Genomic DNA, 60,948 nt, shown 5'->3' with positions numbered 1-60,948 from the left:
CTTTATGTTTGGTGTGATTGGTTAGATGCTCCGTTTCGGGGTCTTTCGTCATACAATGTGCAATCTATCCGTGGGGAATATGATTGTGAACCATGTGACCGAGGGGGGTTTGTTACTGAAGGTGAGAAATGGTTATTTGCATTGACCAACAGAGCTGACCAGCACTGGAGAGGGAGCGGGGAAGAAAATCATCTCCCAGCGCTTTGGGGCAACACAACACTAAACACTGGGACTAAAGGCAGGAGGCTCCAAAACATGGCAGAAGGTAGGCTGACTTCAAACTCTCTATTTTGCTGGTTATCTCTGCAAATGGTCGAGGTGGTTTCTGAAGGGGGGCTGGGTTTCCTTGCATTGTCTTTAAGATTATTTGCGGGATTCTTCAACTATTTCTGCCCGGTGACCCCCCACCCCTCTGTTTAGGGGGAATAGGTTGCCAGCCCCCTTTTGTTTACCTCCCTCTCCCGCTTTCCCTCTCGCAGTGCGGCTTGGGCTTTTCACAGCATTTTGCATGAAAGTGGCAGTCTGCGAGGATTACCCAGTTTGAGGGCTAAAAACAGGAATACAACTTGGGTGCTAATTTAGACTCAAGGCAGAACGGAAGACATGGGCTCTGTTTCTAACCAGGAATTTCCAGGTTGAGTAATAAAAGAAGCTGTGCTTTCTTTTTTCCTTATCGTTACAAAAAAAAAAAAAAAAAAAAAAAGTTAATGGATTTTGATTTCTGGGAAACTGCCTGTTTGTCTGTTATGTAGCCTTTTACTTCCACTGGTTACATTATGAGACATGTAGTCAAAATACCTAGCAATAAAGTGCATGCTCTTTAGGGTCTGATTTCCAAGAGCCTCCGAAACCTCTTTTAGTTTGGCTGGAAATGCATGTTATATATTTATAGAGGTGGGCCTTAAATGCCATAGCTGCTTATTTTCCAATTGGAAGAGGGGTTTAAAATTGAATTTTAACCCCCCCAAAAAAAACAAAACAAAAAAAAAACTGTTGACTGATTAGTTTAGTGTAGGGTATTGAAACTGAATATGCAAATCATACCTGAAACGAAATCATTTTGTGGGTTTTCCACCAGAAGACACACTTCGCTACTGAATTTTTGCGTTTTTGGGTAATGGGGCGCCGGTAACCTGGGGAGTCAGGAGCGCCTCGGCTTCAGCATGGAACTCAGCTGCGTTTTTAATTAAAACATGTCTGAAATTGCAGGAGTGTGTAAGACTGAGGAGGATGAAGGACCGAGTACCGAGGAGGATTCACAGTCTTTCCACGGGGTCGGCGTGTGCAAGTGGTTCAACGTCCGCATGGGCTTCGGGTTCCTGTCCATGACGAGCCGGGAGGGAGTCCCGCTGGACGAGCCGGTGGATGTTTTCGTCCATCAGGTAGTACAGCCATGTAGGCCAGCATAAACTTTATTGCAACGCAATTAAGATAAATCATGCAGCTTTACACTGCAAAAACGTGCACCTCACTAAGCCATTAAATGTTGAAATATTGTTTTTCCTGAAGCAAATGGAAATTTTTACCACCCAGTAAAATGTTTAAACTCCTTTTGAAACGCAACCTCATTGTTTCGGGAACAGCTCTATAACCACGCAGAAAATTATCTCAGCAACAAGAACCGAGACTTTATTTGATTTGAGAACAATATGGAAACAGTTTTATTTGCTGTTTTATTTTGCAAATCTGCAGAATTTCCCCATTGTTTGGGGAAAACGTACGTTTCAAAGACTATACAAAATAAGTCTCTAGTTAAAGTGAATGTGTTGCAGTGTGGTGGGTGTTGCTCCTCTGGGGAACACGTGTTGCAGGCGTAGGCGACCTGAGCGGCTTCCCTCGTGGTAACGCAGAGACACACTGGTAAAGAGTCGTGCCGGGTACAATAATTTGATTTCCAGGCAGAATGGAATAACTGCCATACACCTGTTTGAAGTAAATTCATATTTTACATCACAGTTTGTAGTATTAAACTGATGTATGATGTGTGTATATAGGGTCTTCCAATGGGAGGGGGAGGGGGCACAGAAATTAATCCCTACTTGAAACATACATTTATTTATTTATTTATTTATTTATTTATTTACGGTGTTTTTTTTTTTGTTTGTTTGTTTGTTTTGTTTTGTTTTGGTTTGGTTTGGTTTGTTTTGTTTTCCCAGGATGATTACTGTAGGTACCAGTTTTCACTATATCACTTGATATGATCCAATGATCTAGATTATTCTTAAATAATTGCCTTATCATATTGGCACATAATGATTGACATGAGCAACTTGTATTATTAAGTCAGCAGCCAGAATAATTTATCACCATATAAGTTACTGACTTTTGGACATCCTATAATGTGAATTTTCCAAATACATCCATTGCACAGGATTTCCACGATTTCCCGTGCTTGCTTTTTTATGAAGTTGGCCAAATGTGGCAGTGATACATATAGTGAATACAACATATTATCTACATCACTTAGATGTAGATAATATGTCTAAGTGAGTAGTAGTCTAAGTGATATTATCTACATCACTTAGACTATTTTATACACAATACACTTCTGTGTCTCAATCAAGTGGCTTGTTTTCTGTGACACTGTTTGTTGCAGGATGTCAAACGTGCTAGACTTGATATTACTAGATTTTATCCTGATCTAGGGTCTCGAATATTTTTTTGCATTCTTAATTTGGGGTTTTCACATTTCACATCTCACATCTCCGATGATGGAAAACTACTCAGTCTGTTCATCTTAGGCCAAAGCCTTCATTTACCTTTGCTAATATAGTAGAGGGGGGAGGGGTATGTGCCTTTCCCTCCTAGTTCTTATGTGAGTGAGGCCCTCCATTGCTGTCTGATAAGATAATGGCTTAGCATCTCAATGAGAGGAGTCCCCACTTGCTGCTCATTCACCTCAGGTTCCTGTCATAAAAGTGATTAAAGGCTCTTTGCTGTCCGCTCGGCCCCCTCTGTGTGCTTGCATGTGTGTGTGTGTGTGTGTGTGTGTGTTCTTTTTTGTTTTACTAGTTTAAAGGAAGGAGCGAGATCTTGGGGTTTATCTCGCTTAGACTTCCTTTACCTTCACTACCACTACCCCTTCAAGACCCTGAGCTGTGGAGCCGTTTGTCCTCCATAGTGCATTTTCCTTTACGTTTTTCTGTAGCAAAATGTAGGTCTCTTACCCCGCCATATGTGGCATATTTTACTTTTTTCTGAATAATGTAACCCACATGGTTTCATACTCAGGTGACAGCTGAGCATTCAAACTGCAGCGGCTGACACAGTCAAATCATTTAGGTTTTCCTGTAATCTCCCTTCTGTATAGACTAATGTTTATGATGACACATATTGGAACAGTTGTTTAATTGTGATTGCAATATGTTTGAATAGACACAGGAAGTCAGTTAGAAATGACTCATATTGAAAACATATATTTCAGTTGAACCAGACATAGAGGCAGATTGCTACTCCTTCAGTTTCAAAGATACCAAGCCGTTTTGATCGAAAACAAATAGGTGATGTGGCATAATGAACTGAATCCCGTCATTTTAATGGATCCAGTATATGTTAGTTGAAATGTACATGTCCAAGTAGGTCCAAAACCCTATGTCTCCTCATGGAAGCCATGATTGTTGCAGCAGATCCTTCATAGAAACCTGGAGTTGAGATAACAAAGACCCTGATCTAGATTGTCAATGTCCCACACAAGACCTCAGAGATATAAACACTGTCCGCTGTTTAGCATAGATTATGTTGTCATACTGTAAACATTCGCATGATATTTGCAACAGAAAGCATATCCAGTGATTTCCTCCTGTCCGCATCATCAGAAGAGATTGTAGCACGTGCGTCAATGATGGATGTATGGAGGTTATGGCAATGGCAAGGCCCTGGCTCTAAAATTAGTGGCCGCGTGTCAGGGAACATTAACTCCCGGGGTTCACTGGCCTTTGTGCAGGTGGACAATAGGGCCATGCATCCCAATGAAGCACTCCCCTCGGCCGTGACTGAGCCTCTCTTTGTCTCAGCTGCAAACCTCCCATTGTCCTTCACAGCTCTGATGTCTTTCTCTGCCTCACTCGGCTTCCAGACCTCTCGTGGGCAGAGCTTACAGTGTCGCCTCTATACCACACCATCAGGTTCTTCAGGTTAAAGAACATACCTTGATCCTATACCTGTCCATAAATAACTTTTCTTTGTGCTGTGGGCAAGTGCCTGGGGATGGGCCTCTGTGGGGGTGGGGAAGGTCACACATGTGAGAGGAAGTGGGTTAACGGTCACCAGGGCGGATGCACAATGGGACCAATGCTCTGCAGACTTCCATGCTGCCACCCAAATGTTATGGGTGGCAAATCATGTTTCCACTCTGCTTATGATTTTGTGGCAGATGCTCATCTGCTTTCGTTTGTTAATTAATGACAGAAGAATAGAGAGATGCCTTTTCATTTTCTGGTGGCATGCGTTGTTGTTGTTGTTGTTGTTGTTTGTTAGTGGCACATCAAGGACCAATCACTGTATCTGCGATGTTTACAATATGCATTTTGGAGACTGAACCAAGTCTAGGCTGATGCTTCAGAGATGTTTAAGCGCAATTTTGCACTCAAAGCACTTCCCTCTTTTAAAATATCTATGAAACATATTTTGCTCTAAATAAAGCATTCAGCTGTTGATCACTGATTTCAACTAAGGGTGGTTTTACTGAGTGCCAAATGCAAGCAATTGACTGTACTGGATAGACAGAGGAGTTTCATGAGTTCAGTCATAGCTACGGAAAAAGGCAAATTGGAATCACAATTGGCAAAAGCAATGTTTCATCAAGGATCTTTCTATTATCATCAACTGTTTGCAATATTTAATAAGAAGCTTAAAGACGGTGGTTTCCCATGTTGCAGAGTCTGTCTGTCGCAGACTTAATGCACACCATACCTTCCCTCCACTGTTTCCTTTCCTTTCTAATAGATTCCTCTTATGGATAGGCTGCAAGAAACTTTTCCCAAGGTCACATAAGGTGAACAGGGTGGAATGGGACATAGAAATAGGCAGGAGATTAGATTCTTTTGTGCTCTTGGCATATTCAAACATGATTTTTGCAGGTCTGTTGTTCCACTTAAGGGATTAATGTTTCTCCAAATGGTTTAATTGATTGTGAATGAGGAAATTGGTCAGCCCCTGCATTGTTAATATTCATCCAACAAGCTGTGAAATTAAATCACCGTGTTTTAACTGGTTTTCTGATCACAAAGAAGATGTCACCTATTCAGGCACTGATATCAAAGGGAGATATCAATCATGCAGACCAAGAGAGCTTGCCTCGACTTTTATCTTGCATGCCTCTCTGCCAAACAAGTATCCAAGGAATGTCCCTGTGACCCCCAACCCCCCAGAGCTACAAGCCCCCTTCCCTTCCCACCCCACCTCCAGTGCTAGCACTATTCTCTGCATCCTGCAGTTTTAGTGGTGGTGGTCAGTGTGTTGGTGGAGCTTTGTGATGTGGGTGGGAAGAGGGATGGGGGTGGGGGCAGCAGTGCGGAATGCTGTTCCTCTGGAGGGGGGATGGGTTGAAGGTTATCCTCATCAGGTTTACCACTCAAACAAGCAGGGAAGACATGACAGCATTAGGCAACAGCACCTTTATGCAGGGCTTTGTTGGGCAGAGTGAGAACAGCAACTTTGTATGGATTGTTTATTTATCAGACAAGGCATACTGATGACTTCAAAACATCAGATTCTTGATGTGCTTGAAGTGCTATCGGGCTCTGATGCTATCACACAGTGAGGATTGGGTGGGGGTTGCTGTCATGGGTCAAAGTCTTCACAAGCTCACTGTCGATGGTACAACATGTTGGGAGTTTTTCAATCATGTTACCATAAGTTGACTATTCATGTCGCAATCTACGATGCAGTAATTTTCTCCATGAATGGTCATGTATGAAAGGGTCTAGTATTCATTTGGCCCTTGGTGATGTTTTTCTGATGAAATCTTCCATCACACATAAAGAGTACAGGTTACTATGCTGTAGTCCCCACAAAACTTGAATTCCCCAGAATTCCCCAACATTTGGAGTCTGAATCCTTTCCTCCTTTTTCTATTCAGAGCAAACTTCACATGGAGGGCTTCCGCAGCCTTAAGGAAGGTGAGGCAGTCGAGTTCACCTTCAAGAAGTCGTCAAAGGGCCTGGAGTCCCAGAGAGTTACAGGACCAGGGGGCATCCACTGTGTGGGCAGTGAGAGGAGACCCAAAGGAAAGAACGTCCAGAAACGGCGTTCCAAGGGAGATAGGTAAGCAGGAATGTTATCTCTGGCAAAGTACGTGTTCAATAAATGGGGAACAAAGGTTTTAGCTCCTCTGCGATGACAAACGAACAGGATTTATTAGTTTGAACCATTGTGGATTATCGTTGCCAAGTGAATCGTGGAAATGAGTATTGTGCATTGTTGTGAAGTGCTGCTTCATCAGTTCTGCTTCCATGCTGCTTAAGTGCATAACATATCACATATTACATGGAGAAGAGATATTTTATCATACAGCTGGAATGTGCCACTACATTTAACTTAACACAGATCTTCAGTCTAACTCATTGTAGTGTCCACTTTGGGTCAGATGTGTTTAGTTTCTCCCTATATTCCTTCCTCTCCCTCAACCCCAACCCCCATCCGTGGTCCTAGCTGGGGTCACACCAGCAGGCTTGACGTGTGACCTGGATCAATAACTGTTTAAATCTGTAGGCCCCTTGTGTATTCACACCCACTGATTCTCTCTCTTCCAAAACCTTTTCCACTAGTATGATTTGTAGCTCCAAAAACCCAAGTGGTAACTAGAACGGTAAACATTCAAATAACACTAATATAAATCGCCATAGTTAAAACTACTATACCGTACTTCCTCCTCTTTTTTGTATTCCTTTAGAGAATTATGAACGTAAGATTGTATCAGCTCTATCTTACGCCATGTGATAACCATGGGCAAAATCTTATCCTTACTGTTGCAGAGACAAAAATGAATAACTGCAAATTTCATGACTGTAATGTCTTTTACTTTAGTTGAATGTGCACATGTGTCCTCGATAGGTATATCAATATTCACAACCTCAGGGCCACATAATACCGTGCTACTGTATTGGAATAACTGATAAACCAGAATTTGGCTATACGTTAACTATGTTGATTTCTGTATTAAATATTTGGCGGCCAATCTGGTGGTACGCGTCTTTTTATTCCCGAAATACCTTTTTAGCATCCCGGGTCTTCATCTGATCATAACAATGTGCTTTCCTGTAGCAGAAAGCGAGTGTTGAGGGGAGCATCATTTTGGGTCATTCTTTGAATATCAATAGCATGAGGTTAGAGGTGTATCAACTTCACCCCTCTGTCAGATGTGATTAGAGCCAGAGAGTAGTCAGTGTGAGAACGGAGATCATTACCGCCTCAAAGAGTCCTGGGAGGCCCGCTGTGGCTCGATAACTCTCCCTAGAGCACACTGATCCTGGCAGCAGATATAATTTCCCCCTAGAATTATTTCATTATGCAACAATGGATGGTTTTCATAGTCTTGGGTAGTTTTTTGTTTATGATTTATATGACATATTTGGATTGTTATAATCGATTCATACAGCTCATGGATAGAGTAAGCAATGAGTAAGCAATGTACATTATTCCATTTTGAAAAATAGCCAGCTGGCCTGTTGTTGTTGTTTGTTGTTTTGGTGGCAGTCTGTATGACAATGCGACAACTGTAAGCCACCAAACTGAACTGCTGTTTTTCAGTCTGCGTTTCATAGACCACCTTAGTGAATGTATATATGACTCAGGGAGGGAAAAAGCTCCTGTCCATTTAATTGATAACAGATGCAAGAGCCTGAGCAGGGGGGTGAAAGGTCACTGTTGTCATGGCAACAGTATATGAGTAAATGCAAGTGGGATGGGGGCTGGGATGGGATTGGGGGTTAGAGAACTGAGGAGGGGGCTGGGGTGGGAGGGTCAGGGTTCAGAGGTCATTACTGCAGCATTTTTAGACAAAGGAGTACTTCCCCTTTCCTGCGCTTGCTCCCTGATCGATGCCGTTATAGGGAGCTTCTGTGATGGTATAGACCTTGACGCCACCCCAACGGCCACTGGTACAAAGACGCACTGACCCCTTGGCAGCCGTCCCGTCCAAAACTCATCTGCCGCCACAATGGTGGCAGAGGGTCCACAGTAGCGTTGACTGGCCGCCCCACGCCCACCTCCCATCTGTCTTCCACCCTTGCACGCGTGGCCATTCTATAGCCCGTGTTTGAACAGAGGTGTTTGATGGCACCCCTGATGGCTACCACTGACCCCTCACTGTGTTCAGTTCTTCAGTTCAATGCCGATGAAATGGATCTCTCTTTGGTACAATAGAGTGCAGTGGGAGGCCTAATTTCAGCATAACCAAATTGACAAACAGGACAATCTCTTTTGATACCTGGAGATGATATCGCAAACAACCATGTCATTTGTCTTGCAAAATAGGACCCTGCTAAAGTGCAAAGATCATGCATAAACTGTTTTTTTGTTGTTGTTGTTTGCAGTTCTGCAGCCTACTCACTGACCTACATTTCAAAAGTGACTACATAACTCCTGAAAAAACCCCTGCATTTCCAAAATGTTGTCACTCAGTACACAGATCTGACACCTCCTGGCATGTTTTAAACATTTAAGAAGCGGCATGACGTTCTGTATGATGTTCAAATGGGTATGCTGTTCAGAAGGCAGTGAGGGTGACCTGAAATGCCCTTGCAAGATTTATGTCAAATGGCAAACCAGTCTAAGTGAAATATTGCCATCTAGTGGCCGATAGGTGCCAGTAACACAAATATCACATTTGTCCGGATCTAATGCTTTCTTGTCTTGTAGGTGCTACAACTGTGGAGGCCTGGACCACCATGCCAAAGAATGCAAGCTACCACCCCAGCCCAAAAAGTGCCATTTCTGCCAGAGCATTGACCACATGGTTGCCAACTGCCCAATCAAAGCACAGCAGTCCTCACCAGGTTCTCAGGGAAAACCGTCCTCGGTGAAAGGGGACGAGGAGGAGCACAGCCACTCGGCACCGCTTCCCGAGACCTCTGATTGAACAAGTAAATATGCGTCAAGGAAGCCGGGGAAGCACAGAGGCCAATCAAACTGCTTTACTGGAGAGAAGGGTCACAATATCCCTTCCACTTGGTGAGGCTGCTTTTGGAACTACCTCAGGTTGAAAAAATATTGCTCATGAAGAATGTTGCTGAAGGTGTTGTTTTCATTTGGTGTAACACTCAGGAATACTGCTGTACTACTGAACTCAGGAAGTCTTTTAAATGTATTAATCACTGCTGTTGATTGAGGGGTTTGAGATTATAATGAATAATGCCATATAACAGATTATTTTGATGATTTTTTTTTTTTTTTTTTGTAGATTCTGCATTTCATACTGTGCCTCTTGTATGGGCATTAGACCTCCTCTGCTTTTTCGTAGTAATATTCACTCACTGTGTTAAGCATATAGCTACACTTGCTGCCTTACCATTTTGACTCTTTTCCTGATTGTTACACCTCAATATCCGACAAAACAGAGTCGTGACAGTACCTCTGTGATGAATGTCAGTTTGCATATCGCATGGGGAATGGGCGGGTATGTGAAAAAGCGTGGGACGGGGTTTAGGGTATAGCTATAGGCAATGTATTGGCATCTGCCAGTATTGCAAGTGACCATCCAGATTACCTGGGGCCAAATGAATGTCAGACCAGAAGTCTTTTCTGGCTTTTGGTTGGAGGTATACGAGTCATTTCATTGTTTTGGTCCAGCATTTTGCTGGTTGTTTAAGGTGCACGGTCTACCTCATTGGTGCGTGTTTGGTCTGCTACAAAAACCTTTTATCCTTAAGTGATAGGAAACCAAATATTCTCTGCTCAGAGTACAGCTTTCGAGATTGTGATGTAGATTGGGATTAAATCAAATCCTTCTTGCACTACATTATTAACACAGAAATGTCCTGGTACCGATATTCGTACAAAACTTTTCTTTTAACTTGAAGCATTATGTGACTCAGCTTCGCAGTGGTAGTATGTTCTCTTGTCAGTTGACTGCTGGGCAAAAATACTGCTACTTTGTAAGTAGTTACATTTGGATTTGACTGAATTCCAATCAATGTGATAATATACCCAATATATGTAGAGCACCACCTCTATAGTAAGATACTTGACCTGGACTGAGTTACTGAGTGGTTCAGCTAGCTCTACACTTGATACTTGAATAAACTGAGGCAGAATCAGACATGATGTTGCTAGTGGGAAGGCTGGTGTTTTTTGTTTTCATCCAGTGTGGTCCATTACTAGGTAGCTTTTAAAGACATTACCTCCTATGACCCTTAGCAGGGTAATAGTTCAGGAACACCAAGCCTGCATGGAGGAGCATGTAGAACTAGCTAGCTATTCAGCGTTTTACTCCCGTTTTACAGGAGAAGCTGACAAGACTTTTACACCCAATTAATATATATGTAAAATTATTCTAAAGCCTTTTTAAAAAATCATACTACTTATTTATTTTCATCCAAGTGTGCTGCAGTTTCTCCTTTCGCTCCTTTTAAAGCCCTCTCAGCGATGAATGTTCTCCTAGACATCAGAAAGCTGCCGAATGTCGTTCAAAGCTACATTTGACTTGAGAATTTATTTGGGTAACGCTTATCATCAAGGTACTCATATTGTTATGTAAGTTTTACTATCTGTACTCTGTAACCCTTGTTGTAAATCATCGTCACTGTCCTTAATGATAATTCAGTGCAGTATGAATGCAGTGCAACAATGATACATGACATTATAAGGGTTATAATGTACTCACTGAGCAGGGACATAGTAGTATGAGGACTTATGTAAACTGTGACTTTTATTTCCTTTGCCTTGTGTAATTTTTTTTTCTCTATTTTTATACTCGGTGAACCTTCCCAAGGGGGGGCCCACTTGTGATATCTCTCTATCTATGCCAAAACCAATGCAATGTTACTCTGCACTAATCATGTGTAAGATGCATTAATATCTTTTATATTCAGTTTAATCTTTTGTAACTATGTGTTTCATATTTTTATGTTTAGTTTTTTTTTGTTTGTTTGTTTGTTTGTTTTTTTAGTTTTTGATTAACCGCATACAGTTGATTGCCTCCACTCTCAGGCTTATCTCAGGAATTGTCAATCTGAAAACTCAGGGAATAATTCAGATTGATTGGTAGGAGTCGAGGAGTGTTCACTCATGGCAAAGTTGGGATGCAGTGCAAAGGACAAAGGTGATGTGGGTACTGAAATAATTTGCCCTCAGTTGTGTGTCCACTTGTGAGTGTGTTAGTGGAACAGAAAAGTCCTTTCTGCTCATCCACGGAAAATACAGAAATATTTGTCAAGAAATCAGTTGCAAGTTACGTAAAACAGTATAAATATCTTGATATATACAGGCTTTTTTTTTTTTACTTTTATATTCTTATACTTTGTCAACTTATCATGCAACTAGTCTGATGTTCCTTATTTTCTCCTCTTTGACATAACATGCCATGATATGATATGAAGAAAATGTTCCGCTATTATTGTATTTTTCCTCTATAATCGTTGTAGATGGGGATGTAGTAGAATATTGTTAAGGGATTGGGGCTAGTAGTATTTAAATTGGGGTTGTCTCATCTCAATACATGGTATTTCAGACTATCAATGCTTATGACAAAAAAGAATGTGTCATGGACGACTTACTTAACACTCATCAGATCTTGTTGCACACCCAGATCTTCTTGCGCTGGGTGATGGTCGTACAAATTTTCCAAGTTCTAAAAACACACAGCAATATATATTTTTAAGAAAGAAACTGCTCAGGATAGGAAAGGAGGGCAAGGGTTGTTGAAGCAAGTGTTGTGGCTCGGCTTTTTTCAGTATGTTTCAGTTGAAGTTACTGTTCATGACCTCAGTACTAGTAGGATCCTCTAACTTGAATACTTTCCAGTCTTTCCATTTAAAAATTTAAAAAAAAAAAAAAAAAAAACATTGAAAATTGGATTACAGGAAACTTATTGTACTTACGTTGATACTCGTTGTTTTAGATCAAGGTTGAATGAAAGTGGCAAAGCGGTATGTTATAATGTTTGCAATATTCTGATGTTCTGATTGCGACAAACCTGTTTGACTCCCCGGTGATGTGTAATTGTTATTTGATTGTTGGGTGTTAGATGGGTTAGATGAACCTTAAAAAATACAAGGACATGCAAGAGTATGTGCTCAGGGTAACAAGCGAAGCACATAAAAGCATACTGTATCACACTTTACCTTGTGTTGTATGTGTGCTTTTCATGTTACATCTTGTTTGTGACCATCAGCCATTTCATTTGTGACATATCTATAGTGTAAATGGCTGAAGCTACCTCCGAAAAAAATGTGCATTTATTACTGAAGAATGTATCAGTGTTTACTGCCATAAGACTACATTTAACTTGATCTCAGGCAATTTAATGGCTAGTTTGTCAATGGTAAGCAGCATGTAGGCTACTCAGAGTATTAACTGTGATTATGTTTCTATATGTAAAGATCTGCTCCATTTCCTAATAAATATGTCAATATTCACATGTGCGTTTTTGTGTCTGTTTGTCGTCCCTGTGGGTTGCAAGACATTTCACTGACCAACACTGATCTGTGTTAGAAAATGGACCCGTTTGCCTTAAAAATATCCTCTGGGTGAAGATTTTTTTTTTTGTAATTTCAAATAACTGTATACACAAATGATGATGGAACAGTGGTCAAAATAATAGTTATGCAGTCTGTTATTATGCAGTCTTTATTTGACTGAAATAAAAGTGGCGTAATTTATTTTATTTTATGGTGATTTCCTGGTCGCTTTGGGTAGCACACTAACAAATGGCAGTGAATTAATATGCTGTGTGGCCGCTAGGGGCGCTGTTCTTGGTTTACATCTCCTGTCAGCAGCATGAGTAAATCCAACATGGCTGCCTCCTGTGCAGTTTGAGGACCTCTGGTAGGCGAAAGTCACACTATTAATCTCACTGACAACAATAGTTTTTTTTTTTTTGTTTGTTTGTTTGTTTTTTAAATATTTTGAAGTCATGTCCACGCTGGCAATGACGCTGCTCCTCCACACAGCCTGTCCAAGGAGTCCGACAGCCTGCAGGAGTCTGTGCGCCGCTCTGCTGAGGAGGTCCCACCGCAGAGCTCATGTTTCTCACTTTAGTCATTCGGCTCGGTGTTCATCTAAAACATGCTCGGCACTGCTGTACAGAAACCACGGAGAGCCGTCTCAAGTCGTCCAGTAAGCATCCCAGTCTAAAAGTGCGCTTGTGCATTGTGCATTGCTCTGAGTGTGTGGATGCACGCAAATATATGGGCTGATGCGAGATGGCCACCTGGAGCGATCATAGTAAAATAAAATGCACGTGTAAGAGGATGTGACAGATACCTAGAGAGTTGTTGGATCATAGAAAAAGTATTTTATCTAATCAAGTTTGATGACATGGGCTTGCTGGTTGCCAGGTTCGAGGACGTGGACCTTCCCTCTGTTGGGGCAAAGGATGTTCTTGTTAAGATGCTGGCAGCCCCGATCAATCCGTCAGACATCAACATGATTCAAGGTATCGTTAAATAAAAAGCTTTATGTCAAACAAAACATTTACACGCCCATTCATCAAACATCCATCACACTACAGCAGCCAGGGACAGGGTGTCTGCAGGTCCTTTCAAAGTCTTGAAAAGTCATGGAATACTTGGCAAGTCTTAAATGTACATGAATAAAGTCTTAATTAGTTAAGTTATGAAACAAAGCTTAAACCTGATACTGCCTTTTCACTTACCTGTTGGGGAAAATGCCGACTCGCCTGTCCTAAGTTCTTAGCAGAACAAACAATGGCGATCACTTACAGGAGCAGCTTACTATTTAACTTAGAGTCATATAGGTTATAACTGAGCATATTCCTGCATAAACTTACCTCTACACATGATCAAAATGTAGTGCTTATAATGATACTTACCTAGACTTGAATAAACAAAAGAGGATTAGACCAAAAATTGATAAATTAAGCTTTTAAAATTCATTAAAAGTATTAAATTTTACTTTCTGATACCCAAACACACCCTGGAGAAACAGTACCAGTGCAAAAAAGAAAATTAATAAGGAAACAAGATCAGTAAAGTCAGCATAATGACCAGCTAGATGAGAAAGGCAGTGACATTTCAGCACAGCGTCATAGTATTAGTATTTTTTAACCAATAAGACCAGCATGAAGAGTTATTGATCCATTGACAATTATTGATCCATTACTGTTTTCCAGGTACGTATGCCATCCTCCCTGACCTCCCAGCTGTTGGCGGCAACGAGGGCGTGGCGCAGGTCGTGGAGGTGGGCAGCCATGTGCAGTCCCTCAAAGCAGGAGACTGGGTCATTCCTAGAGATGCTGGGCTGGGTAACTAACTTCAGTGATAAGAATGACTCTGCAGCGTCAGTGTTGTGTCTCCTCACACGGGATTTGATATGAACTCTGTGTCGGTGTGAGCAGGGACGTGGAGGACAGCAGCAGTGTTGCCTGAGGTTGATGTCATCTCACTGCCCAGTGACATTCCCTTGTTGTCTGCCGCTACGCTGGGGGTGAACCCCTGCACTGCCTTCAGGATGCTCTCTGACTTCGAGGACCTCAAAGCAGGTGTCCATCCATCACATACAATTTAATCCAAAACATCAGGGATTCTAGCCTCTGAGATTTTACCTACACTTATGTGTTGTCTGTCCAGTGGCACGCAAATAATCAGCAATCCTGCTGAGGCAAAGTATGATGAAACTTTGATAAATGCTTTATGCTGAAACACGTCAGCATGTTTGTCGCTTTTGGCTGAAAATAAAGCGATCACAAAATGATCAAAGGATGAGGTGGCTTTTTCTGTTCCTTTTGTAGTGCCACCCTTTTTTTTTGTAATTTCTCTTGGGGAAACAACACACCGAATTGTACTCTTTGTAGCAGAGCATTCACCTGAAATTATGTGACAGAGAAGTGCACCTGCTTCCTCTTTTTATTAATCCTGGATATCTCAGAGGTCCTATTTTTGGTAAAGGTTTGCCTCTGTCTACTGTCCTTTCAGGGGACTCGGTGATCCAGAATGCAGCCAACAGTGGAGTCGGCCAGGCGGTCATACAGATTGCCGCTGCAAAGGGAATTAACACTATCAACGTTATCCGAGACAGGTGAACTCATTCACGCCAGACTGGCTCCTTAAAAGTACTGTGTTATGCTGCAAAAGTCTGTAAATTAGTGACTTGTGGCTCTGTATACACCCCAGCACACACACAGACACACACACACACATAACTTACATGAACTAGTTTAAGGAGATTTTGGAGGTTCTCAGTCCTAATCATTAGCTGAGGTTATCAGCCACTCCCTGAAGGCTAACTAGCTGTGATAGTGGAGTCTTTTAGTCCAGGAGTGACAGAGAGAGAATTTGTTTGTGTGTCAGAGTTTATGACTGTAATGGCCTTCCTTGCTCTGTCTTCCCTTTCACAGGCCAGAGTTCAAACAGCTCAGCGATAGGCTGAAGGCTATAGGGGCCAGTCATGTGATCAAAGAGGAGGCACTGAGGCGGCCTGAGATGAGGGAGTTGTTCAAGGTTTGTGGGTCCAAGCAGTTTTAAAGAATGTGTCCAGCAGTTTTGCTTGTGGATGAGTAAACCTGGTGCCATTATGGTCTTATATTTTTTTCTATAAGACGTGTCCAAGGCCTAAACTGGCACTGAATGGGGTCGGAGGCAAGAGTGCAACAGAGCTTCTCCGTCACCTACAGTGAGGATGTTGAATACTCTTTACTAATATAATGTTATATTTGTATTTTGAGGAGACAGCTGATGAAAGTTATCATATTTCTCATTGTTTTCAGGGTTGGAGGGACCATGGTAACGTATGGAGGGATGGCCAAACAGCCTGTCACTGTGCCTGTGGTAAGATGGAACCTCTCAGTCCTCTAGATTTGACTTTGCGTTTCCCCAAAACAATTTTTTACCAGGAAATTTTTCATCCCATTTCTGTGTTACTGCTCTGCTTACTCAGCTGTCCTTGTTTTCTCCAGAGCTCTCTTATTTTCAAGGATGTGAAGCTGCGGGGCTTTTGGGTCACACAGTGGAAGAGAGATCACTCACATGGTGAGTCTGTATTGAATGATCCATTACATGGTGTAATTAACACCAAAGATCCATAAAGAGGCCTTCCAAAACATTAAACTAAATTTCTCCCCAGATGAAGCGGCCTTCAGAGCCATGCTGGATGAACTGTGCTCCCTCATCCGGCAGGGAAAGCTCACAGCTCCTGTCTGTACCGAGGTCGGGCTCCAAGACTACAGGACAGCTCTGGACTCAGCCATGCTGCCTTTCACCTCCGCCAAACAAGTCCTGGTCATGTGACCTAACTGAGCTTCCATCAGCCAATTACTGCACTGGCATGATCCCAGCGTATGAACCAGGTGCAGCCACAAGACTGCAACGTCACTAACTGACATATCGTAAAATTCATCTCCCCAGAGTTGAGCACACACTCAATAAATGACCGATACTAGACTTTGACCCTTCTACATCTGCTGCAATGACACTTTGAGCTCCCGCAAGTTTAAAGGCAATCAAATACAGTAATCAAAAAGACATTAGTCCTTTTACAAACATAATGAGATTACAGGTGACATCAAGGAGCCCTGATAATGCCCCTTTATCAGTCTTGATTGGCAACATTTATCGGTCCCAAGTAATATGAACATGAACAAGTGCGGTCTGTTTTGTTAATAGAAACATTTATTGTTGGTATAACATTGCTGTTCAAGGTGTGCTGATGCATCCTGTTAAAGTAATGTCATTATTAAAATCAATAAAACATTTGATATTCCTTTTTTAGGGTCACTTTTGGAATTTCTTCACCTTTACTGTGTGCATACAGCAGGCAGAGACAGGAATGTTTCATGTGACAAAGAACCCAGACTAGATTTTAATTCAGAACGTAATGCTTACACCTTGAAGTGCATCTTAGCCAGTCGAGCCAAAGAAATGTCCAATATTTGTCATTTTTTGGCATACTTGACAGAAAATCAAGTATTTTAAGGATTTTAAATATTGTAATTTTGAAACAGTTCTAGCAAAAAAACAAATACAAATCCACTGTTTACAATATTATAAGATCTGTTTCTGGAAATTTAGCTCAGCAGGCCAGTGACTCATCGCCAGGTCAAAGGTCAAGTGAGGTGTTTTCGATTCCTGCGATCAACAGCTGGCCAAGACCAGGCTCAGCGCCACAGAGACGACTGGCAGCAATCCACCATAAACGGAGGCTGCTCCTTCTTCCTCCAGACAGTGTTCATACCTGTGAAAGTCTACCGCTCTGGCAGCGCACACGTGGTCAATGCGGCAGTCGCTGTTACACTCGGTCAGGTCATAGCTGACAGAATTGAACTTGTAGTACTTCTGTAGGTAGCAGTGGCTGCTAGCGATCCGCTCCAGGACCTGGTGCATGGAGGCCGGGGAGGCATCTGGTACTCTGAAGCTCTCGGTGAGGCGGTACTCCTTCTCCCAGCTGGCCTGGGCCATATTGGCACGAGTCAGGTTCAGGTAGTAGGTCACAAAGTCCTGGGTGTGTTGGAAAGAATAAGTTGAAAACTGGACAATGTGTTGATGAAAGTGCATGAAAACTGATGCAAGTGAGGGCTGGGTGATATGGACAGAATCAAATAACACAATAATTTTGACCCAATGCATCACTATCAATACTGTGATGATATTGTAGGGATGACCACTAGTGCTTTCTTAAGATATTTATATACAAGATTTTTGATTTAACATCCAGTAATTTGTATATTATGTACAAAGCAGCTAGAGGCAAATTATAGAACGGCTAGAATAGTCTGACAAGTTCAGAAAACTGCATCCCTTTACTGTAATGCAACCTTTAAAAACAGAAAGGGTAACATTTATACCATATTATAATATTATGATATCTAAAATTCCAGATGATATCAGTTTCAAATCACAATATTGATATAATATCACTGTTTTGCCCAGCCCTAAAGCATGTTGTACATTTTTTTTGTAATTTCACACACTTTCTCCAGCCAAAAAGCTGAAGATTGTAGTTGCACCTATGGAGAGTCCTCATTTAAATAGGAAAACAAAACAAAGAGGTGTTCAGTTGCCTCGACTTACTTTGACCAGGAGTGTTTGAGTGTCATATTCAAAGACACGAATCCCAGGGTTGTTGGCTCCGTTCACGACCCCTGGCAGTGTGGTTTTCCATGGTGAGACCCCTGGGCTGAGGAACATTGTACTGATGGGAGAATCTGCGGAAACAGAAGGCAAGACCCTGCCGATTAGTGGGCTATGATCACTTTCAGAATAACACAGAGTCATGAAACAACAACATCTGGACAGATAATAAAGTGCATCACAGTCAGGAAACTGAATTTTAAGTCCATTTAAAACAGTGAAGACAACAGTGAATAACATCATTTTAGATCAGTACGAGTTGATGTAAAAGGAGTAAAATTATGCCTAATATTAGTAATACTGCAATAGTTGGATTGTACCTTGTGAGTTGTAGAACATGCGAAAGCTGTCCGTATGATGATGGGAGAAGAATTGTCCAAATATGACCGAATGGTGCTTCTGAATTAGCTCCAAGTATTTGTTGTTGAACTTGGGTGTGAACCACGCCTTACTTCTCTTCTTCTCAAAGAAACCTGGAGGAGCGTGGCCGATGATGTACACCTGATAGACAAGTCAGTGCTGCTCAGTTAGCAAAGGCCACAGACACAAGATATGGCAAAGTGTAGTAAAGTGCCATGTTCAGTTTACAGTAGTTCGTGCTGTAATGTTTTGAATGATGTAATGTTAATATTGCAAGGCAGAGAAAGTCGATATACTTGACCTTCTCTTTGTTGTTGGCAGCGTTGGTAAGAATCTGATCCGCCCAGCTGAACTGGCTGGCCGGGTCATCCAAGTTCTTGGTCAGGTTGTTCTGGTCATAGTAAAGGTTTGTGTTGAGGACCAGCACTCTGAAACCTGCTCGATTCAGCAGCTTTTCAGAGTAATATCCACCTATGAGGAGCATTGAAAATAATACACAATACAGTCTGACTTCAAATGTGCCATTGATGCCACATCTCATAATAATCTAGTCATATTTTTGATCCCTGTAGGAAAACCACTTTTAGTCAGCCTCTTATCCAGCACCCCTGCACCTAGGAGGGATTTAATGTCTTGCTCAAGGGCACTTCAGGAGTGCAGATTCCTGACAACACTGAAGTTTAAACCTGGTTCTTATGTTATAGATCTCTCTCTCTTCAAACATTAACCTGCTGTGCTAAAAAGTATCAGAGAAACCAAATCTCAAGGTATCAAAGACAACTGTGTTCACCTTTTTTAAAGGTTTGTTGAGACTCTGGTTCCAGCCAATCCCGCCACATCTCCGCTATCTGGTCGTACATGTGGTTCTGGGTTGCAGGAAGCTGGTTCTTGGGGTGGAAGTCATGGTTGCCCAGGGTAGAGTACACTTTAGTGCCTAAAAAGTGATGATGGAGGGCTTTCATCAACCAGTCTATTGATATTAAAACACCACTAGTATGATATTACCTAAGAAACCTTGAGGTTACACTTACTTGGAAAGACCTGGTTTATGATGTCGGTGAGATTGCTGATAATACTGAGGACTTCTGTTTCTCCCAGATCCTGATTTGGCACATGTGGAGTGCTATCTCTGAAAGGCACATGGCAATTTCATTCAAAATTTGCCTTTGTAGAAAATCAGTAGTACCACACACTCACAAGATATCATGGAAGCTGTGAACATGAAAGTTAGACACGAGTTTGCTTTGCACAAGTTAGAAATAAGTTAATAAAAAGCCTGACTGTAGTGCTGTATCATGGCAGTCTGTTAGTCATTAAGAAATCTTATACAGGCTACCCTGTCCAGACGATGAAATCCGGATCTGGGAGAATGTCCCTCATGGCAAACACAGAGGAGTTGATGAGGTGCCATGGCGAGTCACAAACATAATCTCCAAATTCCCCTGCGTTGGCTGCTGGCTGTTGTCCACTGGATGCGCACACACGCTCGGGTTTATTGGTGAGATTATAGGTCCAGTCCCAGTGCAGATCTGTGATGTGCCAGAACCTCCCTGAACAAGTGCGTAATTGCGCATTAACATCAGTGGGCTTTAGTTTCTCCGACAAAAAACAGTCATTTTTTAGGGTTAGGGTTATTTATTTATTTATTTTATTTTTTTTAAAAAAAAAAAAAGTTGTATAAGACAATTGATCACTTACCAGACAAGGCAGCAACCTCTCCATATTTGAGAAGACATGTCAGGAGCAGGAGGCTCGCCGTCGCAGGCATGTCGAGCTGTGTGAGGACGCAGGAATCCCGCAACTGTCCCGTTATCTTCAAGACTTACAATCATGGCCAAGTTTAGTGGACTAGTCCATAAAGGAAAGATAAGATACGGCTCTGAGACAGGTCTGTGTTCTGTGTAATTACCGAGAGTGATGCATATAGCCTTACTGGAAATGGACGGGTAGCTGTTTGCTATGTTGCCTGTGATTTCATACAATGCGACATTTCATCTGAGCTGAAATGCCGGACAGTAAATTATGTCTTGCTCAACTTATGCTGCATTCCAAATAAGCACATTATTTTCTTTCTTTCTTTCTTGTTTGTGTGTTTGTTTGTTTTCATTGGGCTCACATTACAGACATTATTTTAAGGACTCTGCGACCCTTCTGCGTGACGCCTGCATGCACGCCTCTTTATATCAGGCCTCCTTTAATCACCCCTTAGAATAGTTTCCGTGACACTGTTATTGAAAATGCTCACGGTCAGTTGCAGGATGTGGGACTAGTACAACAGAGGAACAGAGAGCCTATTTGTAAATGATCATAAATTCAAAACAGTTATTATCTAGGATCTATGTGTTGCCCATGGGTTTAAACTGTGGCGATTAATTTGTAACTATAAAACGGGAGTTTAGTCAATATCTTAAATACGCTAAAACCTCTAAAATGGAATCACCTCTCAATAATAGTTCCATTAAATGGTTCGTGAGAGTTATGTTTGTACTGAGGCAGCTATTTGGTTTATGTTTGTGCGCGCTTATTTGAGAATGGCGATATTTCCGACAGCGCCTGAAGGCAACACGGTGTTCGCGTGTTTTCATTGGACGGCAGATTTAGCGGGACTTCTGTAGCGCGCAGGCGCCGCACGCTGTCAATTCAGCGCGCGGAACAGGACTTGGAAGTGGAAGTTGGGGGATTTGTGTGCTCTCCGTTCCATCTTTACAGGCTTCATTACTGCCCAAACTTTGCCTTTATTGTCCGGTTTATCAGACAACATGTGGAATCAAGGTGTGTGTGTGTGACCTCCACGCTGCGAGCCCCGGTGGCCTGGGGGGGTTTGTTGAAGTTGTCTCACCGCGGCTAGCGTTAGCTTGTTTGCTAGTAGCCTTCTTTGTTATTGTTGTCTGCACGTTAGCTCATGTCATCTAGCAAAGCCATATGCAGTTCTCTAATGGATACTAAAGGCCCTTTGGCTCAACTGTCATTGTTTTGTTTTTTGTTTTTTTCTCAGGAGGCTACAATGAAAGCATGGTCGGAGGATACAACCAGTCCCCAGGAGGCTTTGCGTCACCTGCTTTATCCCAGGGAGGAGAAAAGAAAGGGGTCTGTATTGTAGTTTCTGCTGCTCAACTTTATCATCATCACCTGTAAATAATAATAATAATAATAATAAAAATATGAGCCAATAAAATCAGATCTTACAACCACACCAATGCCACAATTCAGTCATTCAGTGTTAATATCAGATGTTTTTTCCTGATCTGCTATCAAGGTGTCATGTCCCAACACATCCTTCCCTTTTACACATACCTTGTAAAGTGCTGGTAATACTGGTTGGCTATTGGTCGTTTGTTGGGGACAGTAGTTAACTTGTGTGTACGTTTTGCAGAGGACACGTGCCACACAGATAATCCCATGCACAGTGTCTCAGTTGATGTCTGCTGTCCAAGCTGATGAGGCCTTCAGGGTGGGAGAGGTGGAGGTGGCCCAGGTGAGTTCTGGCTCGTGCTGTGCTGCCCCTACAGAGGCAGGACAGCGAAAATGTTGTAAGTGAATTAAAAACAACACTCCCAATGTACCAGTGAGAAATCAAATTAGGGCTGTGCCATATCATATCATGTAAATTTGTACACGAAAGCCAGCCCGCCAGCCATATAGCAGCATGATGAAATGTTGACGCTTTTGTATATCCTACCGCGCATCCTACAGCAGTCTGTTACCATGACAACAAACAGCAGTGTCAGCCCAGGTATATTAACAGTTGCCCAAACATAATGAAACACAATCAGGGTTTCCAATTTGCACCATTTGCACCCTCCTCCCTCCCTTTTCTCATCACCATCGACATGGAACCAGCACTTTCATTTGCCCACAGACACAGTCTTTAACAGGTCATAGTTGAACTGGGTATCAAAATTCGGTACCTTTATCGCACTTTTAATGCCTTGCTATGATAAGGCAAGCAAGCTAAGCAGGGTAAAATAGTGTAAAAACACTAAATTAAGGTGGAAGAGTAACTAGAATTAAGATGGTGAAATAAGATAATAGGCTAATGTATTTCAGCTATTGCCCTCTGCCCAATGACAACTAAACAAAACAATGACAACTACAGTGTGTCTGTGAAACACTGTAGTTGTCATTGTTTTTATACATCGTCTTGAGTACTGTTACTGCAAATTATCATAAAATGGTGCGACATTATTTTAGGTCTATATCGCATAATCCCCTATATCACTTAATCTGTAAGGAATTTGCACACAAGGATCCTGCGGCTCAGATGTAGATAAAGCAGATCAAGCAGGTTGTTTTTGCTTTTCTCAACATACAGAGTTTTGTGAAACCGCATCAGATGTATGCATGCGTAACCGGTGCACTTATAAGAGACATCATCACTTCACTCTTGAATAACAGTTTGTTCTCTTTGACTCAGGTTACCATTTTGGGTGTTATCAGAAGCACAGACAAATCCATGACAAACATCCAGTACAAGGTGGATGACATGACAGGTGCTCCGATGGACGTAAAGCAGTGGGTGGACACAGAGGTGAGTCGAGGCGCTGCAGCCGTGGCTTTGTCCCAGCACCCACCCTTGAGGTCTTTGTCCTGAAGTCAAATGACAACTTCAGTGACGTGTTTCCAGGAACTGGGACTTAAAGAAACAATAACATATTAATATTTTAGGGGGTGGAATTAGAAAATTAGGATTTTTTTTTCTTGAAAATGACTCAGAGTCTGTAATCGATTATCACAATAGTTGGCAACTAATGGATTAGTTGACTAATCATTGCAGCTCTAATTTAAATCCCACTCAGTGTTGCAAACATTAAAACAACTGTCGGTCAAAATCATTAGTAAATATAATAAAGAAGTAAATAAATAAGAAAATAATTACACTTGTCAACAATAGTAGTAATAGTAATAGTAATTTTTATTTATATCTTGCATGTCAACTTAATTGCTGCTTCTTCCTTTGGGCATACAAACACCTGATGAATTGTGGGATACACGCAGCCCTTGATAGACTGCCATCCGCATTATAGATTGCTTGGAAAATTGCTGGATTTGGATTTTTTAAATTTTCATATATTTATTTTTACTCAGCATAGCTTTCGCTGAGCACAGATTGTCTTTGTCAGCAGTGTCCTTGTTCACACTCACAGTTATGCTTTATTCGGGCATAAGTGTGAATACACACACATTCACGCTTAAGACATCAGCAGCACGACTGTGGTCTGACACTGCTGGCCACTGAGCGGCTCAAGTTGTTTGAAAATTTCAGTGCTTTGCTCAAGGGCTCTTCAGCTCTGGGTACGGAGGGAGGCGAGAATGCCATGCGTTTATTCATTCACTCCCCCCGCCCAGATTTTTTGTGCTAGGCATGTCCCAGGGATCAAACTGGTGACCTTCTGTTCACAAGCCTACGTCTCTAACCTGTTATGTTATTTAACCTTTTTCTGCAGTTGCACTCATTGTCAGTCACTTTGGTAGGAGCATCAACCAGTTGTCTAAAATGTAAACTCATTATAAACAGAACTGATATCTCCACAAGATCACAATGTCAGTGGCTTTTACATTTAACAGTAGCAAGTAAAATAGTTTCAAATAAATATCTAATTGTTACATAGCTCTTAAGACCAAGTATTCTTCGACAGTCACCTCTTGTTTCCTGGTGAAAACCCACAACTGTCCCTGATTATTCATGGAATTCCTCAGGAAGGTGTGGCTGATATTAGTTTTGGTCATTGTTTTCAATTTAAGCACCTTGGCAAAACTGTAATGTTGTCTTGTTTTACCCTAGGATCCCAGTGTTGACAGCACTGTGTTGCCCCCAGGCACTTACGTCAAAGTTTCTGGAAACCTGCGCTCCTTTCAGGTGAGTTTGTTGTCCAAAATACCTCTGAACTGTCCTAAGGACAGGAATTCCTGCTGCCTTATGGTACATTTGATTACATGTTGTAGCTGCCAACAGAGAATTGAGAGCAGACATGATTATTTGGAATTTGTTTAGCTACTTGCTGTTAAATGATCCACAGTGATTATAGCCATCATTCAGTTCAGGTAGGACTGCTGTACATGTATATACAGCCACAAAACAAAACAAAACAAAAAAAACACGGCAGGTGCTGCGGAAGTATTTCTTTGAGAATGGCTCCTGCATAAATGCTGCTTTATGAAATTTAAGTTAACTCTAGCTGAAGACTGTCTTCAGGTCACCATTCACACTCCAAGATGATCAGTTTTTTTTTTTCATCGCTCTGAACACTATGTTTTAGAATATGTTTATATATTTCTCAGTATTATTTTCTGATGAAGGCAAGTCATCCAAAATGACTTGATGGACTTTTGTAGATTCTAGCAAAAGTTGGGTTTTAACATCAGTATAGTCATGCACCTGCTTCTCATGCTGATGTTTTGGAGTTGTTCGAGTGTCAATTTCTTTTCCCACTGAATATCACTCTCCAAATGTGTTCTGTGGGGGTTGTTTACTGTCGACAATTCAGTGGCTTCTACCTTGTTGAGGTTGACTGGTGGAACTGTTTCAATTCATTTGTGGTTTTACCTAGAATTGGAGTCAAGTTTAATACAGAACTAAGACTTGTAAGATAAGGCACCAGGGAGGATGTGTACATCTTGAAGAGAAGAGGTTCCCAGGGATAGCAGTTCCTCTTGTGAAGTCATCTGTCAGATCTGTGAATTCAAGTGTTGCACCGTTGCACTGAGGCTGTTCTTTTTGTGTCTTCCTGTCTCAGAATCATAGGTCTTTGGTGGCGTTCAGTGTGAGGCCGCTTGAGGACCTGAACGAAATCACTTCGCACATGCTGGAGGTGGTGCAAGCGCACATGATACTCAGCAAACCACAGACCGCGGTGAGAACTGTTCAGCTTCCCGCACTGTATTTGAAATGCTGATACAAGCATGGGCAGCTTTTATCATTGATGGCAAGCATAGAATATGATGAATTAATCATATAGGACAGCTAGTAATTAGTTTCTAAGACATTTGGTCTTATTGAATGGCTGTTTATAGTTAGAATTGAGCAAAGGCAGCCAAGCATGCATGCATCAACACAAAAAATACATCAATGTCCTTTTTAAAAGCACCAACTATCTATAATCAATGCTTTGGGCAACCCTAAAATGAAAAGAGTATACTGTTTCAGTGTTTGTTCCACTATATTTGATTGTAGTCAATTTTGCTGATGTCATATTTCAAGTTTGTTATATTTGAGTATATCCTTTTTTACAGGTGACGTGTTTTGACCTCTTAACTCTGGTTCTCTTTCAGATGAGTGGTGGGACAGGAGCAGGAACCAACTCCAGCACGCTCGTGTCACGACCTGGCATGGGGAACATGGCATCAATGGGTGGGGCCTATATGGGTGGCAATGACATGGGTGCCAATGGTTTAAACCCAAATCAGAATCAGGTAAGCGCTCATAAAGGGCTTAGCATTAATATACATACAGCTGAGCATTGTAGTTTTTGTTTGGTTTGTGTTTGTCACTGCACTGTATTGATTCTGTTGCCTCTTGTATTACTATATATTGTTTATGCACTTATTTTCATAATTACTCTCTGATTTATCAGGGTATGTTGTATATTTTATTAGCCTGCTAAGATTTGATGCAGTAGGTTTACTTTAAACTCTGTTACTTTAGAATTGTTGAAAACTAACAGGTCCTTGCAAATACCCTGCCCTGTTAGAGAGTTGAGCAACATGATAGGGAAGAATGGCCTCACAGTAGAGAGGCCACATAAGGTCACAGGTGTCCAGACCAAAATAATACTCACTAGTGTCTTTTAGTACATTCCCCTTTAAAGACCTACACAACAATTGTGGCACACCAATGCTGATTTCTGTAGTAGCATGACAGGACCAGGGCACTCCCGGGAAATGTATGCTTGAGATAATGTTTTCCTTAACGTATGTGAGCAATTTACTGCAGCCATGTTCAAAATATCCTGTTTACTGATATGCAGTATTCACAAATATTAATTGTTGTATCCCTCACCAAGCCACTACCTGCTCACTAACTTCAAGTCAGTTTGGTGAAGAACCTCAGCCAGATGGGAGTTTTTTTCTTTTTCTTTTTCTTTTTTTTCTTTTTCTTTTCCTTTTCTTTTCTTTCTTTCTTTTCTTTTTTTTTTTTTTTTTTTGTATCTCTTTGCATTTTGCGACCCACGTGCCCCATTCTTCCCATCTCAGTTCACTGTGACTACCAGGAAGATGACCTAATGAATCACCTTCAAGTTCCCTAAGAAAATAAAACAAAGAGTAGTGGTTTCACAGAAACTGAAGACCATTTACTATAATTTACTGTTTCTGTATATACAACATTTAACAGCATGTGCATGTTAAAGTAAAATTCTTTTTCTCCTCCTAAGGTGCTGAGGTTGATAAGAGGCTGCCCAGATGCCCAGGGCATCAGCATTCAAGACTTAAAGCAGAGACTCAGTGGCATGAGTCTGGCTGTCATCAAGTAAGAGACCTCCTCTTCTCCATATCATGATACTTGGATCTGACGCAGTTGTTTCTGCTTGTATTACACACAACCACAAATGTCATGAGGGCGTCTGCACGTTATCTTTTTTTAATGCAGCAAGCTGCATCAGCCACGAGTCACTCTTTCCCATAGCAGCCAACTTCACATTCAGACATTCAGCTGTTGATGAAAAAATTTTAACTTGTTATATTGGAAGAAAACATAGAACAGGGTGAAAGTGCCCTAAAGCTGTCTCTTTAGTGATATTACATTATCATTATTTCTTTGGGCTTTAATGGAGCCAGACATGTAAGTTTTTCTTTTAACATAGCTAAATTACAAATGTTATTTTTGCACCACCTTTTTTTCCCTTTGGCACAGCATTTGAATTCTAAGAAAGGAGTTGCAGAAACATTATGCGTAATTTCTCTGTCTGTCCTCTAACAGGGAAGCAGTGGAGTTTCTGAGCAACGAAGGTCACATTTTCTCCACCATCGATGAAGATCACTACAAATCGACAGACAATGACGACTAGACGTCTGCAACTCCTGCATGTCACACACCAATGAGTTAATCTCTCAAGCTCAATCTGACATACGTCATTAAGTACAAACTGTCACTCAAAGATTGAACCTAAATCTCAAACTGTCAGACTTGTTCGACGCCATAGGACCAAGTGAAATGACGAGTGTTTTACTGTAAAGGTACTGTGGTGGTTGATGTTTGTTGAACAACATATGGTTTAAGTTTTGTGGCCTAAGTGTTCACACATCCTGTTTTATTTTGGTTGCTTCTGCTATTTTGCAACACAGGCCGGATGGTTTTACTCTTAAAGGCTATGTCAGCAGTTAATACTACAATTACAGATTTCCCTCCTCTATTAAAAAAGTATATTGTAATTTTAATGATTTGGATTACAGTTACACAGTATATTTTTGTTATTTTGTTCATGTAACATTTTGTAACAATTAAAATACCTTACAAACCATACATAGATCTGTCTTGTTTATCATACAGAATGAAATCATAGCTCAACAGATAAACAAAATAAACATCCTCAAGTGATTCTTCATCTCTTTGGCTGATTCTTTCAAATTGGAATTATTTAATGACAGATCCAAAACTTTCATCTCCATTTTTGGGCTACACAGTAAATGAAAAGTGATACCACTCTTGAGTCTTGTCATTAGTCATTTCAAAAATGAGGAATTGGTTACCCAGTGTCTTATATGGCTTATTTTTGTTACTCATCTTTTTTTTAAATCAGCATTTTTTCTTTAAATTACTATTTTAAACCTGTTATTGCTCGCTATGAAATCCATGACAAACAGAAACGGTGTGTTTTGTCATCTCTTTACCCCTGTCACCTCAGCAGGAACGACTTGAGTGAGTGTGAGTAGTTTGAATATTCTTCCTGTGCTGATGGGTGTTTCCTCGAAGCACAAATCAGGTGAACTCTAAGTCAACCATAAACGAGGGAGTGAATATTTGTTTATAGTATTTCGCTTCCTTATAATATATATGAAGATCTAGGCCTCAGCCCCCAACGCTGTTGACCGTGAAAAAGATGATCAGTGGATAAAAGGTTTTTTCATTCACTGCTGACGCATTGCAATTTTTGATGCCGTATTAATAAAAGTGGATTTTTGCATTCTAACCATTGTGCCTGTGGCAGTAATCATTTTTTTAACTACAGTTTAACACCTTTGGGGCCAGCATCTCAGAGATGTAAAAAAGGGTTTTGTTCCTCCTTTTTGTCTTGGCGGGGACGTCATAAAGTGAGAAGCAGGGGGGTGACATTTTGTTAAAGGTGAGAAAACAAGCCTTGAGCTGGAGGACGTGGGCTCCAACCCCAATACTGATTAATATTTCCACTGTTGAGAAGTCAACGAGCAAGAAACTGAATCCCAGACGTTCTTGCGTTCCGACAGTGTTAATGAGAATTAACCCACTGGTGCTGACGGTTTGCATTAGAGGAGACTCATTAGTCCTACATCCCCAGTACAACCATAGTTATGAGTTACTGTAGCAAACATGTTGCTTTATTGACCATCATAAAATAAAAGCACATTGACTTTCATACCTGAGGCATGTGAACAATCATAGGTCCTTATTTTACTTACAGTAAACTGGTATAGTTTGTTTCCTTCCAAAGTTACATATGCAGCCCTAGTGATTCCTACTAGTGATTTATAAAAAATATTGTATGAAAGTAAAGCAGATTATGGTAGTTATATTGCTCCAACAGAATACTTATAATAATAGAGTTTAAGCTGTCCCTTATTGTTATTGTATATTGAATATTTTTAATATATTGAATTACTACTGATGATATCCAGATTGTATGATATGTCATATTTGATTTGGCTGTAATGTAAAACACATATGGCATTATATTAAAATATATATTCAAGATAGTATAATTTAAAGACAACACAACATTTGCTCCACCGCCACTGCCCCCACACGTCACTGACAGCTCAGGTCTTGTAGCCCGTTTGTGATTGTTGCTGTTGCTGAAGTTTGGCATTTTTAGTAGAACATGACACTCTCCTGTGCTCGCTTCACCATGTCTGCCATAGTCTCATCCACCATTTCATAGTCATGGTCGCTGTCCACGTCCGCCTGGACATCACACAGCGTCACTGTGGGAAAAGCAAAGCAAAGTTTATACGATATGCTTGGCTGATTTAGTGTTCATTTGCATGCACTCCCTTGGCTGGAAATCTAGTCTTTTCAAGGAAGTGTAATGTCAATATATTCTATGCTTCAGTGATCATGTGCAGCTTTACCTTTTTTCTTTGACTCCTCGACTTTCACATAGGTGTTTGGCAGAGCTTTGCCCGATTTCAGCTGTGCAATGGGCTTTCGGGGGTTGATTGGTGGTGGCGTATCTTCTATGTCAGCCTGCACAGCAACAGGAAGGGAAATCGTTTGACTCGACTAACTCAGTCTTTGAGTTCTCAGTTGCCTTGGTAAAAATCGAAGGACCTCATATTTGCATAAGTGGACATAAATGGCAATATGAGGTGATTTCCTCAAAAACACACAACGGAGGACTAACGTACACAGCTAAAAATAAGCTATGATCAATAATGATTCATGACAGATATCTGTAGCCTATTCCTTATGAATGCTTATAGTAATAATTGCGTAGGTAGTAATATTTACCGGAGGTGGGGGAGCAGGAGGCCTCTTTTTGCTATTTAAAGTTAAATTGCTCAATCCTTTGTCCACGCTGCTGTGATGTGGTGAATGATCCGGCAGGTCTTTGGAATTCTTTGTCTTGGACTGGGCTTTCTTGAAGGATTTTGATGAAACTTTCTTGGAGGGCACAGTAGATGTTGATGGGTTTCGCTTTGGAGGTCGCGGGGGTGGAGTCTCATCTGAGCCCCCTTGTTTGCGAAACTCATAATAAAACGTGTCTGTCACCTCGGTAACTTTATCCATGTGAATCTTTGGGGGTTGGTCTGTGGGCCATGGCAAGGGGTCTTTGGTAAAACAGACAGACATAGAGAGCCAGTGTGTTGGGATCTGAAAACAGTGCTCTGGACTGTGAGGAAAGCTTGCCTGGATGGTGGGCTCTGCCACAGTCCCTTCTAGTCTGAGGGATGATAACCCAACCAGAGGATCTGCCTTGAGTTCTGTATCACGACTCACCACCTTAACATCCAGCGGCAACGTAAAATCTTTAGCCAAGTCCTTGAGCTTATACTTCTTGCTGTCGGCTAGTTTCTCCACAAAATGGCCCTGCATGTACAGAGGCAGAACAAGTTCTTCTTTCTCATTGTCCTCAGCTTCTCCTTCATCATCATCATCCTCCTCCTCATTGAAGTCTTGGATGCGCTGACAAATAAGAGCCTCAACGGTCTGCTTTTGTTCCTTACTGCCCGCACATGCCAATTCGACCCTCTCACAGCGCACAAGCTCCAGCTGATCCCCAACACTGAGGGCAGGCAGGCCCTCCTCCACCACTTCCTCGATGTTTCTTGTTACACTAACCTTGAGACCCGGCGTCAGCGCCAAAGCAACACTCAGTTCATACACTGAGCTGAACTCTCTTGGCCTCTTTCGAAATCGTCCACCATATTCCTGAGATATTAGGAAGTACTGCTGTGCCTTGCGGCCCTTCAAGCTGGAGGCCAGCACCATGTCTGTGGTGCCTTTCCTGTGGAAAACCAGTTGCTGGCCCCTGTTTAGTTTGGGCAGCCAGCTGCAGTGCAACGTAGACCGGCTCTCTGGACTTTCCAGTATCTCTGCCATGACGGGGAAGGATTCATCTGGCTGGGAGAGGACCTCTGTTAGACTCAGTGGAGTCACAAAAGTGACATCCCTGCACTGTTCGGTCACATCGAGCACATCCACCTCTAAGCTGGAGGGAAATTTCACCACATTCTTCCTCACTGTGTAGCAAAGTGAAAGACATTATAAGACAGAGGTGTGGTGGACACACGTACACTGCACTGCAAAAACACAAAATCTTACCAAGATTATTTGTCTTATTTCAAGTGAAAAATGTCTTATTTCTAGTCAAAATATCTCATTACACTTAAAATAAGACATGATCACCTCAGAAGTAACTTGTTTTTAGACAATTGTCTCTTGTTTCAAGTGAAAATTCACTTGAAACAAGTGAAAATTTGCTTGTTTGATTGGCAAAATTTGCCAGTGGAAAAAGTGAAAATTCACTTGAAATAAGTGAAAATTAGCTAGAAACAAGAAACAAATTTTGCCAATCAAACAAGCAAATTTTCACTTGTTTCAAGCAAGTTTTCACTTGAAACAAGAGACAATTGTCTAAAAACAAGTTACTTCTGAGGTGATCATGTCTTATTTTAAGTGTAATGAGATATTTTGACAAGGAATAAGACATTTTTTACTTGAAATAAGACAAATAATCTTGGTAAGATTTTGAGTTTTTGCAGTGTGAAAGATGAATACAGCGTGAATACAGCGTGTTATTCACATGGAGCCCAGAGTGTGGTTTACACATGCAAAATAGTTCATTTAAAAAAAAAAAAAAAAACACTTATCACTTCTATTTTTGCCCGATGTGGTGTTTTATTTTTATAGACTGTGTATTTCATACTCACAGCTCATAATGGCCTGGACTTGGTATACAGGGCTGAGGACAAGAGAACGATCCCCCATGGTGGTATTGTTGAGGCAAAACCTGCGACTACACAGGTGAGGTGAGGACATGATCTCCTGGAGAGTAAAGCACTCCTCACTCTCACACTCGTAGAACTCTCCACGGCAGGAAAGAGGGATAACCACCTCTGCCGACGCTCCCTGTTGTCCTTGGAAATGGCAGCGCACCTGACCCTCTTCTCCTTCACGCTGCTCCGTGGAGAGCACAGTTAGTGCTTTCCCGGCCCCGAGTGTGAAATTGTCCAAAGTTATTTCAGAGTGGCTATTGAAAGCAAAAGGGAGGCAAGAGTCCAGGCCTACAGGCCTCAGACTCAGCATCTCCTCTACCGTGCTGTACGGCATCTTCTCTGGAACCACCCTGAACAAGCCTGAGCGGCAGAAAAGAGTCCCAGTTAGAGAACGAAGGAAGTTACATTCAAAAGTATGGTCTTGAGAGATGAGGCCTACCTTTGTGATTAATTGGCAGTTCAAACGTGTCATTGTTGCTAATATCTTCACATCTGACTGATACAAGCTCAATATCAGTGACTTTTATTAGATCCCCGGTGGAAAAGCACACCTCACTCCCAGAAAGCTCATATATAGACCCTAAAACAGAAAGAATAATAGAGATAGAGGACGGAGAACAAGAAAGTGAGAGCGATATTCAGCATCCCGCTTTTCTTTGGACACAATATCACATAATCTAACATGAATTATTTATCAGTAACAGCACCACCAATCCAAATGTTACATATGAGGCATTCACTGGTTTCTATTTGGCTACAGTAATGTCCGATGGTTTTCTGCAGGATTTCTAAGGTGGATGATTAAAGGTTGCTCATACAGCCAAGCATTTCAACACCCACAGTTACTCACAATGGCAGTTTACAGATACACTAGAGTTTGTACAATTTTAACTCTGATTTTCTCTCAGATTCTCTCTCTCAGATTTTCAGTTTTGCATGTTCATCGTCAGTGTTAGATTTTTCAGTGTTCATCTCCAGGCCTTCCTTGCTTAACTCCTCAATCAGTCCAAACTGTCCCGTCAGTGAGACACATAATAAAACTGATCATAAGAAGAGACCTACCTTGGAAGTACACCCCAGAGCAAACCTGTAAAATTCTGGGTAAACAAGTTTTATCCAATGATGCGATGAACTGTTGCAGTGGCAAAGCAATCGTTGTGCCTGCCATCATTGTTGCCTGAGCTCAGCGCAGTCAAAAATGAAGGCAAAGAGCAAATGCCAAATGCAGCATAAGAGGGGGTGCTCTTTCAGTGAAAAACCACAAAAGTGAATGAGGAAGTTAGCTGTTCACACACTTCTCGCCTTCCAAATGTAGGGTTAGGCAGATCACGCACACATATGATCTGAGAGAAAATATTTGACTTGTTTTATTGTTTAATATGGCTATTTGACTTCCACTGCCATAATGTAATTACATAAAGCCATGTTTTGCTATCACACAAAGGTATTACAAAGATCTGACAATTTAAGATTTCACGAAATGTCTCAAAGTGTGGAAGGATTTTGAGTTATCGAAACACCCACACCCCCACACCCCCACACCCCCGTCCACTGGCTTGCCCACCCAAACCCACACATACACAATATTTATAGCCATGGCTGAACTCATTATACAATATTTACTGCCAGTAAGGTCCTCTTGTTCCACTGAACACATTGCATTCTGCAGCCTGCAAACTTTCAGAAAGGAAACAAAAGAAATTGCACTATAATATGTGACCTTTCAGAATTGCAGAATCGAGTCCAGAATTGAGTCTGTAGGACCCAAAGTCCCCCAACTTATTTATCACCTTATTACTTATTTTCACCAGATCTGGTTTACTTGATGTTACAGCTGTATGGCTCACATACACTACTCACAAAAAGTTAGGGATATTTGGCTTTTGGGTGAAGTTTATGGAAAATATAAAAAGTTCACGCTACAGTGATATTATATCATGAAAGTAGGGCTTTTAAGTAGAAGCATACACTGGTGATTTCCTCATCTCAAACAATTTCTTGAAACAAAAGCCAACAACAGTGGTGGATATACCACAACAAAAAATGTCAGTGTCAATAACTTGTCATGTGCCCTTGAGCATCAATTACAGCTTGACAACGACGTCTCATGCTGTTCACAAGTCGACTTATTGTCTGCTGAGGCATGGCATCCCACTCTTCTTGAAGGGCGGCCCTCAGGACATTGAGGTTCTGGGGTACAGAGCTCCGAGCCTCTACATGGCGACTCAGCTGAACCCATAGGTTTTCTATGGGATGGAGGTCTGGAGAAAGTGCAGGCCACTCCATTTGAGGTACCCCAGTCTCCAGCAGGCGTTCCCTAATGATACGACCTCGATGAGCTGGAGCATCAAACACCTGATGTGAATTTTGCCGTTAAGCTCCTTGTTAGAGAACAGCAACTTGTGCAAAAAGTACTGAAACATTGAACAGCTGGACATGTGCATTCAAAAGTTTACAGAAGGTCACATTAAGTTCACCTGTAAAGGTTATAATGCATTTTAGGTTCATCCTGAAATTTCACCCGAAAGCCGAATATCCCCAACTTTTTGTGAGTAGTGTATATATATGTATATGAAGCTCCCCACAAAGAAAACCACTTGTCACACAGGACACTCCACATGGACTATAGATCATTGGCAGTGCAGAATGGACACCAGCCTCTAATGCTCTATAGAAAGGACAAACATCTCTCACTTACAATTGATTATTGCCAGTCAATACTCTGTAAGCTGCCGAGTTCTCTACTCAGTCACAACAGTGTGCCCTGCTGGGACACCCTGAGACATGAACACAAAGGCCCACCAGTGAGTAGACTGAAATTCACCCTGGATACCCGGATGACTGAGATCTCACTGCACACATGGAAACATCACTCCTATATAAGTTTTGTGAGCTGTGAGTTTGACCGAGTCTGGACCACCCATGGATGGGACCACCCTAATGGACAAACCTGGTAGAACACAGCAGCACCGTGTCCAGGACAGGCCCAACAGCCTCTTTGTTGTAATTGTATACTCTATCCACACTTTATAATGGGTACAATAAGTTAATAGTCAACAATATGCGTGTACATACAGATTGTTTTAAATGGAACCACTGCTGAAAGAGAGAATGATCACGAATTCAAATTTTTACAGAACTACAACTCCCAGCAGTCCCCGGTGACGTTTACCCAATACGCAATTCGGCATTAAGAAGGTGAGCCAAGATGGCGACTAAAGTAAGCAAAGAAAGTCCGCCTCCCTTTGAATGTCCATCATGGTAAGCATACACAAATCCCACCGCTGCGTCGTTGTTTTGTAGGTAATATCGACGTTACTTAGCTGCACATACTCTCACATATCGGTGTAGTTTGAGTCCATAAATGGCCTTTATTTGCTGCTAGCGGCGGAGCATGCTAGCTGCAGCTAACTGTAACGCTAGCATCCACAAGCCTGACTTCAGCGTTGAAGCTCTGTAATGCATGTGGTGTGGTGTTTTTGTATTGCATATATTTGTGTCGTTTGTTTTGAAATTTGTCATTTGTCTAGATAACGCTTACATCGATTCAAATAACATCTTCCTCTTTAACTTGTTTGCACATTTCACAGGTTGTGCCCTGGTCGCATCTCTGACCTAGCAACAGCTGGCTAACGCTAACATTTTTTTTTTTTTTTTTTGTTAGGAATGGCCAGGCCAAACACTCGCTTTTTAAATGAGCGAGTGCTTAGATCTGGGTTTGAGAGATCAGGAAGGTCTGTATTGATGAATATTACTAATTCATTGCTTTGCTTCCAGGGCAGGCAAGCCACCTCCAGGGCTGCATCTAGACGTGATGAAGGGAGACAAACTGATAGAGGTAAAAGCTTTGACCTTTGCAATAGCATCCTTATCAACTGGTTTGGGTTGGTTGTTGTGTGTATGATTGGTTGACCAAATTATTATAGCACGCAATGAACCAAATTTGTAGGGAGAGTGATCTGGATGGGTTGCACCAGATACGAACCTGACAGTCCCCGCCTCATCGCAGCTGTGGGATCTCTGTGGCTGCCTGGTTTGAAACGGTGCAAGAGCAACATCAGCCCTGAGATTTAAGCTTTTCAGTGGGAAGCGACACTGTTGAGTTATGGCTCAGAGGCACAGAGACACCAGAAACTGATTACATAATAAGGATGCAGTTTATTGTTTGTTTTCACCAGTTTCTGATGCACTGAAAATGTCTCTCCCTGTAGAAACTGATCATTGATGAGAAGAAATACTACCTGTTTGGGAGGAACCCGGACTGGTGTGACTTCACCATTGACCATCAGTCATGCTCCCGCGCCCATGCTGCCCTGGTCTACCACAAACACCTGAAGAGGGTGTTTCTCATAGACCTGAACAGTAGTAAGAGACAACTCAGAATCGCACGCTAAGATTTTCTTTCATATTTCTTGTAGAGGCAGGGTCTTAAGTTTTGGCTCACCTGCTAGGGGTTAGTAAACCGAAACAGAATGACCCACAGAGAAGGTTTTTTTTAATCAACCAAATTGAATATTGTACATTTTTCTGAAATCTAAAAATATGTCACCCTGCTCAGATTGTGATCCTATTGTGTGTGCAAATCAGCACCTGATCTGTACACACTTCTGTATTTCTCTTTACTGCCCACATGATTAGCCATGTGTCATCACACAGGAATAATATAAAGTTTCTACTAACCTTAGACAGGAAAGTCCCCTGTTTTTTTCTTGTGACTGATTTGCTTTGCCGAGGGTGTGCATGGTACTTGGCAGGCACAAAGTTCGAGAGCAATGTAGAGCAAAGACTGTACAATTCATCATTCAAATGCTATCACCTAAGGAAAATTAGTGGCCAGTGTGGTGGGTGACCCGTATTTATTTATTCATGTACCTCATGCATTATTCTCAGGGTTGGATCATACTTCATTCAGTTCCATAAAAATCTCAAACATCTGTGAACTGACGGTAATGTGTCCAAACATTTGCAAACTGATGCACATTTGATTGTTCCTCTCTTAGCACACGGTACCTTCCTTGGACGGATCCGTCTGGAGGCACACAAGCCTCAGCAGGTTCCTATAGATTCGACGATATCGTTTGGTGCTTCGACACGGACATACACCATCAGAGAGAAACCCCAGACCCAGAGCAGCGCCGGCACCGGAGACACTAAGACAGGAGAGGATGAAGAGCTGAAAGGACTGCTTGGTTTACCAGAGGAAGAGACTGAGCTAGAGGTGAGCTCACTGAGTTTCTTGATAATAATCATATTTTTGTATTTTGTATTTATTCATTTATTTATTTGAGCGTACAGTGCACGTTAATGAACATTGCTGTAAAAATGCCAGAGGATGCGTAAAGGCTAGTTTTCTTTTGTAGTCCCTGGCCAGATGTTACAGTAGGCTCCTTAAAAGTAAAAAAAAAAAAAAAGTAAAGATAAAAACACAATTATTGAAATAGAGAGCAAACAACAAGTCATGACAAATATCAAAAAAACTGACGTGTTACATTAAAACTTAATGTTAATACAGCTAAACCTATGTGACAATAATAAGCAAGTATATATGAAACATGCAGTTTAGAAGCATATAATTCATCAAACAAGCAACAGGACATCAAGCAACATTAAGCCATATCAATTAGTTGCTGAAAATGCAACTAATATTTAGTTGCATTTCAAGCAGGCAGGCAGTTCAGTGTCATCTAGAACATGAAGCAAGGTCTATATAGGGCATATGTGAAACAACACATGAATCACACTGAGAGAGCTAAACATGAAACACAAACCACAACACATGCAAATCCAGCAGTTGGAGAAATAAAATTCAGAAGTTCACACTGCACTATAAAAAAAACACTTCCTCTCTGCTGCTGCCACCTTGTTAATGTCAGTCTGACAGATTTGACTATCAATTAGCCACTTTTTTAAAATGAGAACTAAATGACTGGTAAGTGTTGAGTTCGCTGATATGTGTTGGAATAGAGTGCCACCCTTGTGAGGCTCTGACAGAAAAAGCAGACTGACTAAAAACGGTTCTCTCAACCCTCCTCTAGACCGCAAATGCAGCGAGAGCAGCACATTTAGCAGAGCAGTTAGCAGCAGCAAATGCTCTGTCTGTGTCTAAACAGAAAGTGTTCAGGTACAGTGTTGAGCCTAGGTCACATTATTTTATTTATTTGCAGAAAACAGAAGGAAATAGACTGGAACCCTAAAAAAAAAGCCTCAAGTTGCAGTTAGACCTGTGAGACGTGAGACTGTGTGGAGCCGGTGCAAATAGCTCCATAAATTTAAATTAGCATAACTGTTGCGTGGGGCATGCAAGTAAAAAATGCATCTGATTGCGGTCTAGGCCCGTTTCCACCAAAAGGGGTAGGTGGAATAATGAATTTCCCTCTTATGATTCCTCTCATGGTCTGATCTGAGTTTGTTCTTGTGCCAGCAAAGTCTCTGAGTGGTTGTGTGTGTGTGTGTGTGTGTTTGGGGCAGAGGGTATGCAGAGTTAAGTGTGTGTTTACAGTATACAAAGAGTGTAGTGTGTTTAGCCTGTGACCATTTTGTCAAACAGTAAGTCACGTGAGAGAAAATCAGAAAAAAATGAACCAGTTAAAAGAGAAAGAAAACTCCTTTATTTTGTTCATAATAATCAGAATTATCTTAATACTGTACCTAATGACATATTCTGGCATGACTCATGATGCCTTTTTGTCAGCTAGGCTACATGTTGCTGTTTCAGGTAGACCACAATAGTTGTCGGAACAGTTTTTGTTGCATACATTTACTAGGTATAAAAAAATGTTGGCACTGTTGAATTTATTTATTTTTTTTTTCCACATACATTGCTTAAGTATTGTAGTATTCTGATGTTTTTATCCACACAGAATGTAGCTTGTGGTCATGTGGTTTATAAGAGAAAGGAAGCGATCCAACATCTAAATTCTCAAGAAAATAATAGCAAAACAAGCTGTCTTGTTTGTTTGTGCCTGTAGCCTTTAGCCTTCCTTTGTACTCCGCACTGCACACATGTTGCATGTTAACATGTAGTTTTTTCATCGTACTTGTTATTATCATGCATGGTCTGGTAAAGTAGAGTAAGACTGTGCCACTGTAATAAACCTATCTTAGTTTTTAACTGCTGTTCACCAATGATAATCACAAAATCAACTTGTTATCACTGGTTTGGATCCTAACATGAATATTACGATATAACACATTTTCCTGATTGTCTTTATTCTGACAGAACCTGACAGAGTTCAACACGGCTCACAACAAGCGCATCTCTCTCCTGACCATTGAGGAGGGAAACCTGGAAATCCAGAGGCCCAAGAGGAAGAGGAGAAACTCCAGGGTCACCTTCAGCGAGGAAGATGACATCATCAACCCAGGTACACATATCACACATAATTGAAAATACACATAATATATGTATATTTTTAAAATGCTTTTGTTTGCTTAAAATATTGAGAGTCACCCCAATACTGGGCCACAATTTATGTAAAACATGAAATATACATGCATATCACTATCAGATAAATATTAAATTTGTAATTTAGCAAAGTTCTATGAATCTGCTCTCCAAAAATAGTAGTTCAGATTTCACCATACTGGCATTATTATATGAAATGTTTTTGCTCTGAGATATTTATCAAATTATGTTGCCGAGCATGTATACATGTATTAGAGCACGTTCCATGAATTAAGGCTGGTGTACAGTTGGTCTTGAATATTAAAACATTTCTTTTTTGTAATAATTACAGAGGATATAGACCCTTCAGTAGGACGCTTCAGGAATATGGTGCAGACTGCTGTCGTCCCTCTCAAGGTGGGTTATGGTCTTATCATTTGGAAATGTTTCATTCAGTTAAAGATGTAGAGCAGAGTTAGCAACACAAAGACTTGTGCTTAAGCAAAGCAAGGTACTCTGCTTGTTGTTCCTATAATAAATCAGTGTGTCTGTCAGTCCTTGAAGTCTTAAAATATAAATTAAGTTTTATAAATATTCGGCCTGAAAAATGTAAATTAATTTTCTTAAATTTGAAATGAAATTCAGTACAAACAGTTTAATTCCATGTTCCAAACATATCTTTTTCTCAAAATTAAGCTCTGCATCAGAATCCACATTTCTGGTGACAACTCTTAAGCTTATTGCTGAATGTAATCTTTGAGAAAATTTTGTTAAGTATGTCTCAAAAGCATTGAATTTAATTGTATGATACCTGTAGATACTGTTATTATGAGGTATGTGCTCATATAATGCTATAAATGCTTTGGTTAAAGTGTCCAATAAATGGTATTTCTGAAGTTAAATAAATACATAAATTATGACATCCAAAGGTAGCACTGCAATAGGTCTGAACGACATAGTGGGAAAAAAAAAAAAACAGCGATTACTTTTACAGATGTTTTAATTGCAATATGATTCATGATTTTAGTAGGAATGATCGTTTTTGCACTATAATTTTCATTTTCACCTCACCAAACAAACATGTTTTCATATATCTGGAAAGACAGTTTGGAGGCCGGGCAACATACCTTTATTATGATTCATTTACAACAATCATCTATCACACATTTTACCCTCTATCAAAAAAATTGCTGCTCCTGCCATTTGGATATTGCACTCGTCCATATTACCAGATCGATAATGTTTTGTTTAATTGTCCAGCACTAACTAAAAATGTTTGACCTTGCTGCTATATGTATGACCTGCATGATTAATACTCTGTCTTTGCTGCTGGCTTCAGAAGCGGAGAGTAGAAGGTCAAAACACTCTGGGGCTTGACGACCTGACTTCCAAACGCATGCACGGCTACTCCCTGAGCGGTGGTCTGTATGGGGACTTGCCTCCCACCACCCATGAGAATCAGCCAACCGGAGCCCCAGGAGGAGCTGCCATCCTAGGAGGTCTTCCTCTGCCCTTCCCCAACCCAGCCCCAGAAGTGGACCTGGCCCCAGAGGCCCCCCAACCCCCTGTCACCCTCAACCCCGCCCCTGTCACAGGCCCCTACCTCCCAGACACCCACAACGAGCCACGCAAGAAGAAGTACGCCAAAGAGGCATGGCCTGGCAAGAAACCCACCCCTTCCCTACTCATCTAACCACTCCCTCAAAGCCAATGACTCTCAGGTTACCAGCAGAGACATCAGGGACTGTGACCTGGCAGAGATGGACTCATTCACTGCTCAGACTATTTGGATTTATTTTTTATTAGTTATGTGTTACTCTGCCACCATTACAAAAACTGATTGTAAGGCATCCTGGCGATTCCTTGGAGCATCTAACGATTATTTTCCTTTGGTACCACTTTACAATAAAACGATCCTTCTAAAGGGCTTCTGAATGGCTTATAATCAGGTTATTAATTAAGTTGTGAACACTATAAATCAGTAATAGTTATAAAAATGTTATAACACAGTTTTCATTTGTTGATGTGGATACCAAGGATGGCTGACTGATAAAGGGACAAAGCAACAAGCACAATCTGAAATTTAACAGAACAGATGCAGTGCAGCAGAAACCTGAGCTTGCCAAGTAGTGAGCCTGCGTCAATGTATGAAAACTGTTATAACTTGTTTATTAATGATTTATAAAGTGTTTACAGCCTAATAAATAATATAAATATAAACTACTCAAACTAGTGTTATTTTAAAGTGGTATCTCAAAAAATACTACAGTACTACTACTGTGTTATCGATCAATCTGGCAGTTATTTTCTCAATCAATTAGTTGTTTGGTGCATAAAATGCCAGAAAATGGTGGAAAATGTTGATCACATTCTCCCACAGCCCAAGGTGATGTCTTCAAATGTCTTTTTTTTGTTTTATTTTTTTTTTGTTTGTTTGTTTTTGTCCCAACCAACAGTCCACAACACAAAGTCATTTAGTTTACTGTCATAGAGGACAAAAGAAACCAGAAAATTATGACTTTTGAGAAGTTTTTTCTTAAAAATGACTCAAAACGATAAATCGATGATCAGTCGTAGGCAACTAATCAATTATTCGGCTCATTGTTGCAGCTCTAGTATGAGCATTTGATAATTCGGCCTCAATATTGCAAATAGCATTAGAGTAAATTCACAAGACATTGCAGAGAGCATTTGTGGCCCTGAGTGGTGGTTTGGTGTACTTGTCAGTGTCAGGCAAAGTGAATATTATGATGGGCCATTGAAATTTGTTTTTGTTGTGTTGTGTATCAAACTGTAGTATTTTTTTCCTACTAAACAAAATGTTTCAACATTGTTTTTCACTCCTTAAATATTTTGATATGCTATTAAGCAAATGAGATAAAAAAAAAATAAATAAATAAAACAAAACTTTTATATGAGATGTTTTACTGTAGGGCGTAAGGAAGGTCAGAATATGTAACAAATAATTTTCCACAACAAAAAAAAAAAAAGGGGGGGGGGGGGGGGCTTTTTTATAAAATAGTGAGGAATTTTTTTTTTTTTTTTTTCCATACACACAGACATTTCCATAAGACATGTTAGACCAAAATGACTTACGTCATCTTGGGGTTCTCTGACACGGTGCTGCATTTATTCTTCAAACCACTAGATGGTGACTTCTGTACACGGATGTGGACTGCAGTACTTGCTAATGAAATTCAAAACCATGGTGTGCAGTTTTTATTTCAATATCAGTCTACTGGATAAACCAGGATGTTATATTGTTTTTATACTTGGATTAATTTGGCTGTTGTCAAAACGGTACCATGAAATTAGTGAAGCGAGTAAAGGGGAAAAAATCGCTAACTTTTTCACATGCTGCAGTGTACAGAGCAGTTACTGTCGAGACTGTGTGTGCATCAGACAGGATTCAGACAGTAACTGTTTCCTCATACCCGACACCAAATTATAGAGCACTACATTGGTGTGAAACACTTGTTGAGTTGCTGTTGAATTGGCATGGATGGGCTGTACTATCTGCACAGTATTTGAGGAAAGTTGCAAACTTGCATGTTATGAGATCTGATAAAATTAAAATACAGGTTCCATTTGTGCAAATTTTGTTCTGACGACATGCCCCAGTTATTGTCCTTCCTTTGGGTGTGTGTGGACTTTGTAACCATAGACTGTAAATAATAAAAAGGAATTTTGTTTGGACTCTATAACACTTTTGTTAAAATGTTTTCCACACTGGTCAAGTTGTCTTTTATTGCTTTCCAAGGAGTTACTCTTTACTGCCAGTGTCTGAAAGCCCCCTGCTTCACTTTTTGCAAATCATTTAGAGGTTCATGTCAGGCTAATCTTCACGAATTTTAAAGGGTTAAAATAGTACTGCAACAAGGTCAGGAATAAGCATGATTCCCAGGCACTGAGAGCATGACATGTGACATCCGCCCTGGACTTTATCTCTTCACAGAGGTAAACACTGACCATATATTTTGGCAGGAGACACTTTGAACATGGTTCTGTCATTATTTGACAGGTAGCTTGGTTAGTGTTTAGATATTGACACCAAGAGAAATAAAACTGAACTGAGATGAACTTTTATTGATCCACACATAGACATTTGTCTTGTGACCAGTGCTGCAGCAGTTTATGACTGACCAAACAAACGCACGCTTAACAAACATTTAACAACAAAGAAAACGCCTCCCCGACAGTCATGACCAATGCTGTGTGCCAGCTGTTGTTCTGAAATGCACAGACAGTGAGTTGCACCATACTGTGCTCCCATACTTGCCCCAAAACCGCCCCGTCTGCACAAGAAATGGATCCTCTGCTGCACCGTCCCACAGACAGGATCCATGTGACGACTCCATGCTTGCTCAGAGCAGTGGTTCTCAACCTTTTTGGTGTCAAGAGCCCCTGAAATCGATGTGCATCAAACCAAGGACCTGTAAAATGTAGTCTCAGGAATTCCCATGTGATAAGAGTTAATCCATAACTGTTTATATTGTAGACTGGCAGATTAAGAGTGAAACGTGTGAAACCTGTGAAAGCCATTGTTAAACATTCTAACATTCGGCTAAATTCAGTGAAATAATAGTGAAATTAAAATAGGAGGAACCCTCCCAAGGACCTCTGGTGGCCCCCAGACCCCAGGTTGAGAACCGCTGGTTTGGAGTTTGCAGACTCCTCTTAATGTGAGTGGCTGATGCGAACACCGCTGATGATGACCAGGCCATGGCCGATGTGCTGTTTTGCTCCAAAAATGAGGTCGTCTGTTTTCCTGACGTTGAAAATGAGGGAATTCAGGGAGACAGAGGAGGTCTTTTTTGGACAAAACTTGCACACTACCAAAAATGTCAATAATTTATGTTTAACATACATACATGTTTAAACTAAAAACAGCATGAACTCACATGCATTTCTACGTGCTGCTTTACTGCGTAATAGTGGACTGTCCCACAGACAGGATCCACGTGACGGCTCCATGCTCGCTCAGAGCAGTGGTTCTCAACCTTTTTGGTGTCAAGGACCCCCAAAATTGGACCCGTATTTGATAAAATGTAGTCTCAGGGATGCTGTTTATTTATACTGTAGATTGGCAGATTAGCAGTGAAGAGTGTGAACCATATGAAAAGCAAACTTCTAGTCAATGAAATAATAGTGAAATTAAAATATTCCCCATTTTACTGGGGACCCTGTAGGGACCCTACCAAGGACCTCTGATGGCCCCCAGACTCAAGGTTGAGAACCACTGGTTTGGAGTCTGCACCAAGTCCCCTTAATTTGAGTGTTTGATGGGAACACCACTGATGATGATCGAGTCATGGCTGATGTCCTGCTTTTCTCCAAAAATGAGCTCGCCCATTTTCCCGATGTTGAAGATGAGGGCATTCAGGACAACAGAGCAGCCCCTACTAACAAAATGGCAATTACTTATGTTTGGCTGAACGAAAACATACGTTTTTACATTTTTTTGAAGATGACACAATATTTGCTCTCATCCATAACCACGACTTAACTTACATATTTGTGTTTGTCTATTTCCCTTTAGTCTGAAATAATGCAATTATAGACAAAGCAAGGATATTAACCAAAATAGCTAGATATTTTATTTTGTATGATTTGAGATCGATTTAGTGCCAGAGACATAAAAGTCCCAACACAATATAAGTTCTCTTATTGCACGATGAACATACAATCTGTCATATGAAAAACATAGTTACAGTAGTTAGTGTGAAATGACTGACAATTATCATATACAGGCAAAATGTACAGATAAATTCAGTGTAGTATAAAATTAAGTGTCAAAATCTTTTTGTGCAAAATGATAATCAGATTATCATTGCAAAAAGATAATCCTATTCAGTTACTTAATAAAACAGTCTACTGTTCATTATCTTTCTTTAGATCACATTAAAAAAAAATTTCACTGTCCCAGATGTGTTACTGATAATGAAGCACAAGTTGAATTGCATGTTTTTTGGGTTAGCCATATTTCCTACAGTGCTTCCATTTTACGGTTGATGGTCCACAGGTTTGATCTTGATGTGGATGCCGTTGAGCGAGCGAAGCACCAGGCTGGGAATGACCTTGGGCTTCCTGTCGGGGTCCTCGATCAGCTGATACCTCCTCAGAGTCAGGGCGATCACCACTTTCATCTCATTCATCGCAAAAGTCTGCCCAATGCAGTTCCTACAGGAAAGAAAGAAATAAAACAGCAGTGTGACAAACAAGATTTTTTTTATGTAACTAACAAGAGAAAAACAATAACATGCATATGAATTAGCGTTAGACACTCAACACACGTTTCCACCACTGTCATATTTCCCCTTTAAACTCAAAAGCAAATAACTGACTGCTTTTAAAATCAATGAAACACACTTCAGTTATTTTTGAATGAGGACTGACATAAGAATAAGATAAATGAATGAATTAATAATGAATGATTTTATGTATGCAGCACCTTTCATACAGCAGTGGTAGTTCAACGTGTTTTACAGAAAGGAAGAAAACAGTTTGTACATAGATGTATTAAATAAATGAATCAATTACAAGCAAAGACTTTTAATGATATGCTAGAACAAATAAATATGTTTTCAATTGTCTCTTTACAAAAACACATCCACCAATCTAATATTTACTTATTTTCTTATTGCTTTGCCATGGAATTTGCAGTGTTTCATGTTTCGTCTTGGAGGATGAAACTTGACAACTCTGGTGACCCCATTACCTTCCCTCTAGTGCCACCAGCAGGTGAAATGTGTAATCTGGCACACTAATGTCTCACTGCTGCCGTGTAATTTGGTTACAAAATTCCTGGATGACACTTGACCATTTAAGTGACTCCATGGCTTTCCCTGTAGCGCCACCCGCAGGCTCAGCGTTAGACATTTGCGTTACAACTAACATGTTCGTTTTCCCTACCAAACTCTAAAACTCTTCAACAGAGAGCAAACATTGTTACAGCTGTCCATCCCCAGGAGCCTGCAGAGGGACTGGAAACTCAGACACTTTTTTTTTTTTTTTTTTTACTTGTTCTTACATAACCATGTCATGCCAATGCAATTACACCCAAATTCATAGTTTCTGGTGAATTCACAGAGAGATTCATTTGAGGAGCAGCCTTTCCTCAAATGCATCTCTGTGTAAATTCGCCTGTGATTATGTGTTGTTTATGAGCTCCAGACACCTTTTTCTTAAACCTTTCTCAAAACCTTCTAAAAATACACAAGTTGGCAGAACACAAGCTGAATCGTTTTACACTGGATAAAAGAATAGTCCACAGACGTAAACACTTTTTGAGACCTAATTTCCTAATTACAGGGTTAAAATAAATGTTCCAGCTGGTATTGTCACTGCCTATTCATGTGCATCTCGGACTCTGTCACTACTTTCAAATCCCGCCTTAAAACTCACCTCTTCAGACAAGCCAACTCACTTTAATCTTGGGACTGGAATGACCTCACTGTTGCACTTTACTGTTGTTTTATGTATTGCATTTTATGTTTTTGATTGATAGTTCATTCATTCATTCATTCATCTTCATTCATTCATTCATCTTCTAAACCACTTATCCTCACTAGGGTCGCGGTGGGGTGCTGGAGCCTATCCCAGCGCTCATAGGGCGAAGGCAGTGAAACACCCTGGACAGGTCTCCAGTCTATCGCAGTTGATTGATAGTTATGTTTTATTGATTGTTTTTATTGTCCTTTTGTACAGTGACCTTGAGTGTCCTGAAAAGCGCCCATAAATAAAATGTATTATTATTGTTTTTATTATTATTATCATCAACTCAACCTTACACAGGGTTAAGTACACCAACTCATTGTGATACCTAACAGCTGTTTTACTGGCGGTGAAGAGGGGACTGGTGCTGGGTTACATGCTGACAGACTTCAGACGGTAGCCGAGTAAATCAGTATCCAGTGAGGAGCTGTAAAGTGAGAGCTCTCTAAAACAGTGATAAAGTTACATGGCTTTCGGAGTAGACAAACCTGGGGCCGGCAGAAAAAGGCACAAAGGCGTGGGGTGACCTGCTGGACACATTCTCTGGCAGGAAACGGAGTGGGTCAAAGACCTAAAAAACAAACGAACAAACGAACAAAACCGCACAAATGTCAGCGTGTGGTGCAACAGGATATCATGGTTTGATTAAGTGTAAACAGATTTTGAAATAATTTCTGACCCGTGTTTACATTCTAATCTTTATTTACTGAGGGTAGGTTGACTGAACACACACACACACACACATTATGGAGCTGGCCAGTGCAACCACAGTGTCTAGTGTGCAGCCCCACTGGAACAGCTGGAAGTTAAAGAAATCCACCGTGTGATCCTAAAACTCTGTTAAATATCAAACCTTTCAATAAATTCAAATTTTAAATCAATCTGTGATGTTCAGTGCCTTACAAGAGCTGTTTTGTGATGATTGAATTTTTGATGATTTTTTTTTTTTTGGTATACCCAAACTGCATCAAACTTCTTGCAATGTGGAAAAACTGGTACCTTGTCCTCTTCTACAATCAAGTTTTTCTCAGTTTAACTGTTATACCTCAATGGAAAATGATAGGTTTGGAGAAACTGATACTGAAATGTGGCCCTTCAAATACCTCAAAAAATGTCTGTCCCTCCAGTATAGCCCCGCTGGAAACATCTCAGCATGAAGAATGTTTACATTTGACTATATATGTCCAGTTATCAGTTAGAGTAAAAAATGGAGGGGTACATCACCAACAGCTGTTCGGGGTGGGTTTGTCCTTCAAGGAGGAGAGTGTTTCTCAGTTACTTTGCCAAGACGTTTTTTTTCTTTCTTTTTTTGGCCAAGATTTGATTCACAGGATTATAGATACAAAGCCATTTCTACCACCATCCACAAAGGCTTCACTTACATTAGGGTTCTCCCAGACTGTTGCATTCCTATGAATCCCATACACACTAGTTCCAACAAGAGAACCTACAAAAAAAAGAAAACAAAAAGATTTATGCTTCATCTTGAGTTAGACCCGCAAAAGCAGGCCTAAAATGGTGGACATGCAAACAATGGGTTATCTAATGTGATTGTGCAAACAGGCCAAGGGTTCAATGCACTATAATAATCATTAAGTTATAGCATAGTTTATTAGCATATTGAATGATCATTGCTAGTGCTTGATATATATGTAAGACAAGGTTGACATAGTGAAATGAAAACCAGGGCCATAGTACCATATAGTCAAAGGTAGACAAAACCAATACAAGTTAATATTTTATCTGTGATTAGTGGGGGAAAGGTCAGGTATGTTAAATCACCATGCGACAAAGGAACCTTGCCTGGTAAATAGTTACCGAGACATATTCTGACCCATATTTCTAAATAGACACATATGCAGCAATGACCTGCAGCGGCAGTCCTCCCATCAAAGAAGGTTAAGGGTTTGGTTATTTTTCGGGCTATTCCTGGGACAGGAGGGTAAAGACGGAGGGATTCTTTAATGCACATTGTGGTGTAGGGAATTTTACTGAGATCCTCCCTAAAAAGAAAATAAACACACACCATGTCATTGCTGGTGAGCCTGAGTGTCAACATGCACAGATTTTCACTGACTGCGATGTGGCAACAGTCTAGCAGAGTAGCCTACCAGTCAATGGTGTCCTTTCCCTCCAGGGCGTACGTGATCTCATCCCTGCACATTTGTTGGTGTTCTGGGTTGCAGGCCAGACAGTAGAGGATGAAAGAGATGCCGCTGGCTGTGGTGTCATGGCCCTCAAACATGAAAGTGTCCACTTCTGCCCGTATGTCCTCATCTGACAGACTATGCTGATTCTCGTCCTGCAGAGGAGATTAAGATTATACTGGTGTTTTGTGTTTTTTTTTTAAGCCCTATGTACTACACTGCATACATACCTTACACAAGTCACTGCCATTTTTCAGCGCATACCATAAACGTGTATCGGTATAGTTTTAGAACTACTGCACTCAGTTACATTTCTCTTTGGATTTTATGTGATGAGGGCAAACTGTTTCACATATACAGCTGATAAACCTGCCAGCCAACATTATTACCAGGTTTTAGATGTCACAGTTGTGTGAGTTTAATTTGCAAAACAATCTTTATTCAGGGTGCTGTGACTTTTTTTTTTTTAAGCATAATGGACCCACATCCACATCATTGTTTTCACAGTGCCAATGTTTGGTTATTGTTTGTCTTATTTATTTATTTATTTATAAATCAAATAATTTTTAAATGTAATGCAGCCTTGGATGACTACTACTACTACTACTACCACTACTGCTGCTACTACTACTACTACTACTAATATTTATTTGTAAACCAAATAAATTCAAGTAAAAGAAACAATGAAACCACCAAACTGTATGGCAGTCAGGGCCAATTTGAATTGAACACAACTGGCACGAATCTGCAGAAAACAAGCCTGACACAAATTGTGTTGTTTGACTAAGGACAGCTTGTAAAAGAGTCATGAGTCATGGTTGTGCTCATTATCAGAAAAACACTTAAATTACACCACCCTTAATCTTTAACACATTCAGGGTAGTTGTATTTGCTGAAAATACATTGAATGTAACATTTAATAGCTGTCTAATACTTGGGAATTACAAAATAATAATAATGATAATAATAATAATAATAATAATAATAATAATAAAATCATACCTGCAGCAAGATCAGACACACCTTAATGTCATGATACTACTGTACTTGGCCAGGCATTTGCTCAGGTATTCATAGCAGGTGTGCTTCCTGCCCCATATTTCAGCTGGTTAACTTCCCAGCCTCCTAAAAAATGGCATTGAATCCTCTTCTATTTATCGAAACACCCTTTCAATGAACACACATGGACACAGACCAAAGTGCATTGAGCCAATTCAAACCAGCCTGAACTCCAAACTATCAGTCTGGTAACAATCTTGAAGAAAATTAACTCTAGGATCATCAACATTGAGACAAATAGCTAGATGCTCTGTTATCCATACTGTGACTCCAGACTCCCCATTTTCTCCATTTGAACTGCCTGTTTGATGAGGAGTTTCTTTGAACTGAATGAAGAAAGCAGGGAGGAGGAATCAGGTACAAGTAAAAATGAAGTAGTGTAGCTAGGTGCAACATTCCAGGCACTTGAGCAGTTACTGTGGGTGATGCAGCTCGACGCACAGGAACATCAGCAGTGCTCAGGTACTCAGCTGAGACAATTTTCACTGGGAGATAAAATGCTCATATTGCACCACACTTCTGTCTCCAAATTGCTTGCCTATAGCAAGAACCATTTATGGCCACACAGTGAGCAGAGATGTGGATATCATCAGGGACAGCACAGCACCTCAGCCTCCTCAAACTGCAGACGTAGATGGTCCCTGACGGTCTAGCCACTACAGTGATCGAGAGAGGTGTTAGGACTGAAGCATCCAAAATTCACCAAAACACCCTCCGTCACCCTCTGACAACAAGCTCTCACCAAGCCGGAGGACGCAAGCAGCCTTGCTGCAGTAGATTTTGCTGATGTGCTGCCAACCTCCTACATCATCACAGTGTGAATGAGATCCCCAAGTCTGATGCCTGTTCAGTACCCAAGGTCACCAAACTGGAGCACTTAATTTTTTCACAACACTGTACTTGAGCAAAGGCTACTGGCAGATCCCTTGTCTCCAGTCTTTCGAAGGTCTCCTCAGTGTTTTAGTTATACCAATTTGTGACACTTTGCCTCAGCCACTTCAAGACCCTGCCATGATCCAGTGTGCCATGTTTCTCTACTTGGCATCATTACCCATAGCACCCGCAATTTAGAGCAGTATGTTTAGCATTCGCAGACAATGCTGATGCAGGTGGGGCTCGTGGCCAACCCAGTGCATTTTGAACACAGGAAGCTATGGTCTGAGATACCACTTGGGTTTGGGGCAGGTGTGGCCCCAGTTAGATAGGACCATGGCTGTTGTGGCCTGTCCTCACCCTAATCCAGTGCCAACTACACTGTCCAGTAAAGGGGGGCTCCCATGGTACATATTTTTAATATGCTTGCAGGTGAATAGATAAAGATATGATGACTAATTCCTTACTAAAGTCAACACACTGGAGGACTGTCAAATCAATATTATTAAATCTATTAAATCAATGGATTGGATTTGTGATGATAATATCGGACATGATCCAATCCAGTGTTTTGTTTTGTTTTTTGCCTTTGATGCCAGAGTCAAAGGTCATTATATTTTGATTATCTGCCAATACCAAGTACCAATCCATAATTTTTGTAATTATATTCCCAAAATAACAGTGTCAGGAATATTAAGAATCTGCTCCCACTGCTGCAGGTTTTCGCCATGAAAGCAGTAATTTGAATATTGTTCATTCAAAGTTTTTCAAATTTACTGTGCAGATTCATGACCCCTGGAGAGAGAGAAAAAAAAACAACAACTCAACAATCAGTTTCAGTGACAACATGACCTTTCCTCTAGAGCCAACAGCAGGCCAAACTTTCTATTTGTGAACATTAATTGAAAACCATTTATTCAAATCTTTTTACCTTTACTCAAACACTACTGTCAAGCCAAACTCAGGCCATTTTGGGAATACACCTTACTGTTCTTCACTGATGGCAAATTTAATTAACTTATATGTTTTTTTTTTTGTTTTTGTTTTTTTGACAGCACAGTTTAAAGTAAAGGTCAGGTCAGTCCAGTGCACAGTAAAACTCTGCAGGGAAATCAGAAGGTGTTAACATACTTGTTATGCAATAGCGGCAGGGTGGCAGAGTCTGATTTGCTCCAAATGTTCCATTAAACAGCCAAAGCCATATATTTCCACAACCAGCCATATTTTCCAGTGCAATAAATCCCTTAATAATTCATTTGTTTTGTTTTATTTTCCTCTCACAGGGTAATTAATGTCATTTCAGTGCATCCTCTAAAGTTTGCTGCCTTTGTTTATACTTTCTAAGAGCTAGCCTGCTTCTTGTGGTTATTCATTAAAGTAATAATATTTTAATCAGCTCCTCTGCTGCCACCCCCTAAAAAGCTTGCATTGCAAACAATATCCTACATTTAGCTGTTTAAATGCTTTCATTCTCTGGATTAAAACTAATTCCCAGCTGAAGACGTAACTGCTGCCTGTTGCATTTCAATGGAGTGCCACACTGCTGCATGTAGTGGACAGTGTAGATTTTCAGCAGAGGACATTGCACATTCATTTGCACAGATGGATTTGATGGTGGAATTTAAAAATATATGTTATTTGCATTATTCTTATATTTCTATTTTTATATATGCATTGGATGTTGACTGCAGAACTTTTATCAGATACCTGAATCTCAAAATTCACCCAAATTAGCCCGAGTACAGATAGGTAATTTTGGATCGGTGCATGTGGATATTGTGTAGCCTACCCTTGCACAAAGAAGGATATCCAGAAAATCCAAGTTTCTCTTGGCTTGTATTCGGTCCAGCTCAGTCTCTTTCTTAAGTTCTTCTCTCCTCTTTCTTATGACTTCCTCTACAAAAGAAATGGCAAGAAAGTGTCAGACACATGGTTATTGCATGCTCACTCCAGACTCCACTGGCATAACAGATAGTATAATAAATCTCAACCTGAGGCTTGCAGTATCATGTAATTCAAGGTGATCAGATCCAGAGTCACTAGGATGTGGAGATAGCTCAGATTGCAATAATCAAATGGACATTTTTCATTCAGAGCTTGCCTGTGTGATGATGAGCCACCTTCACTGCTTTCCTAAATCTGAAGCCATGTGGGCTGAGGTGGAAAATGATGTTGTTGTGGTAAGGAATGACCCTGAACCGTAGGTTAATCAGAAAACTGAGGTCATACACTGCTTTGATGTACGCATTTGTTCCACTGAAATGAGAAGACAGCCTAACATTAAAAGCAGAATTTACTCAACTTAAATTTATATAGGTGAAACAAGAAACAACTTGAGATGTTAAGGTCATAAGATGAGATGATAAAGACATTAAGGTCAGGGACTGTGGTTAAAACGATGCCTTCATAACGCTGACTAACCCCTCGTGTTGACAGTCGCTGTTGCAGCTGAAGGCACACTTCATGATGCTGTCCAGTGTCATGAGACTCACGTGTTCAAACAACTCAAAAGACTCACTGGTTTGTGCATAACTCTCCCATTTGTCCTGGAAAGAGTTTAAGAACAGATGTGATCTCTCTGCAGTAGCTGGACAAGAACAAATTCCTCCATTTCTTGACATGAACTCATTTAGTATCATCATCAACAGTAGTTGGTCTAAAATCTACAATTACCTTTTCTAATTATTATTAAATTTAGTTGGCGCAGTGACTCAGGCTTGAGTCCTTTAGTGGTAATATTCTGCAGAAACCACAAAAACAGATAATGGTGCACACCTCACTAAGTGCTGTAGGTCAGGACTGCATCTGCTAAATTATTTGCCTTCATGATGATATAGATATGATACTTTAATGCTACAAACAAGCAGAATGACGCATGATGCAGTCCTCCTGCAGTTTTGGCTGGGGGGCCTTACTGTGTGCTGTAAATTATCACTGATTTTGCTTTGTGCTGTATATCGATCATGCTAAGACTAACCCCAGCAAGTAGAATAAATATATAGAAACCAGAGTACAGAATAAAGCAAATTTTCACTAAATTCTCTCATTTCTCCACAAACATTATACTGATTTGAGAATGATATATTATGAGTGATTTCTGCAGGTAATGATCTGTAATTAACTATATTTTACATACCAACATAGTTTTGGCAGAATCTGACATCAGTTTTACATATGGCTTCAAAATGTCATAATGGAAACCGGGTGTCAAAAGTCTTCTGTTGCGAAACCACTTCTGACCACTTGACACCAGCAAACCATCTCCTAAAAAAAAATGGACAGAGAGACAAAGACAGACAAAAAGAGATCAGAGATCAGCATCTCCCGAAAAGGTTGTGTGTAAGACATAATGTACAAAAAAAGGTTTGGCAGTCTCACCAATCCAAGGTATGATGAATCTATATCCAAAGTCATCTTTTGGCTCTGTGGAGAAACAAATGGTTACTTTTTCACTTTAAATAGGGCACAATAGTAAACAGTAAAACAATAACTGATATGAAAGGTGTGTCACAGCAAGGTTTACAGACACACACACACACACACACACACACAAACACCTGTTGTTGACAGTAGGGTTTTCACATAATCCGGGTGGTGAATGTTGAGGAATGAAACAAAAGGACCAAACCATATTTGAAAGGCAAACGGGTATTGCTCCCCCCACTTTACCACTTTGTCCAGTTCTGTCCCATCCTGTTTAAACTGCAAGAGAAAAGAGAGGATGTCCTGAAAACCTGAACTGAACCATCCCAACCTTGCTCACACTTGAATAACATTCAACTGGCTGGATCTCCATTTAGGAACTCTCATTTGCTCACAGACATCCTGCAATCCATCAAAATCTGCAGCAACCAATAATGTAATAACTTTGCCCATTCTTAATGTATTAAAAGTCAAAAATGTAATAACTGTTATTAATTGTGGAAAATAATAAAAATTTGGTCACAAAAAAATGTAATAACTGGCCAATATTTAATACAATTTTTGAACCAGTAATGTAATAACTCCTTGTGCATAATGTAATAAGGTATTTGCTCATTATCACATCACTATCTAGGTTTAAAAACATGTATAACTGGAGCCTATTATGAAATAATATGCTTAAGTCCGTTTATTTAAGTTTAAATTATTGGTTATAAAGTGTCACACTTTCCATGACACTTTTGCCTTTCCAAATAGCCGCTCAAAAACCTGACCACACACAGACACACACACACACACACACACACACACACACACACACACACACACACGCACATACAGCCAATAATGTATTAGCTTATACTGCATTATTTGTCAGTTATAACATTATTGACTTTTATTGCAGTGACAACGGGAAAAATATTATGCTCCGTTATTGGCAGTCATTACATCAATTTGCATTATTGTCCGCTGCAGTTTCCCTCTGCACACTCAACACATCCACACTGACAATCTGCTGCAAACCAAAACACCGCAGGCAATGAAACGCATCACGCTGCGCTTTTTAACAGTCTTGTGTAAAGGATTTGAAAGCGATACCTGAGTAAAAGTTCAAGTATCTTACCAGAAAATGACTTTGGTAGAAGTTAAAGTCACCTTTTAGAATATTACTTGTGTAAAAGTCTTAAAGTACCTGACATTTACTGTACTTAAGTATCAAAAGTAATTTTCTATTAGAAGCAAAAGTACAAGTATTTAATAAACAAAGTGAGCGGTTAGAATTCTGATAATGAATTTATTGTGGCTTCCTTACAGTAAAAGCAACCTGGGTACAGGAGAAAAAAGCTTCATTCAACTTTTTAACATTACCGTTAAACTTCTGTCACCATCAACAGCTCTCTGTCTCTCAACCTCCCTGTTTGGACAAACTGAACTTGGCAACTGGCAACGACTGTCATGAGCGCGAGTTATTATTTGAAATTATAAAACGGGTGCTTCCCATCCTTAAATGTGATTGGCTGAGCAGCGTTCCATGCTTTTGTAAAATCAGTGTAACCCACTGGTAGACCGCAGCACAAAATATCCCTGCGCCAGTGTAAGCGGAGACAGCGTTGCCTAGCAACCAACTACTCTGCGCTCAACTTACTCATTAGGTTCCATTTGTTTCAAGACTTTTGTAAACAAAATGTCAGCCTTTGTAGTGAATTTTGATTTGCTGGGTGGCCTGAGCCTGGATGAGTGGTTGGAGGAGGCGCTTGGTGTCTGTTAAAAGACGCTGAATTCGCCACCAGCAACAATGTTTTCGCCGGTGTGGTAAAGAAACTCCGCCGAGAAGGGCGTGACAAATCTTCAGACCACCAAGCCATAACCGAGGCAGACTGCCAGAAGATGAAGCACTTTCAGGCACGAAGTTCAAACACACCTTAGGGGCTTTGTAAAGTCTGGTTTGACGTACAGCTTCATATGGGACGCAGAGCGAACGAGGGCAACCGCAAATTAAAGCCCGACTCCTTCAGCATTCGCCACGACGAAAATGGCCTAAAATATGCCACCCTGTCTCTGAACGAATGCACAAAAAATCACAAAGAAAAAAAAAAACATAGAAAGCCTGTGGGGATTCATCTATGAGCAGCCGGGTAACCCACTGTGTCCGGTGACGGAGCTTCTTCTTCTTCGCACTTGGCGGCCGCGGTTGAAATGATAACAAACAGGAATTACGTCACCAACTCAATTTTTATTTTGTAGTAACGAGTAACGAAGATGGTTAAGAGAAATGTATCGGAGTAAAAGTACACATTTTATTTCGGAAATGTAGTGGAGTAAAAGTAAAAGTTGTCAGAAGTAAAGTAAGTACAGATATGTCAGAAGTAAAGTACAGATATGTCAAAATTTTACTTAAGTACAGTAACGAAGTATTTGTACCTAGTTACATTACAACACTGCTTCTTAATGGGCGTCCGTGATTTAATTACCTCCTGGACGTGTCCGAAAAGCCAGTGTGCTGGTGGTCCTGGAAACGCTTCAAGATTTCGCAATGTCTCCCTTCTTTTGACGATCAGAGCAGTGAGTTTGCAGACAGCGACAACTAAGAGCAGCAACGCCAACAAGTGATGCATGTGAGGCAAACTGGAAGGAAAATGTGCGGCTGTCTTGACGGTTTCCATAATCTCCATTCTGATCAGTCCTGTGGCACTTTTCAACCTGACTCAACGGGGGAAAAAAGGCTTTGGTGCCACAAGAAAAGGCGAACCACTTGATAAAAGAGAGGTGCATGCAAAGCGAGAGAGGTGTAACGTCAGGTTGATTGACAGCATGGTGGGTGGAGAGTATGCCACAGCCTCCACTGACATCAAAAGCTGCAGGGAACACAGAAATATTGAGTTGTGTGCGCAGCAGATAATGTGGAATCCAGATCAGCATTAAATGATGAACTATAATTAGATTACAATACTTTTATGGTATTCTATTAAGTTAATTAATTTTTTCTTTAATTTTCAGCTGCCATGCATATTTGTTTAGTTTTTTTATGAATTAGACTAACTGATAGAGGCTTATGTTAGCCTCAATATGCACCTAATATGCTAACCTTGTGTAACCCTTTATCCTTTCATAAAGAGGTGTCTTTTTTCATTATTAAAAACACTGCTGAGACAGCAGTAGAGTTGAAACACATTCTGTTTTCATTTTGTTATCCTGCTCTGATGTCCCTGTTGTCTCTTCTCCTGTGTGTGTGTGTGTGTGTGTGTGTGTGTGTGTGTGTGTGTGTGTGATGTGAGTCTCCCGTGTGTATGTGTACACTGTCCTCCTGCCAGGTCTCCATGGAGATGGCGGCTGTGGCACCTGGCACCGCTTGGCATCCTCATCACATCCTTTGTATGTCTTATAAATCCGTTGTGATTTCTGTTATCTTCTTTCAGTGTTCTTTTCTCCTTGAGGTTTCTTGATCCTTATCTCATGTGAACATCTAATCACAGAGGATGTTATGTCGCTGTAAAGCCCCTTAAGGCAAATTTGTGATTGTGATGTTGGGCGATACAAATAACACTGACTTATCTTGACTTTAAAACTAAAGGAACCCAAGCAAGAGGTGAGAAATTATTCACCTTTTCAGCTTTTGATATGACTTATTCTGTCACCCACAGTTTTCAAAAATGCCAGTGACAGTTGTTGCTTACTAAGAGACTTCAGGTCAAATCAAGCTGCCTCTTAGATTTAAACCAGATGTTGAAATGACGCAAAGGAAAAATCAGTCCACTGAAATTTGTTCTTAGCAGATAAATAAATGATACAGGCCTAACCTGAAATTTTACGATTTATATATGAATTCATAAATGTATAATCTCCATAACAAGCTCTATGGGGCATAATGGTGCAAGCAGTAATTTCCATCACAAACTGTATGGGGCATAATGGTGCAAACAGTCATGAGTGTGCATTCATCACCTGTACCTGTGAAATGATGGTACACTGTTGGAGATGCATGCATCAAAAGCCACAATAAGCTAATGCAATGTGCAAATAAAAGCCAAATACTAAGCCACCAGATGAAAAGAGTGGGTGACAAGACACTTATTTTTACCTGTTCCGGCAGCTGGACCACTTCCTATCTGTCATTATGAGCCAACAATCTTCAGATGAACAACGCAGTCTTTTGTTATGTTCAGTAGCACTATAGCTATAAACAGGTTTCTTCTAGAATCTAGTATTGTTTCTGTTTCTGGTAGGCAAACCACAATACAGCTCGATGGTACCAACTAGTGTCCAGGAGCGAAACTGCACTCTGAGTGTAGTCAAAGTGTGGCGTTTGATATAATGTTAGACAACAATTTCAGTGCTAGTTCAAATGCACCAGCTGTGGTGCAATTACAAAAAAAAGAGTAAGCTGAGCAGGAGAGGCATGATGAAGATGGTGATGATGACGATGATTTTTATGTGATGATGATGGTGATGATGCTGATGGTGATGACGATGATTTTTATGTAATGATGATGATGTTGATGATTTTTATGTGATGATGATGGTGATGATGATGATTTTTATGTGATGATGATAGTGATGGTGATGATGATGATGATGAATTACTTTTTAACAGTAGCCACATTGACACCATGGCATTGAAACGACAGCAGGGCTTCATTCAGTTCTTTAGATCACCTGCCACAGGTGACTCTGCTGGGTCAGTCTAGGATTTACATTGGAAAAACAATATCTACTGACGCTTCCAGACGCTTTTAAGAAAATGGGTTGTTCACTTTGCAGTGAGCTTTATAAAATATTTATTATTAGTTTTAAATTATTATACTCATAGACAATGCACATAAATTATGCATCATAGTCAATTATGTTTTGAAAGTGGGCCATGGTCATACTTTAATCTCTTGTTAATCTCTCTTCTATCTCAGCTTCAGATAAGTTTGGCAACATAGTCAATATAAATATGGTGGTTATTATATGGGGCTATACATTATAGTTTGAATGTAGCCTATTGTATATGAAGCTGTTGTAATTTAATTAAAGAAATACACTCCTCCAACTAATAAATCCCGATCAGTGTGGTTTTATACAAAAACGGTTATCATCGAATAATCTATGTCGTCTCTTCAACATTATACACCTAGCAAAGTTTAGAACTGAGCCAAGTATTGCCGTGGCGCTGGATGCTGAAAAGGCCTTTGATAGGCTAGAGTGGCCATATTTGTTTAGAGTGTTGACCAAGTTTGGATTTGGCCATTTGTTTATTAACTGGGTGAGAACTCTTTATCATAGACCTCTTGCTAGAATAATCACAAATGGACAAACCTCAGCGGCATTCCCTTTAAGTAGATCTAGCCGACAGGGCTGTCCTCTGTCACCAGGGCTCTTTGTTCTGGCTATTGAGCCACTCGCTGAAGCAATTAGACAAGACTCTGGGATAAGGGGCTTCAGAGTGGACCAGACAATTCACAAGGTTAATCTTTTGGCAGATGACGTCATTTTATATTTAACAGACCCTGGTAACTCTCTAACTAACCTAAAGACTTTACTAGATACATGCCATCTCGGGATACAAGGTGAACCTGGAGAAAAGTGAAATTATGCCATTATGGAATTTTGATTATACTGAATACCAGCAGACAACCCTGTTTAAGTGGCTACAGGAAGGTTTAAAATACCTCGGCATCAATGTGGACAGGGGCGCCGCCAGGAATTTTGGGCCCCATGAAAAAAAAAATATATATATAGGCCTATATATATTTACTCGATGATGGTTTAATAATTTTATATTAGTTTTTAACCCTCTATGGCATGGTGTTGCCCTCAGGCAACAAACCACTATTTTGGCCCATACACAACCCCTTTAATTTTTTTAAAGAAAAACATAACATTAAAAGTCTGAGGACAAGTCTGTGACCAATCAAATTTGAGGTGGGTATGGGTTTGACCTTTCGTCTGGGGGTGGAACAGTCATTTTTGGGACCATAGCCGGCATGGACACACTGCTAGCAGAAGGTAAGATAAATTTCACTTTTTAACATGTTTAGATTTAAATATCTTTGTATAAATAATATGTGTGATGTGCATGAATATGTGAAGAAGCATATTTGATTGAGTAAAGAGACTTTTTGTCTTTATTTATATACTAAAATGGTAGTTTTTCATTCGTTGCCTCAGGGCAACAGTGTGCAGTTAGACCACTTTTGTTTGAACAATAACATGCTTATGGATGGAGATGTGCAGGGATGCATAGTTATCACCATAATCAGTTTTTTTGCTGTACTATCTACTATTAATCACAGGAAATGGATGCACAAACATTTTATGGAGGGGGGGAGTTAATTGTAATTGTGACCATGTGACTAGT

General features: G+C 40.6%; 7 protein-coding genes and 1 non-coding gene across 9 annotated transcripts; 5 read left to right on the top strand and 3 right to left on the bottom strand.

Moving 5' to 3' along the window:
- Positions 1-490: 490 nt before the first annotated feature.
- Positions 491-12,035, top strand: lin28aa (lin-28 homolog Aa). Its single transcript, XM_030072642.1, has 4 exons — positions 491-634; positions 1,210-1,382; positions 6,080-6,264; positions 8,860-12,035. Exons 1-4 carry the CDS (start codon positions 604-606, stop codon positions 9,077-9,079), a joined length of 609 nt encoding a protein of 202 aa, XP_029928502.1. The 5' UTR covers positions 491-603; the 3' UTR covers positions 9,080-12,035.
- An 865-nt stretch (positions 12,036-12,900) lies between these two features.
- On the top strand, positions 12,901-16,887 carry mecr (mitochondrial trans-2-enoyl-CoA reductase). Of its 2 annotated transcripts, XM_030072641.1 has the most exons (11): positions 12,901-12,984; positions 13,110-13,275; positions 13,497-13,594; positions 14,291-14,422; positions 14,516-14,659; positions 15,093-15,195; positions 15,515-15,617; positions 15,716-15,789; positions 15,884-15,944; positions 16,073-16,145; positions 16,240-16,887. In XM_030072641.1, exons 3-11 carry the CDS (start codon positions 13,549-13,551, stop codon positions 16,401-16,403), a joined length of 900 nt encoding a protein of 299 aa, XP_029928501.1. In that variant the 5' UTR covers positions 12,901-12,984; positions 13,110-13,275; positions 13,497-13,548; the 3' UTR covers positions 16,404-16,887. The 2 variants fall into 2 exon arrangements, with proteins under 2 accessions (XP_029928501.1, XP_029928500.1); XM_030072640.1 differs by having other exon boundaries at positions 12,933-13,275.
- A 359-nt stretch (positions 16,888-17,246) lies between these two features.
- Positions 17,247-20,364, bottom strand: smpdl3b (sphingomyelin phosphodiesterase acid like 3B). Its single transcript, XM_030072154.1, has 8 exons — positions 20,301-20,364; positions 19,939-20,152; positions 19,634-19,731; positions 19,393-19,536; positions 18,904-19,073; positions 18,563-18,743; positions 18,183-18,316; positions 17,247-17,609 (listed from the first exon to the last, which is right to left on the bottom strand). Exons 2-8 carry the CDS (start codon positions 19,980-19,982, stop codon positions 17,247-17,249), a joined length of 1,134 nt encoding a protein of 377 aa, XP_029928014.1. The 5' UTR covers positions 19,983-20,152; positions 20,301-20,364.
- An 849-nt stretch (positions 20,365-21,213) lies between these two features.
- On the top strand, positions 21,214-28,134 carry rpa2 (replication protein A2). The gene is made up of 9 exons (XM_030073258.1): positions 21,214-21,374; positions 21,598-21,689; positions 21,976-22,077; positions 23,017-23,130; positions 24,385-24,459; positions 25,337-25,453; positions 25,872-26,012; positions 26,972-27,066; positions 27,517-28,134. Exons 1-9 carry the CDS (start codon positions 21,362-21,364, stop codon positions 27,602-27,604), a joined length of 837 nt encoding a protein of 278 aa, XP_029929118.1. The 5' UTR covers positions 21,214-21,361; the 3' UTR covers positions 27,605-28,134.
- A 905-nt stretch (positions 28,135-29,039) lies between these two features.
- themis2 (thymocyte selection associated family member 2) lies at positions 29,040-33,396 on the bottom strand. Its single transcript, XM_030072395.1, has 6 exons — positions 33,291-33,396; positions 32,668-32,808; positions 32,163-32,588; positions 30,241-31,472; positions 29,862-29,976; positions 29,040-29,714 (listed from the first exon to the last, which is right to left on the bottom strand). The coding sequence occupies exons 1-6, from the start codon at positions 33,394-33,396 to the stop codon at positions 29,602-29,604; spliced, it is 2,133 nt and encodes a 710-aa protein (XP_029928255.1). The 3' UTR covers positions 29,040-29,601.
- A 1,992-nt stretch (positions 33,397-35,388) lies between these two features.
- On the top strand, positions 35,389-43,313 carry ppp1r8b (protein phosphatase 1, regulatory subunit 8b). The gene is made up of 7 exons (XM_030072417.1): positions 35,389-35,489; positions 36,006-36,066; positions 36,440-36,593; positions 37,229-37,446; positions 39,448-39,592; positions 39,965-40,029; positions 40,952-43,313. The coding sequence occupies exons 1-7, from the start codon at positions 35,437-35,439 to the stop codon at positions 41,303-41,305; spliced, it is 1,050 nt and encodes a 349-aa protein (XP_029928277.1). The 5' UTR covers positions 35,389-35,436; the 3' UTR covers positions 41,306-43,313.
- On the top strand, positions 36,197-36,352 carry LOC115374552 (small Cajal body-specific RNA 1). Its single transcript, XR_003929626.1, has one exon.
- A 1,923-nt stretch (positions 43,314-45,236) lies between the features above and the next one.
- On the bottom strand, positions 45,237-57,312 carry LOC115373833 (cytochrome P450 4B1-like). The gene is made up of 12 exons (XM_030072418.1): positions 57,080-57,312; positions 54,743-54,887; positions 54,564-54,608; positions 54,322-54,449; positions 53,607-53,731; positions 53,287-53,441; positions 52,975-53,081; positions 49,218-49,408; positions 48,976-49,109; positions 48,489-48,553; positions 47,595-47,677; positions 45,237-45,792 (listed from the first exon to the last, which is right to left on the bottom strand). The coding sequence occupies exons 1-12, from the start codon at positions 57,278-57,280 to the stop codon at positions 45,615-45,617; spliced, it is 1,557 nt and encodes a 518-aa protein (XP_029928278.1). The 5' UTR covers positions 57,281-57,312; the 3' UTR covers positions 45,237-45,614.
- Positions 57,313-60,948: the final 3,636 nt, after the last annotated feature.

This window comes from Myripristis murdjan, chromosome 16, assembly GCF_902150065.1.
Source record: "Myripristis murdjan chromosome 16, fMyrMur1.1, whole genome shotgun sequence".
NCBI lineage: Eukaryota > Metazoa > Chordata > Actinopteri > Holocentriformes > Holocentridae > Myripristis > Myripristis murdjan.
Note: the sequence above shows the minus strand (reverse complement) of the source record. Positions and strands in the feature narration are given on the sequence as shown.

Bases quoted from the DNA above. Each gene is read 5' to 3' on its own strand.
- mecr (XM_030072640.1), top strand. From the start codon at position 13,073: ATGTCCACGCTGGCAATGACGCTGCTCCTCCACACAGCCTGTCCAAGG. The intron at 15,790-15,883 runs GTGAGGATGTTG...CATTGTTTTCAG, and splicing joins GAGCTTCTCCGTCACCTACA to GGTTGGAGGGACCATGGTAA. The intron at 15,945-16,072 runs GTAAGATGGAAC...TGTTTTCTCCAG, and splicing joins AGCCTGTCACTGTGCCTGTG to AGCTCTCTTATTTTCAAGGA.
- lin28aa (XM_030072642.1), top strand. From the start codon at position 604: ATGGGCTCTGTTTCTAACCAGGAATTTCCAG. The intron at 635-1,209 runs GTTGAGTAATAA...CTGAAATTGCAG, and splicing joins TTCTAACCAGGAATTTCCAG to GAGTGTGTAAGACTGAGGAG. The intron at 1,383-6,079 runs GTAGTACAGCCA...TTTTCTATTCAG, and splicing joins TGGATGTTTTCGTCCATCAG to AGCAAACTTCACATGGAGGG.
- smpdl3b (XM_030072154.1), bottom strand. From the start codon at position 19,982: ATGAGGGACATTCTCCCAGATCCGGATTTCATCGTCTGGACAGG. The intron at 18,744-18,903 runs GTCAAGTATATC...CTTGTCTATCAG, and splicing joins CTGCCAACAACAAAGAGAAG to GTGTACATCATCGGCCACGC. The intron at 17,610-18,182 runs GTAAGTCGAGGC...CAACACACCCAG, and splicing joins CTCAAACACTCCTGGTCAAA to GACTTTGTGACCTACTACCT.
- LOC115373833 (XM_030072418.1), bottom strand. From the start codon at position 57,280: ATGGAGATTATGGAAACCGTCAAGACAGCCGCACATTTTCCTTCCAGT. The intron at 54,450-54,563 runs GTGAGACTGCCA...ATTTTTTTTTAG, and splicing joins ATTCATCATACCTTGGATTG to GAGATGGTTTGCTGGTGTCA. The intron at 45,793-47,594 runs GTTTGTCTACTC...TCTTTCCTGTAG, and splicing joins CCTTTTTCTGCCGGCCCCAG to GAACTGCATTGGGCAGACTT.
- rpa2 (XM_030073258.1), top strand. The intron at 25,454-25,871 runs GTGAGAACTGTT...GTTCTCTTTCAG, and splicing joins TCAGCAAACCACAGACCGCG to ATGAGTGGTGGGACAGGAGC. The intron at 27,067-27,516 runs GTAAGAGACCTC...GTCCTCTAACAG, and splicing joins ATGAGTCTGGCTGTCATCAA to GGAAGCAGTGGAGTTTCTGA.
- themis2 (XM_030072395.1), bottom strand. From the start codon at position 33,396: ATGGCAGGCACAACGATTGCTTTGCCACTGCAACAGTTCATCGCATCA. The intron at 32,589-32,667 runs GTAGGCCTCATC...TCTGCCGCTCAG, and splicing joins ACTGCCAATTAATCACAAAG to GCTTGTTCAGGGTGGTTCCA. The intron at 29,977-30,240 runs GTAAATATTACT...GTTGCTGTGCAG, and splicing joins CTCCTGCTCCCCCACCTCCG to GCTGACATAGAAGATACGCC.
- ppp1r8b (XM_030072417.1), top strand. From the start codon at position 35,437: ATGGCGACTAAAGTAAGCAAAGAAAGTCCGCCTCCCTTTGAATGTCCA. The intron at 36,594-37,228 runs GTAAGAGACAAC...TTCCTCTCTTAG, and splicing joins TCTCATAGACCTGAACAGTA to CACACGGTACCTTCCTTGGA. The intron at 39,593-39,964 runs GTACACATATCA...TAATAATTACAG, and splicing joins AGATGACATCATCAACCCAG to AGGATATAGACCCTTCAGTA.